Consider the following 72089-nt stretch of genomic DNA (forward strand, 5'->3'; position numbering starts at 1 on the left):
TCTTAGACTTTTTAATGTCTTAGAAAATGTGATGCTGTTATACCCATACGCGTGTCACGGTCCTCTTAAAGTTTTCTTAACTTTTGCTGTGTTTCTACATTTACCCTTTTGAAAGTGATGTAAGAAAAACTATCTCTCGTACATAACACGTACAATTTTCTTTTTAATAGGATAATACCGTTGGCAAAACCAGAAAATATAAAATTCATGTAATTAAAGAAGAGTTTTCTGAATATATATACACATACATGCATATATATATATATATATATATATATATATATATATATATATATATATATTTGTGTGTGTGGGTATATATATATATATATATATATATATATATATATATATATATATATATATATATATATATGAGCAAACAGTTAATGAAATATGTTAAAAAACACTGTGAAATGAATTAAAAACATATTTAATCTGAAAAGGAAACACTAGATAAATGGATAGTCCTATCCATAGGACTATCCATTTATCTAGTGTTTCCTTTTCAGGTTAAATATGTTTTTCATTCATTTCACAGTGTTTTTTTAACATATTTCATTAACTGTTTGCTCATATTATAAGCTCTATTTCCTATTTGGTATTATCGAACTTTTATATCTGGCTGAGATAATTTTATAAATATTAATTCTTTAATATTTATAATTTACTTTAATTTTACCATCTTGGATCATTTTGGTAAATTCAATTGTAATTTTCATTTTATATATATATATATATATATATATATATATATATATATATATATATATATAATTATATATAACATATAGAATTAATGATACTCCTACACTTATTGATCCGTGCTGAAATAATAACCTTATTATTTAAAAAGATATTTTTAACATGGGGAGTGGAGGGTGTTTTGTACCTATTCTGTTTTTTAACCTTGCAATTGAATAAAAAAACATATCATAAAACTTTAATTAAACTTAGAAATACGATTTAAAAAATAGCGCGGATCAGTAAGTGCATTTACACCGAATTCATTTTTTTTTCCATTAGCAATTGAATTTCGAAGTATGCACTTATGTAAATTAACTAGTAATATGTTTAATAGAATAATTGCGGAATCTGAAATTTAAAACTTTATACACAAATTGCATTACATTCTGATTATTTGTCTACTAATATATTAAGTAAAACCCAATATAAACAATATATTTTTCAATGTATTTATATAATCAAATCTTACTATATGTACTGTACACTCAATGAATATTTATGTGCAGAATATACCTTTTGTCAAATACTCTTATTAGTAGCCTTAAAACCGTAGAATTAATACTTTGAAGACAACAAGTGAATTATATTTTTAGTAAATAATATTTTGTTCACTTTGAAATGAGATTGTAAGGCTTTATATATTACAATATTTTTTATTAGTAATTAATGTGCGATGAGATAATGTAAGTAAATCCTATTTACCTTGTTATAAAAGTATTCCGCATCTCCTAAACAGCAGCTCAATTTAATGTTACGGTCGAATGTTTTTTTTTTTTTGAAACATTTTTAAAATTGTGTATTTAAAGATTTTCACCATTATTTTTTTTTTTTTGACAAATCCTGTTTTTAAGCAAGAAAAAATGGGAACATAATTGATAACTGTATATTGTTCCATTGCATATTATTTTGACGTGTTAATCGCTTAAAATAAACATTTATTGAATAATGAATGAAACCCTTCTTATAATTTCTCATGAGAAAATAAACATATATTTTACATTCACTACCATTTTCTTATGCATAGCAAAACATATTGCTGATAATTTAAGTGAAATATGTTACTAGTATATTGTAATAATCAATTTACCAGAAAGAAATGTATAGACGTTATCATACTTTCAAGAGAAAAGTATTTCAAGAAACAAGTTGTTGTCTACCCTATATATATATATATATATATATATATATATATATATATATATATATATATATGTATATATATATATATATATATACTAGCAAAAGTACCCGTCGCTGACTGGGTTCAACAACAGCCTACAGGAAATGGACTTTAATTTACGAAAGTATGATAGGTTATGAAAAGGAAGGGTTGTAATTTGGGTTGAATTTGGGGTTATCAAAACCAAAGTAAAATATGATGAAAGTAAAAATAAAAAAAATAAACTCCATAATTTATCATACCATGCCTGTCCATACTGAAGCACTTATCACAATAGTCTGAAAATCTATATTTAAAAAAAACTTGTTAAACTTTGTAACATATTTCCATTCTATGGAGGTCAGGCGCGAAGGAACACCCCATAATTTTATTATACCATATTTCCTCAAACTGAACTATAATTATCAAAGTATACTTACGCAGATAGATATGAAAAGTCTTTATTAAAGTCTGTGCCTATTTCCATTCTATGGAGGCAAGGCGCGAACGCAGATCTCACAATTTTATAATACCATTCCTATTTAAGTTAAAACATACTTATCAAAGTATTCTCATGTACATCTATATCAAAAACACTTCTAAACTTTTTTTTTAATTTTTAAATGTTTTATTTCCATACTTTGTGGACCAAGCGCGAACGCAGACCCCACAGTTTTAATGAACCACCGTTCTGTCAGATCAAACATACCCAATCATGTGTCTCGATAATCTTCTATCATTATATGTAATCAGTTTTCTTTAAATAGTCAACCATACAGGAGCCTATTTGTGACCAGACACACGCACGCACGCACACACAGAAATTCAGCTTTATACTCTATATATACACACACACACACACACACACATATATATATATATATATATAGAGAGAGAGAGAGAGAGAGAGAGATAGATAGATAGATAGATAGATAAAATTGCGAAATACATTTTCAATTAAGTTATGTGTACACGTGCAATACATGATTTTTAAATAAATGAATACAAAATTATAAATACTCTATCACAAAGTTTAAATAAGTTTCTTATGGAATGGTATAACATGCAGATTAATAAAGCAATTCAAGAAATGTTTTAATTCTTTAATATATTCTTAGATGTTAGTCTAAAAAGTAATATTTTAGAGTGCGTTTTTTCTGCTACATGGTGGTGTTAATAACATTATCAGTGTGTGATTTCCAAAAGTAATTAGCATCAATCTTATCACACCTGTCACCTCTTGATGCAATTCGATGTACGCTATTGCGAATAAAAAAGTGAGATTGTAGAGAGACGAATTTGATTTACTTAGGTTATCAATAATCCTTCGTTCACAACTTCGAAGATTTGATGCCAACATAAATTAATTCAATAAAAAATTAGTCATGTTTCAGAAGATGCATTTCGTTTGAATTTACATCACCACATACGAGGTCAAATTAGTTAAATTTGAAAATTTAATTACCGTTTGGCGCCTTAAGATTAACTCAATTTAATAATGCATACGAATGTACACTTAATTCGACATGTTCGTACACATCCAAACATTTACTTATATATATATATATATATATATATATATATATATATATATATATATATATATATATATATATATATAGTAAGTTATAAAATGTACATGGCGATTAAGCTACACTGAATATTCAGCGTTTCATCCACTTTAGGATTCTTCAGGCTTATGCGCATAAGCCTGAAGAATCCTAAAGTGGATGAAACACGGAATATTCAGTGTAGCTTAATCGCCATATACATTTTATAACTTACTTACTAGCTCTACCTACGTATTGAGCACTTTTGAAGTAAATACTTAAAGCTTACGCATTAATCTATACTTTCGTATATTAATTTTATGTGAGTAAATTAAGTAGTTATATATATATATATATATATGAGGCTGTCCGTTATTTCTCGGTCGTCGAATACGCTTAAATATGATATTTTGATTAATGAAGATTTTGCATTTATTTTTGTATTAAATTGGACCCAATATACGTTGATGATTTAAAAAGTTTTGTTTTTATTAAATGATGAGTGCGCCACCACTTAGAATCCAAACCAAAACGATTCGCTTGCGATTTACATTTTTCTTTGACGTTAATGCCTGACCTATAAAAGACATGTTTGATACAAAGCTAAAAATTAATACAGTAGCTATTACGATATGCATACATAGTCTACATAGTCATCATGGCGTCGTCCGACTTTCACCTGGCAAATTCCATATCTTTTATTCTCATCCTTTTTCACCGATTTTCCTCGGCTGAAATCTAAATATTATGCTTTGCATGTTTTAGAATACTCTATATATTAAGTTTCATGTCTGTAGACTAAAAGCTGACAGAGGAGTTTAGTAGGCAATTTTTTGGAACAAATATATATATATATATATATATATATATATATATATACGCATACATAAATATATATAGAAAAAATGTGTGTTTACGCAATTATTACCCAAGTATTAATCATGTAAAAATTTGCTAGGATATAATTACACGTAATAGTCAACTATAAATGATGTTAAGAAAACCGAAAATCAAAAAGGAAATTAATTAAAATTAATGTTTAAAAGAATGTGTAAATTAGTTAGATCTTTTGCTGATGAATGCTTTTCAGCGACTGATATATAGCAAAGTTGTATTTACTTTTGAAATAAATAGTAAAAAGCGTTTTTACTATGAATATTAATGCACAAAAAAATTAGTGTATAGATATGAATATATCTAGAACATGTAGCATTAGATAATCCAACAATATAGTTTATAGAATTCGCACACTTTATTTGCACAGGGCTACTTTTGGAAACCCGCTTTAGCAAAATGCCATTTTGGTTTTCAACAGTGGCCTCATAGTGTACTTTCTGCTAGTAAATATTTTACGATATATATGGGAAAATATAGATAATAGTTGTATTCTACATGTAAATTAGCTTAAACTCTTGTATTTTTACAGAACGCTCGATGAATGCACACAGCGTGTTTACAATATTATTTTCCATACGTACATTATTAGCTACACATGTGCATACATGTCTCTATGACGATCAATTATCAGAAAGTCAAAATCGTTTTTTCGTACAGTTTAATGATGTATCGACGATGATTAAGCGACTACAGCCAATCATTTATAAAAAAAGTAACACGATACACCAACACTGCGTGCCAGTCCGAGAAATCAACTTGAGAGACTGGCCACCGACCTCTCGCCTCTATCAACATGCGTCCACTCTTAAAAATAAATTAAAGAAATAGTTCAAGCATGTTAAACTATCTAAATGAAATGCTTCATTTATTAATGCAGGCATTTATGCTGATGCCACACTTAATATATGAGAACACTTTAAATGCTATAAATGAACCTTCTATCTTTTATTCCTCTCATCTTGTCCGCGTGGTACAGTAGGGAATTAGAGATTGGTCAAGTTTAATGAATCTAAAACCAAGCTCCTATCTTTTCCTTCAAGTTTGGACACCCGTCTGGCATCAACAGAAATAAATTGTCTTCGTTTTATGGAGGTGCAATGCTATGACAAGCATGCGAGTCTTACTTTTACTCCTGATATTTTATGTAATACTGGCATTAAATCCGTTGCTAAAATCGCTGGACACATAGTTGAAACATAGTAGATATTTCACTGCCGATGCAACTCTACTTTATAAGAGTTAAGTACGTCCTATAATAAACTGCTGTTGGCATATAGGTTCAAAAGCTGCTTAAAGCACCCTTTCCTGCCTTGACAGAGTTACTTTTTGCCAAACTTCCATGAAACCACTCGTCTAACTGAAACCACTATCAATAATTTCTCCCACACTCTTTTCTGTGCCTAAACTGATCGTGAATTTTTAAAACTGCACGTCTGTGGAATTTTGTTTTGTTTGCATGCTATTCAGACGAGTACAATATGGTCGTTTAAATACCAATGTAAACATGATGAGCTGTCCATTTAAGTAATCCAATTTACACAATTCGGTGCAAGTCTGTTAATGGGCCGAAAATGAAATCGGTTACATGGAAAATCTGCAAAAAAAACAGTATAACGTACTTACTTGTCATTGCATGTACATGTCATATTCCAAAAATTACGTAAATCGATCAAGTAGTTTTTTATTTATTTAAGAAAATCAAATATTAAAGCACAGTTAATCGAGAATAAGTGGAGCGCCATGTTGGATCGACACTATGTCAGCTAACGTCACCTAACCGCCAAATGCGATCCACTTGTGCAGTCTTCCTGACCCGCAGGGTCAAAGATAAAAATATTAGTATCTGCTCCGGCAGATGCTGCACTTAAAGATCAGTCGTATATAAGGACGAAATAACCATCGTCCTTATATTAATATTTGCATGTTTGTCAGAATTTGTTTTTTTTTATATTTTTTATTTTACATTAAAAACATATGGAACACGTACTATAACATCTGTGTATATAAAAGTTAGCACATATTTAAAATATTAGATATTGTGTTATATTAACGCAAACTAAATCAACAGAAGTTATTGTGTGATGGCAAGTGTCGATTTCAATTGTTTAGCTTCATATTACAGATATGCATTCAATCCTCTCTTGTAAGAAAAGTTGATTGTCTTAAACAAATCAGGTTATTGATGGCTAGACATGTCAAAGTATAAGTAGATCTGATTGATAAAAATATTTTGATACTTATTAAATTATATTTCTTCATTTTGAGTTAATGTACTGACGTATCGAGACATAGATTTGTAGGAAAGAAATATATCTCTAATCGAACGTTGTATTTAATCTATTTTGTTTAATAGTGCCATATATAGAAATGATGCTGATGCTTGATCTAATATGTTCAACACTTAACACAGAACGCACTCTATGCTAATGTAGTAGAAGAAAATTAGAAATATATGTATATAATGTGAGAGCAAATCTACTTCTGATTATCCAAATATACACCCTCAAATAAGGACCTAATGCTCACTATAATTTCACTCATATTTCAAAACGTTTCTATCAATGTTCAAATAAAATCCCTTATTCTTGTTACTAAAAAAATCTCTCGAAGAAGCGAGATAATTTCCTAGCAAGGTTAACGTTTTCAAGTGATACAAAACTCCATTGTCATATCCACAAAACAATTTTACACAACCACACCCACCCACACACAAACACCCACCCACACACACACACACACATATATATATATATATATATATATATACACACACACACACACACACACACATATATATATACTAGCATAGGTGCCCGGCGTTGCCCGGATATTTGGAGGTGTATGTAGAGAAAAAAGTGGTAGTAGGAAGGCGGTCGAACTCCTACTACGAAGGAGGAAAATAACGGCAAAAAATATAACGTCTTTGCTGTTACGATCACTGCCAAACCGGAAGTGACGTAAATTTAAATTAAGGCTAGACAATCGAAAAGAAGGGATGACTTTCGAAAATATCGGTGAAAAAAGCGACCCCTCCCTGTAGAAAAGTGCTCAGTTGAGGGTGAAGAATTTATGTTTTTTAGCCAATTTTTCGGTATTTGTCGTCTGAAGGGTCGAGCTTAAAAGCGATCCTAATCTTGTGAAAATCCGTCGCCTCTGTCGAAAGTTTTAGGCAGACATGCAAACATACATACATACATTTATATATTGGTAGCTCAAATTTTCGACCCAAACCGATTAAAACGCTCGCCATGCCTCTGAATACCCTTTATAATAAATTTCAAATGTTTAGACCAGAAAAGTGTCCAAGTAATTTGGTAGAGATCGAAGCGGTCATTGTTTTTTTTAATTCTGACCACTATTATGACATCTTAACATTTATTGCATTGGGCTCAAATCAAGTAATTAAGTTAGATCGATGTCCAGGGAACCTATATGTAAAATTTCATGTGTTTATATCAAAATTGGAAAAGAAGTTTGGTAGAGTTCGAAAAGGTTAAATAGTGAACTGTGGCCCCTTAACAGCCAAATTTTTGGCCGAAAACGGATTACTAGGATCTTCCCGAATCTCAGTATCCCGTATATTAATTTTTAGTCGGTAGACTGAAAATTTACAGAGATATTGTGAAGAGAAATAGACACAGACGGACACAGACAGACAAACAGACACTTCCACTTTCATAGATACTAGCAGGAGAGCCCTGTGTTGTCTGGGTGTTATAAGGTGTATGTTCAGCAGAAAAAACGGTTAATTTCTTTTCAAATTTGACCCTTATTATGACTCCTTAACATTTATTGTTTTGGTCTCAAATCAAGTTAAGTTAGATGCACGTCGAAGAAGCTATATCTGAAATTTCAAATGTTTAGACCCAAAATTGGCGGAGGAGTTTCGTAGAGTTTTCAAAGGTCAAATCGTTGAACTTTGACCCCTAAACAGCCAAAGCAGTTACAAAGATTTTCCCAAAGCTCAGAACACTGTATATCAAATTTCGAATCTGTAGACTAAAAACTAACATAGGTATTGTGTAGGGAAATGTACACACACACATACACACACACAGACGCTTTCACTTTTATATATATATATATATATATATATATATATATATATATATATATATATATATATATATATTGCTCTATTTATTCGTTTCTTCAAACCATCCCCAATTAAAAGGGAAAAAAGAAAATAAAGGAAATAAATACGCACGGAATAATCACGTTAATACACTGTTTATCATTAGATCATGTTGAGGTCTCCTAGTACCAGATGGATGACCATTTGTACATTATATGCCCTGCATGTGCTTTTTGCTTATCTCGGCATTGTTTCCATTTGTTCTGAACCTGCACTTCACATTTGTATTAAACAATGTTGTCTCAAGAGAATTGTTCTCGTTGAGAATTCTGCTGTTATTACCACAAAAATTCAACACACAGTTGGTATCCATTGTATGTAAGGCTTAACTAAGCTATCATATATATATATATACATATATATATATATATAAATGTGTGTGTGTGTCAGTGTGTGGGTCTGTGTGTGTGTGTGTCTGTGTGTGCTTACATGTCTTATTAGTATCTATATTAAGAGAGACCCTCTCTATCAGACCGAAATAAGTTACGACATCAAAACGAAAATCAGGGTTCATTCATTTTGTATGTTAATGGCTGGTTACCTTTAATGCATCCAAAACCAAACTCCTATCCTTACATCATCAACGCTCTGATCCCCATCTGGCATCAATTGTGATGGATGGTTCTCGTCTAGGTGAGGCCCCGTGTTTTGACAAGCTTATGGGTTTGACCTTTACTCCTGATCTGAAATGAAACACGTACATCATGTCTGTTGCCAAGGTCGCTGGAGAGATGGTGGGATCCTTCTACCGCTCCAGAAGATATCTCACTTCTGATGCAATTCTCTATCTATATAAAAGCCAAGTACGTCCAAGGACGGAATACTGTTGGCATATCTGGGCATAAGCTGCTAAAAAACGCCTATCCTGCCTGGGCAGAGTACAAAATAGAGTCGTGGCTTAGTGGGGGATGCCCTTTTCTCTACCCTGCAACCTCCCTCCCACAAAAGAGACGTTGCGAGCCTATCTTTGTTTTATCGTTATTTCCATGGCAGGTGCTCGTCTGAACTTCAGTCTCTGGCCCCCCCTCGCCAATCTTTCACGAAAAACACCTGTCTAGCTGAATCCACTGTGAAAAATGTCCCCCACTCTTTATCTGTGCCTAAATCAAAACGTGGATTCCATAAACAAAGCTTCTTTCTTTGAACTGCACGACTGTGGAACTCTGTTCCGTCTGCCTGCTTCCCACCTGACTACAACTTGGATGTCTTCAAGTCCAACGATAACAAATTTCTAATAAACCGCCCCCTTAAGTAAACACTTCATCAAATTTCCACACTAACGTAATGTACTTGCAATAAACCGTATCCCTGAGTGGCTTCCGGGCCTTGATAAGTGCTGATCACTGTGTAAAAATATCTAGGTTTGAATTAAACCCTAGAAAAAAGCTGGTAGTTGATGAGCGCGGGTAGGTGGGATTCTGGTGTAAAAATTCGGCAATGGCATTAATAGAGTGGGAGTGATAGGGAAAAATATAATTCAGCCTGGTTAAAGTATCTCAGTGGTATGGAGGTTACAGTTATACTTTAGTTTTAGGACTTACGAGTTTACAAGATTTTGATCTAGGTTGGTTTTCTTATTTCCATTGTGGCTGTTTCTTATTTGAAAACTTTCTGTTTATTTTTGTGCTTGCTTAGGAGCATAATTTTTCTCTTATCTTACTGATAAAAAAATATTAATTTATTTTATTAATGGCTTAATTATATACCCGTTAAAATAAAGGATATATTATATTCGTTTAAAGACGGAGAGGTGCAGCGGGAGATAGCATCCACACACCGCCAAAAGTCATTAGTTTATCTTAGACTGATTTATGCTCATAAAACCGCGACCTAATAATAATAAAGGCTGTAGATTTTTGAGTGTCTAATTCACGGGACATTTTTTATAAGACCAGCACGTTTTTTTATAGATAATTAATATAAATATATAAAACAAACGGCAGAAAAGTAAAAAATATAAACAAAATTATAACATAATATAAATGCGGTGTAACCTCTAAAAAGCTACGAAAATGCAAAACACATATATCCATATGTGTAATAAAATGCGTGTAAAGAACAATAACAAAATTTAGATAAAAACATAGAAATGGAAAAAGGGACTGACAAAGGTAATGATACAAGAAAAGAGTAAAATATCGATAAAAAAATGCCGTCTAAGAAATTAGTTACTGAATTTTTATTTATCCAAGAAATTTATTTCAGCTGCAAGTAATTGACGCCATTTCCATCCTTATGTCTACGGATATTTACATTTACACGAGCCCACATTACTTTATATATATATATATATATATATATATATATATATATATATATATATATATATATATATATGTGTGTGTGTGTGTGTGTGTGTGTATATATATATGTGTGTGTGTGGGGGTGGGTGTGTGTGTGTGTGTGTGTGTGTTTGTTATATTACTCTCCGTATCAAAATAACAAATAAACACGACTGCAATAATAAAATAAAATTTTCTATAAAAAGTATAGGTTTCATCTAAAACTCTTAGAGGATTGCAATTTTAGAAAAGATGAAGCTCCTGAAAAATTTATACTAACATTTTCCTCTTAGCGTTACACAATTTAAAATTCCCAACTAGTTATCTTTTTAAATATGCTGGAAAGCTTTCTGTTGAAAAACTATTAAAAGTTGTATAACGCGTGTGTATTCTTATGCAGAAATACAGTTGTTATCTGGCAAAGCTAGGAATTATATGATCGTGTTCTTTATTAAAATAAACTGAGCATTTACTTCGATAAATATCTTGTTTCTTTTCTAATATTCAATGAAATATAATTTAATATTAATATCTTCGATCATGTGTATTCACCTATGGTTAACTAGCGTAGCATAATCTAATTAGATAGAAAACCATTCATAGATACAAAAAAACACACACACGCACACACATATATATATATATAAATAACGAGATAAAAAACAATACACACACACACACACATATATATATATATATATATATATATATATATATATATATATATATATAATAGGACAACAAGAGTATGAACTGAAGTCACAAAACTATATATTGGTAGATATAGAATGGATCATTTATTTAATAATGAAAACCAAGCAGAATTTGGGAGATAGAAAAGCTTTTTTGCCAGGGCATTTCGAAGCCGCATGCTTCTCATCAGAAGAGTAGAGTAGATGCTCGGTAGCATGGGGAAGATGCGGCGTCTAACGTAGTGTTCATTAGGGACGAAAAAGATTAAGAGGAATTATCGAATGTTGGGGGAACCTTTATTGAATTATAATTTAATAAAGGAGAAGCTTGTTATATATTGTATGATATATAAGATTGTATATGGTTTTAACATAGTGTTGAGTTTAATAGGTATATGTTTTATGGTTAATTGGAGATGTATTTTCTGCGTGGTAATTTATTTTAACGGTCATTGTCTTGGTATTTTAGGGATCTATTTAACAAATTCTATTTGGTCTTTAGCTGGTAGAAATATCTGCTAAAGTATAAACATTTCCAATATACATTTACTTAGCAGGTTTTACCGACTAAATGTGTTATTTGTAAGTGCTATACCGGCCTCTCTTGAACAGAGGAATTTACACCGATTAGCACTATAAATAGCGCTAGTAATTCTAACACCGGTTAGAGAGATGCGACTGCACTTCAACTGCAAGCCGAGTTCCCAGCAGATAGACACGCTTTCCTATCTTTGTACATTATGTTTAATACACTTGTTACTTAACCGAACCTCGATTTGATTGTCCTTATTTTCATTGCTGTTCCACGACACAACAGATTTGCGACAAGGAATCGAAACAACCATCACTGCAGAGTATAACCAAAAGTGATTGAAATAAAGATTCGTAAAATGTTTACGGCAGAACACCTTCGTCATTTCAACAGATATTTGAATACGTAAGGATTAACAGCGAATTAATTACTCCGATAGTAATTTGGCGACGGGAAAAAACTTGCTACCAAAATCTACAGTGAAGAACGCGAATGTTGTCAGTTATTTATTAATTTAACACACTTACCAAGTGTTTTAGAAAGGGAAAAAGGGTTCATTTTTTTCACCAGAAGCCATTTTTCCTCCGATAAGAATTTTCTTCTGCAAGGTTAAATCTCCAAAATAAACTAGCAAATACCGTGTAAGCTTATCGTTATTTCGATAACATCTGGGATTTGAAAAAAACACGCTTGGCTTTGTTAAGAAGAAAAAGAGACAGACAGTGAAAAATAATTATTCGCGTACGTCATTTGTGCTTAGCAAACACGTAAAAAATCAAATCATGTTTTGGAAAAGGCAAAGAGGGTAACAAAAAACTCAAAGTTTCCCATACGAATTCGTTGGAGATTTAAAGCGACGGATTTTATTTTTGCTAGGTAAAAACGCGTGCAAATATATAAAAAAAACGTTAACCAAATGTTATTTCGCTGGATTGTCTCTAGTAAGACTAGAAATATAGTGTTCAACAAATTAAGTTACACGACTACTGCTAAACTGTTCTTCAAACAAAAGAATTGGAAAAGAAAACTTGGTTGATTTATTTTTTTACTCCAAAATAAGACCAGTGAGTTGAGCTTCCAAGAAAAGGTTACCCTACTTACAGAACGTTTTTCTGCAAAAACGTATCTTTTCCATAGGTGATAAAAATGTATAAATGCTATTAGAAGAGAGTAAGACGACTACACTATTTATGCAAGTATAGTGAACAAGCATTGCGACGATTTTAAACTGGATGAATTATCGTCTGATAATTTTAAATTAATATTCGTGCAAGGGCTGGTCTTAAATAAAGACGATAAAATCAGGCGTTGTGTTTTAAATAAACTCGAAAACGAACCTAATTTAAAACTACAAAACTTAGCGGAAGATTGTGAACGGTTTATTACGTTGAACAAAACAGTCGTGACATAGAGGAAAGCGGGGTGTCTCACATTCAAAAGATTCATCAAAAGAAAATTCTGACTTCAAAAAATTACGAGAGAAAGACACAGAAAAAAAGATCCCCTTGGACCATGTTGGATTATGAAAATAAACATTGGTACAATGAGTGTCCCTACAAATTCAAACAATGTGACAACTGCCACCAGAAAAGGCATAAATCATCGCATTGTAGAAAAAACTTACGAAAATTGAACCTGAAGAACAAAATACCGGAAATATGTACAGGTCAAAATGTTTAATAAGCAAGTAAGGCTACAGCTTAGTAGTGGGTCTGACATTTCCATTATTAATGTACAGACATGGAAGAGGCTAAATCACATAAAACGGCGAGAAGCGTCAGTGACGAAAAAATTACCTTAGAAGGATAATTATGGGCGAATATGTTTTTCCAGAAAAGGACCGAAAAAACATGAATTTTTGTCAATGCGAAAATCAAACAACCTCTTTGGAACTGATCTGTTCGAAAAGTTTAGACTATGGGATCTGCGTTAAAGCTCATTTTGCCAAAAGGTTAAGGATTCGAATGTGGAGGTAGAAAAACTTAAGAGGAAGTTAAAAGAATTTCCTAGACATATTTTCAGGCGGTTTGGGAAGGTGTACAAAAGCGGTAGCAAAATTTGACGTAAAAGTAAATGAACAGCCAGTGTTCAGAAAGAAAAGAAATATTCCATACGCCGCTATAAAGTAGATAGCCGGTGAATTAGAAAGACTCCTAAACGTGGGTGTCATCGGAAAAATTGATCATAGTGAGTGTGCTGCACCAACGGTTTATATTAAAAAAAAAGAGTAAGAAGATTCGGGTTTGCGCCGACTTCGCGACAGGCTTAAATAGGGCATTACAAGATCACCATTATCCTCTTGTGCGCCCTTAAGAGATATTTGCGAAACTGAGTGGAGGGAAATATTTTTCTAAACTCGACCTCAGTGACGCTTACTTACAAGTTCCAGTCGATGAGGAGTGTTCAAAACTGCTATGTATTAATACCCATAAGAGATTGTACACATTTAACGGACTTCGTTTTGGGGTCAACATCTCCCCTGCGATTTTTCAGCAAATTATGGACATTATGTTAGATGGGTTGGATTCTGCAGTAGGGTACCTGGACAATGTGTTAATGAAAAGCGCTAACAAAGACAACACAAAGCTCATGTAAACCAAGTATTCAAAAAGATCCAGAATTATGGATTTAAAGTAAAACAGGAAAAATGTACATTTTTCATGGAGAAAATAAAATACTTGTGCCAAACCATCGATAAACATGGAAGAAGGCCGGATCCAGATAGATCAAGTGCAATAAAGAATATGCCTTCTCCAGAAAATATTGCGTCTTAACAAAGTTTCTTAGGTTTGGCAAATTACTACAATGTATTTGTGGCAAATATGCTTAAACTAAGGTCACCTTTAAATGAACTGTTAAGTAAAAACCAAAACATGGGTCTGGACGCAAGAGTTCGAAGAAGCAGTTAAGGAAATTAAAGATACTTTAATGCTTGAGTTGTTTCTGGCACATATAATCCCAAGTGTGGAATTATAGTTGCAAGCGATGGCAGTTCCTATGACATGGGAGCATGCATTTTACACAAACTGGATGATGGAAAAGTGGAGCCTATAGCACATTCAAGCTGATCACTTTTGCCAGCCGAAAAGAACTACTCACAAATTGAAAAAGAGGCGCTAAGCATTATACTCGCGGTAAAGAAACTTCATCGTTTCCTGCGGGGTAGGCAATTTCTATTACAGACTACAAACCATTATTAACAATTTTCGGATCGAAAAAGGGACTACCACAACATACGGCGAATAGACTCCAAAGATAGCGTACCATACTTCTGAATTACAAATTTCAAATGGAGTATGTACCATCTAAAAAATTTAGTCTTGAAGACTGGTTATCGAGGTTAATACCTAAGCAAACAGAACCATTGGTGGATATGGTAATAGGAGCCATTCAAGCGGAAGTTGAAGTAAAAAATACTTTATGTGACACAAGAGAACTTCCAGTAACGCTTGATGAGATTAAGAGTAAGAAAGGACCAACAATAACGAACTTTATTCAATTTGCGATAACGTCCTGTTATATCGCGACAGGGTCGTAATTCCTGCAACATTACATAAATGAATGCTCAAGGAATTCCATCTAGGACATCCAGGTATATCAAGAATGAAAAGCCTTATGCGCTCTTGCATTTATTGGCCAAACGTGAATAAGGATATAAAAGGAAAAATCAGGGAGTGCGCATTAGCTATGAAAGCTCATCCAATTCAATTCGGATTGTGGGCTAAACCGGACCGACATTGATCTAGGGTTTATTTAGATTTTGCAGGACGCTAGATGGGTTCTGCTATCTCATTGTTGTAGACAGCCTATGTAAATGGCCGGAAGTATTAAAATGTAAGAATCAAACATCCGAGGCAACTATCAATTTTTTGTATGAACTATTCTCTAGGTTTGGGGTAGTAGACGGCATTGTTACAGACAATGAGACGCAATTTACGTCTACCGAATTTAAACATTTTTGCGAGGATCATCTAATCGCAACATAGAACCATTTCGCCATACAACCCAAGAATAATGGACAAGCAGAGAAGTTGTTGACACATTCAAGAGAACTCTGAAAAAAAGCTAGTGGGTCGCCGACGGATAAGTCAATCCAACAGTTTTTACAAGTCTACAGTCACTTCGAATGCAAACACCGAAATGTTGTAGACACCTTCTGAGGTTATGTTCGGACGCAAGGTTAGATCGATTTTACACAGGTTTTTACCAAACAGGGATAGGCCAAAGCTCCAAAACCGATAACAAAAAACAGTAAAGTTGGCGGAAGAGTCTTCTACACGATTCACAAAAATAATAAGACTTTCTGGGAGTCCGGCCTTGTTGAGAAACAAATAGGCAACATGGTCTACTTGATTAAGGGGCCAGACTTCGTCCTCAAACGTCACACTAACCAAATTCGAAAAGATACTCGAACAGTAAGGTGACCACATCGCCCGGGGAGGACATCATTGACACAGTGTTTGATACTTTTCAGGTGCCCATACCAGAGACAGCTCCGGAGAAGAGAAGATCAAACAGAAAACGGAAATCAACAGAATTGGTTAGGGTGAACCCAAACCGTTATTAATCCCAGACGGGATATTTTCAAAGGGGGGGGTGTTATACCGGCCTTCCTTGAACAGAGGAATTTACCCCGAGTAGCACTATAAATAGCGCTAGTAATTCCAACACCGGTGAGAGAGATGTGACGGCACTTCAACTGCTAGCCGAGTTCCCAGCTTTTCTATATTTGAACATTATTGTTAATACACTTGTTCCTTAACCGAACCTCGACTTGATTGTTCTTATTTTCACTGTTGTTCCACGACACAGCAGTAAGCATGCGCAAATATACATTTATAAAGTTACCAACTTTATTTTTTAAGCTTTTCTATGCTTAAAGATTAAGGTCAGACGGTAACAAATAAGGCTGGAGAGCTATCAGTTTGGTTTCGATTATACTCCCTCTATAATAATAAAAACGTAATCTGCATGAATTAAATTTTCCTTAAACAGTATATTTTAGAAAATTTTACAACTAAGCTACGTCTTCAGATACTATTATATATTAGGTACAATATAATAATAAATAGCTAATTAGCTGGATAATTATAAAGACAAAATTTCCATGATTTTCGCATATTTTGCGACTGGGCAAGTTCAGGTGACCTGCGCATACTTATTCTATTTCTATTTCTAATTGTCTGTTTTAAAAACGGTTTTTATTAGACTACTTTAAGTGTTTAGCCCACACATTCGAAACATCTATATATGCGATTCAGGCATGTAAAAAAAACTTCGATTTTTAAAAATCGAGCGAAAATTTAAAATTAACGCATGCGTAAATATATATTTATATTTTTAACAGCAGCATTTATTTAGCCTTTATCTATGTATGGAATTAGATCAGCCGGTAAAAATCTCGGAGCTACATGTTTTGTGTCCGATTCTAATATGTTTTCCTTAATTTTGAAATCGATCCCATCTATTGGTCATAATAATAATAATAATGATAATAATGATAATAATAATAATAATAATAATAATAATAATAATAATAATAATAATAACTAGACTATGATAAAAAATAGAACATCTGAATCAATAAAAATATACTTTAGCGTATTTTCTGACTACATCACGACGGCAATCATTACTGTACGTTCGCAGGCTCCATTATATATCGAAGGCTAACTAGTAGGGTTGTAATTATTCATTTACAGCAATAAAATAGCGGTATATATATATATATATATATATATATATATATATATATATATAATATGCATATATAATATACGTGTATATATTATTTTTATATATAATATACGTATATAAGACACGTATATATAATATACATATATATATAATACGTATATATATATATATATATATATATATAAGCGAAATAAGACACTGATAGAATTAAGATGAAAACTCCTGATAGATATTACTTGAAGTAATACTTTGAAAGTGATCATAGCCAAAAAGATTAAGGAAATTAAAATAACGCCTTCTATATATTCCTTTTGTAAAACAATAAATTCTTAAATCTAATATATGTCTCCATATGTTTTTTTTTTTCAGAATTTAAAATTTAACCACGAAATGTGTGTGTATATATATATATATATATATATATATATATATATATTCGGAGGGCCGTTGTTATGTTTCGTTACCTCAAAGATATATTCAGTCAATATATTTACTATACCACTATTAGAAATGTTACGAACTCATAAACTGTCATTTAATGCCAATTACTATTTACTGTAATTGCGTCAAACTATTTCCGTTGTATTTGGTTTAGATACATTGCAATTCTGTACGGCACAGCCACGTTAATACACCGGTTGTCGCTAGATCACAGAAGTTAAACAACTCTAAACCGAATCAGTACCGAGTGCGTGGCAATCTGGTATTAGTAAATCCGTGTATGTACGTCGAAGTTCAGGTCGGTCTTTCTGCCTCCCAATGTCTGTAGTAGTGGCGTGCAAATGAGCCCACGATTCGGGCCAGGGAGTAGGTTCCGATCCAGGCCGCACCGTCCATAAAAGATGTTGTAGGGGAGGATGGGGTCGAGAATCTTCGAGACGGTCTCGTCTTCGCCGACATTATCTTCCATGGACTGTGCTGCCTGAGCGACCTGCTCTTTACCCTTGCCTCATGGCGCAGGTACTGTGGGCACGTGTAAAAAGCCTACCTTTGAGAGTTCCAAAAACTTCGATGCCAAACAGTGTTTTCGTTCGAGTGGCATGACCGTGGTACCAGCTACCCGATAGCCTTGTAAACCAACCCACACTACAGGGCTTCTAAGCGTCCTTGGACTAACGCTGATCGGACCTCTATGGTTTTCTCCTGTATAGTTTCTCTTTGTACATAGCCCCCTAAATTATCACTAACTTTTTCCTCTTGCAAATCGCAATCTCTTGTGCGTTGGTTATTTGCCAATTGAATGAATGAATGAAGTAACTGCCATATAAAATATTTATAGACGTTAACGAACTCCATCATCGCGTCTTCTTTTGGAACATTATTTGGATGATTTTCATTTTTTAGAATATCTGTAATTGAATGTTAAATTTATCGAAAAAATAAATTTAACCTCCTCTATCGATATTTATAAATAACACTTATGTGTGAACAGAAATTAAGATTCGTTTCTAAAATTTAGTCGCCAGGTGTGTGATATGGACTAAGAGATAAAGCATTTCAGATCTTCTATAATATCTATAATGCATCATTTCATATTTCCTAGGTTGTGTTATTAGGATAAATTTTATTTAAAATTGAGACAAGGTTGTTTATTTAAACACGAAATATACTTGAAATAAAAAAAATAAACGAAAATAGTAACAAGTCGACACAGGATTTCTAAAATGAAGCTGAACCAAACAAAGAAAGACAAACAACGGTTTGTATTATTATATATACCATGAAAATTGATATAGTATACATTAATTCAGATTAAATAGCGGCTGCCACACAGTACGTATAACACTCAATCTTTGTACTTTATTCATGGCATGCGTGGAAAAACTTTCTATCGAAAAGCGCCAATAATGGTTTATGGTAACAAACTATTAATTATGAACAATAGTCAAAATTAAAAATCAAGCAAGAACTTTCTTCGCAATATAATTCTTATAATAGTGCAATAGCATGGCATATATTAATCCCTAAAAAAGAAAGTATTAGATATTCTCTACAAATGACGAATCCAATGCATGTGATTGTGATACTATAATAACAGAGTAGATACAGAATTTCAGGCTTCATTGAAAAAAGCATGATGTATACTATACGGTGGCCTACATAGCGCAACATAATAAATTACATTCTTCAATTACATTCTTGAAAATGTGGTATAATATATGGGGAAAACAATGTACGCTTTTAAAAAGGTTCTATGTTTTATGAAAACCATGCAGGTCTCATACTATACACTTTCAATAAAAATAATAACACAAAGAATTGATCTTCGTTAAGAATGGCAATTTTAGAAAGCGTCTAGGCACAGAACACTGTGGAAATTCAAATCGAAACCTTGTTTTATTTATAAACACTATGATTGGTCTATAGAAGTTTTATGTTGAAAAGGACTATAACTGTAATATTATCTTAGTTATGTATTAATAATAAATCAACGCATTTAGAAATAAGAGAGAACGTTACTTGTTATTAAATACTATTGCATTTGCAAAACAGATGTAATGATTTAACTTCTATGTCTATATATATATATGTATATAGATATAATTATGTTTGCTGCAGTCATTTAAAATAATGCATGAGAAAACAGGCGTGTGTGTGTATGTGTGCGTGTGTATATTCATTGTTTCTCTTTCGTTGATCATTAGAACAAGTATAGTTATTCGGTAATTAATTACCCATGTTTTATATATATATAGTTACACAAATACAACATTCAAGCTGAATGCACGCATTTGAATCACTGTAATGAAACACGTGTCAGTTCATAAATCGCAATTTACCATTTGGTTGGTCTTATACTGGTTGTTTATATAGAGAACCGGCATCGACTTTTTTTTGTACTTTTTATATTTTCTTCATTGTAAATTGCTTTCATAAATCATCTGCAAAATTGTGCAAAACAAATTAACAATTTCTAAACAAATATCTAATAATATATTTTCGATTTTGCAAACAACTAACTGCATTTAAAACACACGTTTAGAAATAAGCATTTAATAGCAACAATTTTATTTTTAATCAATAATGCCTTAATAAATTTTTCGATTAATAAATTCAATTATGAACATGTAATAACACATTTAACTAATGAAATTATGGAGTAATTTCTAAATATAGCTGAATGTGCTCAATTACTTCATTGCATAGTAGAAACGCCGAATGAGCAGTTTCAATTTACGTTACGTTTATATATAAACAATTGAGTGGCAATTCGATGTAAGTTACATCCGCTTAATGTCCCATATGATTTTCTTAAGGTAGAAATATGCTAACGTACGCCGACCTAGGGATAACCTGCAACTTCTTTCTCACAGAAGCCACGTTGTGAACCTGTCTCTGCTTTATCATTCTCGCCAAACATTCACGAGAAACACTCGTCTAACTGAAAACATTATCAATCATTTCCCTACTCTTTGTCTGTGCCTAAACCTAAATGTAGATGTCACGAACAAAGCTTCATTCTAAGAACTGCGCACCCGTGGAACTATCTTCCGTTTGTCTGCTTTCCAGCTGACTACAATATGGCCGTCATCAATTCCAATGTAAACAAGTTCTTGATGAGCCGTTCCCCTTAAGTAATCCAATTTACCAAATGTGCACTTCTAACGATTAATATACTCTTGTCCCTTTGACTACTGTAGATTCTTTTACCCTAATCCTTGAGTGGCCCCTGGGTTTTGATAACTGGCGATTCTTTTGTAAAAATAAAAACTACAACAGTGCTTTACTGAGTCAGATAATTTGAATTACGAGCAGAATGAATTTAATTCAAAGTTAATGTTAACTTTTTATGTAAAAAATTATTGGGCATAAAATGTATCGCCATGTAATAGATTTAATATTAGATAGCATTAAGTAAATTGCCAAAATATTCAGGATTTGTCAGGAAAACAACTTAATATATCTAAATCAACCGTTGTTTAGGTATGAACATGAATGTCACTATAAATTTTAACGTTTAACATAGTTTTCTTTGGGACTTACGTAATTTCTTAACTACAACTCTGACATCAGAGCTACAAGCAAATTAGTAGTAAACACATACTTTAAAAAAATATGGAAAGTTAAGATATTAACATGGAAAAAAGTTAAACTATTACCATGGAAAATTATATGAAACAACGCGATGTAAACTCTAACACGTTTTATATATATAGATGAAACAGCATACTCATAAAAACATGATTTGCAATCACGAAATGACGATATTTACAAATTGAACCATGCTTTTCTATTGCATAAATTGAATATATAAACTTATGTACATTTTCTATCAAAATGTAGTTATCATTCAGTCTGTCAAACCAGTTTCATATTACTATCAAGTACATGTCAAATTCTGTTGTTGTTTAAATTGTAGGTGTTATATAAGAATCCATTTTGTTTAAACATGCCTTATTAATATAATGCACGTAGTTGGATCGTATTTTTATATTCGCACTCACACATTCAGCCTTAGGCTTGTAACTACCTTGCAGTCAGAGCGTGTCTACACAAAAGCACCATTTGGCGTCAATATTATGACTTCCAGCTAAATAAGAAGTAGTATACGATCATCGCCGTTTCACAAGAAGTGGCTTGCTAGAATAAAATCTATGATACAATACTAGTTCATCCACAATAGCCAGGGTAACAACCAAGTTTCTTTATATTCTGGGAATGTCCAAAATAAAAGTTTATAATTATTAAGTAGTGGATATGGAGGTCTTATTTGTTTACATGAAATTATTTCAAGCATGAGAAAATGTAAAGGAAAAGGATAAGGAATTTGTGAACGTTTATTGCCGTCCACATTTTTTTAATCAAAAGTTAATCACTTGCTTTATGAACGCTGACGGTGTAGAAGAACTCTTTTACTTCGGACTCAAGTAATCTCTCAACTGCAACTCTAACATCAGCGCTACAGTAAAATTGGTAGGAATCACATAGTTCTTTCTTTGAAAACGTATGGAAAATTTAAGTCTGAGAGGGATAAAACTTAATGGGTAAGGTAAATAGGGAATGAGTTCCAATCAAACAACGTAATTTTTTTATGGCAGCAGATGTGGGTTTCTTCATTGTTAGAAGATGATTCCTATTGCAACATTCTATGGGCTTTTCAACTGCCCAGTTACTGTTTAGTTCTTGTGAACCCATTCGGTACACATGACTTCCTAGGAATCCAAAATAACAGACGCCATGACATTAATAGCTAAAGGAACGACTTGTGTCTTCTTAGTTGTCAGAGATGTCATATACTTACACTGATTCGATATGTATTGATTAACTGGGTTTTCATCTAGGCATCACAGGATATGTTATACTGACATAAAACATTGATTCGCTTCTAATACGTAAACGGACACATAAATAATGATATAGTTCAAGTGTTATACTCAGGTACGAACCAATTGATTTATGAGAACTTCGACCGAATGGAAATAGTAAAAAAAGGATAGCAAGAGAGAAATGGAAACATGAGAATATAGAATATTTTACAAAATCAATTAGTTTTTTTTTCTTCAACACTGATTGATAATTCGTGTTGTGGTACTGATACTTCCGAATACTGTTATCATCTTGAATGAACACTGACACATAAAGTTTTTATACATAGAGTTATTATACATACAGTTATTATACATAGTTATTATGCATAGAGTTATTATACATAGAGTTTTTATGCATAGAGTTATTATACATAGAGTTATTATACATAGAGTTATTATACATAGAGTTATTATACATAGAGTTATTATACATAGAGTTATTATATATAGAGTTATTATGCATAGAGATTTTATACAAAGAGTTATTAATCATAGAGTTTTTATATATAGAGTTATCATATATAGAGTTATTATACATAGATTTATTATACATAGAGCTATTATAAATAGAGGTTTTATACAGAGTTATTATATCTAGAGTTATTATACATAGGGTTATTATACATAGAGTTATTGGATATTATTTTTTCTGTATGGCAGTTGACTTGTAGAAGGTGTTTCCGGAGATTAGAATCGCCCCTTAATCTTGTTTGATGTCATATGAATTACTTATTATTTGATTATTTTCATGCAAGCAATCATGTGTGGAAGATAAATTGACCGAGTGGTTCATTTATGGTTTAGACCGGATTCCTTAGGAATTATGTAACAATTATTTATTTATTTTTAAAATAGGAACGTCCAAAATAATCCTTGTAATCATCATATTTCTCCAGAAAGTATACACCGTCTAAATGTGCTGTTATCATCTCGGTTGCATCTGTCAATAAAATACCCCTGCATAAATAATATGCAGCTTACATAGCGATGAAATATAATTAAAACCCATCCACCCTATACCTTCCTCTGAGCTTTAAAGCATAAACTACCTACATTTAAGAACACTTTTTTCATTATACATTATATAATACTCTCCTCTTTTATCTAAGGATTCGAGATAAATCCCCTACGATTATCTAAAATTTTATTGATTTCCTTCGTTCCTGATGAATTCCATGTTAGATGTCGAATCCTCATTATCTAATCTAACATCTTCCTTACTATTCTGATGAGAAACACTAGGTTTCGAAGTGCCTTGTCATAAAGAGTCACCTCTATCCCCCACCTAAATGTTCGTATACCCTTGTGGAATAAATGAACCATTCTATATTCACCAATATATAGTTTTTATGATTCATTTTCCATTCTTATTGTTTTTCTTATATAACCTCTAATGAAACTTGTAGAACTTTATATTATCCCAATAAGTCTCCTCTTATAGAATTGAGCTTACTCTCTTCTTCTAACTCAGTAAGCTATACATATATATATATATATATATATATATATATATGTGTGTGTGTGTGTGCGTTTGTATGTGTATGTGTGTGTATAACGTGGGTATTGTATCACGTACATATATTACAGTTCTATAATGTATATAATAATCATGTAACATGATATGTACTTGTATGTATTAAAACATAAAATAATACTAATACACATTCAATGTCGTCCTTAAATGTTATCATTGTCTATATAAGCGACAAAGTTGTAAGACCATAATTCCCAATCATTATGTACCTTACACTTTAGTTCTTATTTGGGGGGAAAGCGCTTACATTGATCACATACAACAAAACGTTTACAAGTATTTATGATTCACGAAGATAAAAGAGCGTTTTGATCGGCCATAAAACTGACAAACAGAGCAATCTGCTAATAAGAATTGCCGATGGTTCTTAGATAATTTATACGGATAAAATGTTATGGTCTAATATCCTTGTCTTTCCGTTAATCCAACTTTATGACACTTGTTGGAAAATAATTTCAATAATAAGCCGAATAGTCGACAAACTAGCCTGTAGGTTTATTTCTGTAAGGTCTTAAAATCCAGACAGCCACTTTTAAGCGCGAGTATTAAAGGAGATTATCCTTCTTAATTACAAAATGACAAGTAACTTCAATGTTATATGCCAAAGTGAACGCAAAACTAAAACACACTAACAGACGCACACACAGACACACCCATATATATATGCACACACATATATATATATATATATATATATACATATGTATATATGTATATGTATGTGTGTCAGTGTGTGTGTGTGTGTATTTACATACGGCATGGCCATGTTGATACAGCGGTTCATATCATGTTGCCAAATTTAAACAACGTTCAGCCTGGTGAGACGTAAAATAAATCACCATTTATGTATTCCTGTTTCTGTATGTGCTCTACGGTATTGTTTCTTGTCAGGCTAGGGACTCTGCTAGCCACTGTCCTCAAGCAATACCGATTCAGGACAGGTGTGGTTAGTGGTTGCGAAACAGTTGTATCACAATTACATGAGCAGTTAATCTTACAGGGGTGTCCATTGTAACTTGATACTAAACGAAGGCATCGGCATATATGTATATGTGTGTATATATCAATGTTTAATACTCGACATATATGTATATGTGTATGTATATATTAATGTTTAAGACTGGAACATTATATATATATATATATATATATATATATATACAGGGTGACACCCCCCCCAAAAAAAACAGAGGACATTCAATCGTTTTTCTTAGCATTTTACAGTCAACGAAGAAAAAAAGGCCAAAAACCCTAGTGTTTTGATGTGATGTTTTGAATACAATAAACTAGTTATGACCAAAGTTTCATTAAACTCGGACAAAACACTAAGAAACCGGGTCTTATTAGAGTGGGGGCCTGTTTTTTTGGGGTCAGCCTGTATATGTGTGTGTGTATAAAGTTTTGTTTGTGTATGTTTTACATGTTATGTTGTTACATATTATTAATCTGCATTGTTATGAAACTATATATATATATATATATATATGCATCATCTTTGATTTCGATTCAATGTAAATTTATAAAATTGCAATAGCAATTTATTAGAGTAACAATTTCTCTAAATCTTATATATATATATATATATATATATATATTAAAAGTAATACATATGTATTTGATAACTTTGAAAGCGAAATCACAATGCAATATTATGCAAAGTAAACAATATTTATTTGTTTAAAAATAGTATATTGACAAGTAAGTCTTCATAATCAGAATTTTGTACATTTTCTTCTTTATTTCTTTCTTGTCGTGGTGTTGAGTTGCAGAGGAAAATTTGTTAATAAGGAAAGTCCGCATAATGTTTCTATGCAATGTTCTCTTTTTTATTTTCTTTATTTTTTTAAATGCCTGGAGAGCGTTGGCTACGACATATTGACTTCACTTTGTATGTTGTTATAAAAGCGTTGATTAATATTTAAAACAAATACGTATGCATTAGATGCGTTTGAAAACCAAATACCAATGCAATATTATAAACATAATCCATATTTATTTTAAATTAATGTATTTGGAAGTAAGATAATAATAAGAAATAGTGTTCATGATATGGCAAAATCACGCTGACACACCGGTTCTCGCCAGACCACTGAAGTTAAGCAAGGTTGAGTCTGACCAGTACCAGATGAGTGACAATTTGTGAAGGCTAACCGCTGTATGTACTGCGAGGTGAAATATTATGGTTTGAGAAAATGGGAGGGTATATCCTTCTCTCGATGGTAGATGGGACTTTGTAAGCCGTGGTAAGTATCCAGTATAGTGATGGCGACACGATAAAAAACACCCTTTATAGGCTTGGCGAAGCATCAAGTATAGAGATACCGACAAAATTCGAATTAAACTACAAACTCGTGTAGTGAGTTCAATCTCGGCTACGGCAGCGCTGGCTGGCTAGAACGAAACAAAAAAGAAAACTAGTTCTAAATGTAAAGCCTTCTTTTAGTTTTCCAAGAAGAACTCTTATGGAGATGTGACTGAGCAATCAACGAACACAATAAATCAATCCCAGGAATAAGGTGACCTATAATAGAGTTATGGAGAGGTGTCCGGGCAATCAGAAGAACAAAATGAGAAATCCTGAGATTAAATCGACCTGTATACATGGTGCCTGGAATGCGTCAATTTTACGTCAATCGGCCAGGAAAGCTAACCGATTTTAAAATGGTTAGACCAAAACAAGCAAAGTGCAATAAACAAAACATGATGAAAATAAAGTAAACAAGAACCCTGACACAGTGAGTTGAAAAACAATAAACAAAACTTGCGAGAAAAAGGTCAACAGGTAACTGCGATATAAATAAAAAAGCAGAAAGAAAAGACAGGCGAGTAGACACAAAGCGAAAATACAGGTCGACACACAGTTCTGCGACCCACCTACTCCATCAACCTCCATTGCGCTCCGATTTTAGTTGTCATATTTATTTTGAAGTGTAAAAGTGTAAATTAACAAATCTGTATTGAAAACATAAAAAGTGTCTCGTCATTTTAACACGAAATAACTTTTCATTTATACAGCCAAGAGAACTTGACGATCACAGTCCATTCATATATGCAACATGCATGAAATTTAGTGCCGTGACCGTTTTAATCTGCAAGAATTAACAATACCACGAAACACAACAAAAGGTCATTTGAAAAAAAAAAATAACGTATTTACCAAGGAGGCGACGTTGATAAAAAAGAGACGGAAACAAAACAAACCATTTTTTTTCATTTTGAAGAAAAAGAAAAAGGAGAACAAGAAAGAAAGGAAAAAGAGAACAAAGTCAAATCCGAATTCTTTCTTAGCTTGCTTCTGCTCTGAGTTTATATATATATATATATATATATATATATATATATATATATATATATATATATATATATAATATATTTGTAGTCATCGACATACAGTCCTGTTCGTTGTATCACAACTCATCAGTGCCGCAAGACTAGCACCTATCCGAAGCTGAGAATCGAACCTAGAACTGTCGTGATGACAGTCGACAGTTCTACCTCTTCACCACGAAAGCCGTGCCCGAATTGTCTATTTAAATAAACACCCGTCCGCTACTTGTAAAGTGCTCAAACGATTGTTTGTAAACAAACCGCGAGCTTCGCATTTTTCAGCCAAATTAAGTAGCGAGTGAGATTATTTACGATAGTGCTCAACCCAAAGAGGGGGGCTTTATAATATATATATATATATATATATATATATATATATATAATATGATTGTTTTACAAAATTAATCAAAATTTTATCGAACTTTCGCTTTTACTTATTACCTTGTTGCTGATTTTTTGTTACTTTCTTGTTGTTAAGAGTTGTGAAAAGATGGAACGGCAAGTTTTTTCGAATTTCGTACAGGATTTTTCGAATTTCGTATAGGATTCAACAATGCAGCTAAGAAATACGGTTGAGACATCTCCAAAACTTTACGAGGTGAGCCCCTTCTAAAGAATATAAGAACTTTAGAAAATAGACGAGACGGTGGATGTAGGGTGTTGTTAGAGGATATAGAAAAATATTTTAGAATAGTCGACGCCATGGAGGAAGAAAAATGCCAGACAGCACTATTGGCCACTAGAGCCCGGTCGGACTATACATAAATTGATTAATATCAAATAATGAAGGTTTAACTTGGTTAGAATTGAAAAGGGTCTTAGAAGACTATTATGCGATGGTCGCAAATCACAACAAATATATAGTAGAATTAGCGAATGTAAGACAGAGTGGACAAGAAACGATTTAAGGCTATATGCAGAGAATTGTGCGACTAACAGGTGGAGCATATAGTGCGATAGATACGGGTGATGCATTAGTTAAATAACATATTCTAGGATATTTTTATTGACGGCCACAGAGATAAAGGGGTAAAAATGACTAATGAGGAAGCTTCACATCTCCACACAGCTTAGGAGAATGCCTTAGAAGAAGTGAGATGGAAGATTCGGCTTAACGCAAGCCATGAATACGAAGATGAACCCATATGAGACGGCAGATTTAAGTCGAAGCCGTAGGTCCAGCAAATTTCCCAAAACAAGATGATAGAAGGAAAAAAGGGAATCGATTAGAGAATAGGGGTCCAGTATAATAATCTAAAGAAAAGGGAAAAACTAGACAGGTTATAAGGTGTTTTCATTGTGGCAAGATGGGCCATATGTGGAGAGGTTGTAGACATCGCAGTAAGGGAAACGGAGGCGCACCATTCGTACAACGTCCGACAGACGGAACGAAGGCATACCGACACATGTAATCGGTAACATGGGCGCTGCGAATTCCGTTTCTATTAGTATATATAGAAACAAACTTATGACTTTAGTGGATACAACCACAGAGGTTTCTGTTATAAAAGTAGCGTTTTTAAAACACTTATGCAGAGACCTAAGCTACATTCTAAAACAATTAATTTAAGGGCAGCTAATGGGCCCCCATTTATTGTGGAAGGTATCGCCCGATTAAGGATAAGGATAGGAAGTCAGTTCACCAACCATGATTTCTTTGTTGCGAAAAATTTCAATAGGAATATAATACTAGGCCGGGGCCGGCGTAGGCAAAATGGGGTGAGAATGTACTTTGACTTAGGTGCGATAAAAATAGGTCATGAACACGTAGCGTTAGATGAAGATGCTCCTATCTCAGCAATAGTAAGGCTAGGGAAAAATAACATTAAGAATCCAGAACTTGCATATGTGCACGGTTCGTGTCGGTATTTAAAACGGTCAGGGACTAAGCATGAGGTAAAGCATATAGAGAGAATATTTCTTAGTGATCTTAGTGGTATTTCAGTAGTAAATACCGTAGTAAAAATTAAAGGGGTGAAAAAGTACCTTCTTTTAATTATGAATAACAATTGGACGGTTACCTTAAGAAGAGGTTGTAAAATAGCTAGTTGTAGAGCGGCTTGTAAAATAATGGGGATTACCATGCCAAAAAGACAAAATTATAAGATCTCTGAAAGAAACTTGAAAGGGATAAAAGTGCCCGAGGAATTCAAGTTAGAGATCAATAGGGTGATAAAGCGGAACAAGGACTTGTTCGTTACAGAAGATAAAAACTTGGGCAGTACCGATACGGTAGAGATGCGTATTTATGCTGGAACGCATGAACCCATACGGAAATGCCCTACCGGACACCGTATGAGCAGAGAATGAAGTAAAGTCAGCAATAGAGGAATAGATGCAGGCTTGAGTAATCGAAATATCAAATAGCCCGTGGAGTTTTCTGATAGTCTTAGTAGAAATAAAGACGGAACTAAAATGTTATCTGTAGATTTTTGGGCGTTAAACAAAATAACAAAGAAGTATTCCAGAGCGTTTTCAGTAATTGATGATATTTTAGCCTCGATTGGGTCGGCTAAATATTTCTCAAAGTTAGATTTGAAGTCAGGATACTGGCAGTGTAAATTGAACGAGAACGATCAGGAAATAATACGTTCACTTGCCACAAGGGGCTGTTTCATTTTAACGTAAGACGCTGTTACTGAAAAAAAAAATTATGCTCTCTATATATTTTTTATATATAATCATCACAATTCGTAAGGGACATTTCCTATGATGAACAATGACTCTGCATAGTTGTTCAGAGCGCACTTTCTCAGTGATTAAAATATTAAAGCCCACTATATTTTTGTTTCCACCTGTAAAGTATAATAGCTACGAAAATGGAAGTTGTACAATTAAAACGATACATGTTTTATGCAGTAGAGTCTATTTTTGTACATAATCGGCACCATTTTAGTGCACATTTTCCAGAGATTCAATGACGCATCTCTGCTTCTGATGTACGGCCATACATATAGGGTGGTTGCTTAGAGGTTCCTACTGTCAATATCTACAACGGAAAGACAGCATTTAAGATCATTAATGCATAAGATCAGTCACTATAATAATGCAATTTGCTATCTTATCTAATCCATTCAGGCGAAGTTAAAAGTGGAGAAACATTTCTTTTAGAATGTCTCTCGTACTTGAGCATAGTCTTCATTATAAATTATGACGACACCCATTTATTAATTTTATATCTCTGTAGATTTGTTATTGTTTTGCTCTTGTTAACGGAAGGACATAAAATAAAAGTGAATAAAAATCACTACCACTTTTACCAAGAAAACTGTGCATCGCTCAGGAATTAAACGTTGCAACTCAAAAAAAATGCATGGTGTAATTAAACGATGATGAATACTACAAGTTTTCGTACGGAAACCTTGCCGTCAGGGAACAGCAAGTAATAATCATACACACACACAAACGCATATATATATATATATATATATATATATATATATATATATATATAATGATTACTTCATTTAATCACGGTGCTGGATATGACCTTAAACGGTGAGGTGCCAGCTTGCGGGCTTTGGGGAGTGTGGAGGCACCACTTAATTGATATTGCTCCTAGGTTTACTCTGACCCGGAGTGGTAGTAAATGTTAGGGTCCCATATATGGGTTAAATAAAAACTGACTTGGAAAAAACCAAATATATTCTATTAAAAAAAAATTCTTCAAAATAACTGGATTCGGGATTAAATGACCTGGAAAGGGTTGATATGCCGTAAAACAAAAAACAACCAACCAATCATGTAATCACATCAATTAAGATACGAAAGTATATCTTTATGCGTCAACTTTAAGTAGTTACTTCAACAGTGCGTATATATATATATATATATATATAACTCATACATATATATTTATAACTTACTATATATATAAATATATATATATATACTTCATTTACTCACATAAAATTAATATACGAAAGTATAAATTTATGCGTAAACTTTACGTATTTACTTCAAAAGTGTTCAATTCGTAGGTAGAGCTAGTTAGTTAGTTATAAAATATATATGGCGATTAAGCTACACTGAATATTCCGCGTTTCATCCACTCTAGGATAAGCCTGAAGAATCCTAGAGTGGATGAAACGCGGAATATTCAGTGTAGCTTAATCGCCATATATATTTTATAACTAACTATATATATATGTATATATATATATATATATATATATATATATATATATATATATATATATACAGAAAATAAGATATAGGAGAGAGCACATTTATAGTTAGAAAGGCAGAGATAAATAACGTGGCTTTTCCAAATCAAAATGTAAGCATTATACGCATAATTACGAAATGAATAAAAATATATGCAATATATTTATTTAGATTTCTGATCATAGAGTAATGCTATACTATTGTTCTTAATAGAGAAATGGTTTATTGTTGCCTCGAATCTTTCATTTTTCTTTAGCATATTTTTCTTATTCATCTAAATATTCAAGTGATGCATGTAAAAGTGGTTATGTTAATAGTAAATTAATTGCCTGCTTGTTTTATGCCACTGGATTTGAGATGCATTGGACCAGTTTAAAACAGTTGGTATTGCGTTCTTATATTTTCCAGTTTGATCCTAATCCATCAGGCATTTCATCTCTACAATGGTTTTATATAAACTTACATATAGTTTAACAATTATTGTTTATCAGGATATAATTTACTCACTCACGTACAGACGAATATAAGTAAGAATTGTCTTTTGAAGTAGTGAATCCATATAACTATGTGATATTTCCAAGTAAAATTTATTCAGAATTCTCTGATTTTATCTTTAACTGAAACTACGATCGCCAGTATATTTAATTTGAATGCATGTATTTATGGACATTAGTATCATGTCATGCAATTATGATTGTTCTGTGGCAAAAGCTTCGGGATAAACGTAGATTAATATTTACTTGCGTTGGAACAATAAGCAGTAATCAAAAATAATAAGGATCAATTTATAGTTTACTTAGAGGATTATTGCAATGATGCAGATGTTTTACTAAATATCTTCACGATTTACTCACAATAAACCGAAATTAAATCCTACATTTTTGTTTTTATCGAACGTGTCAACTCCAAAATAATGAGATACCGAAGGTCAATTATTGCATTATATGACGACTTCATGTGGGGTTTATAACAGGTATTTGTTTCGATCAGCCTAAACGTTTAATTTGATAGTATCTCAAAAGTTTTGCAAACAATTTTACGTGATGATGGCGGCCAGATCATAATCTGCCCATCTTATATGCCTTGAGTAAATAACAATGGTCGAATAGCACAAGGAGATAAGAAGACGAACGGTTTCATGTAGAAAAAATAAGTAAACTATTAGCGAATGAAATAAATGTGTCAATCTCCTTATTGTAGATTAGTATAATATCAATATTTTACTAATTAGACGCTATAAAAATATAATCAAAGGACTGTTTTAAGGTCAGTTCTTTCCCAAAATAGTATCCAGTTGCATGTCATATTTATGAAGTTATTGCATTTTATTTATTGTACTGTCCTTCACTTTATTGCAGATTTTTCACAATGCAAAAACGGACGAGCGAAAGTTATCGAAAAGCAAAGGACTTTTGCTGGATTTCCAGAACGATTGTCTATCAAAGATATAGAAAAAGAGCTGGAAAGGTATCCAAGAACATTGGTTTCACTTGTGAACAACACTAAAATCAAATCCAGAGAGGATAAGGGCACCAGGAGAAACCTTTCAACCAATGATATTCGGAAGATTCGTATAGCAGTCAAGCGAAACCACAACAGCACTAGTGCTTCAATTTTTGCAAGAGCTGAAATCGCTCACAGATCCAGGCAGGCCCGATGCAACGCGTTGAATGAGATGGTAAGGAACAAGATCTCTTTCAAAAGCTGCATTTAGCAAACAACATAGGGAAAAACAAATGGTGTCGGCACACAATTACATGAAAATAGATTTCCAACATGTTTTATTTGCGGATAAAGCCCCATGCTACTCCTGACGGCCCGGATGGATGGCAAAAGTTTGGAACCCGAACGGAACTCTGACCCCTTACAAAGTTCATCGACAACAAGAATTTGGATGCATCATTTTTTGGCCGGAAATCATTGAGGATGAGTTGGTTATCCCATTCCGAGTTCTAGAAGGCATAAAGCTTGCCAGCAATGCGTACTGTGCCTTTTTGGATAACCATTTGTCGCCATGGCTAGATGCCCTATCATATTCACGCCGCAGCCTTCCTTGAATCGATACCCCTCGGTCGAGAAATCATCATGACCTGGCCACCGTGTTCTCCAGGTTTTAACTACATTGTAAATCTTTGGTCAATATTGAAAATATGTGTTCCTGAGGGAGGGAAACAATTTACTTCAAAGGATTTCCTGTGGATAAAAATAGTTGATATCATACCTCCTTTTCAGATAAACAATTTATTTCTCAACGGACAAAATTGTGTTTAAAGTTATTTCACAAAATGGTGGATATGCCCGTAAATAATTCATTTATTTGAGGATTAGCACCTAAGATGTGATTTGCTTTATTAGTATTGGACAGTAGTATATAATAAGAAATAAAGTTTCCCTGATTAGACATTGTATTTTTGCCCTAAAACAACATTTATGTGGCCCGTAGTAAGCGACGGACAGTGAGAAGTCGTTGATAAAAAAATATAAATCATGAGTTCATGAATATCGCATGAATTTGAATAAAATTTTAGGAAATAACTAACATTTAAGTACTATTTTAATGATACAATTTTATTTTTTTGTGACATATATTTAGTTAAGTAATGACAGTTTACTAATCTGAAATAACGTGATTAAGACAGTTAATATAATAAATTCAAAACACCAAATGTTATTTCAGAAAATTACAATTGTTGGTGTAGGTAATACTCATCTCTGGTATTCGAATAACAACAAAATAATCTACTGCATATAATGGACTTCTATATCCAGGGTCGGCAACCTATTAGCCTCATCCGGCTCTCGATGTCATTATGACCGGCCTGTGAGTTCGATTACAACTGGCCTTATTTTTTATATAAAAGATGAGGGTTTCGGATTCAACAATATGATTCTGCTATCTTCCTCTGATCCACCCAACCAATTCTTAATACTATGAACACAAAATCCGAGAATCAAAACCTAATTGCTTCATTATTGCGTAACTGATGAAAAACTACATAAAACTAAAATATAAAAGGAGTACTCTGTTCCGTCTGCCTTCCTTCAACCTGACTACAACTTGGATGTCTTCAAGTCCAACGTTAACAAATTCCTAATAAACCGCCCCTTAAGTAAACACTTCATCAAATATCCACACTAACGTACTGTACTTGCAATGAACCTTATCCCTGAGTGGCTTCCGGGCCTTTATAAGTGGTGACCACCGTGTAAAACAAAGTGCACACTTTTACCTGAGCGACCGTCAACAGAGATTAAACGGTAACGGCTTAAAAGGTAGAATGTCGTGTTAGTCGGCTTTTCTTTTCATTTCTCCAAAAGCGGACACCTGTCGCTTACCAGTGCCAATCTATGCTATAATAATCAACAAAATATAAAGTCAAGAGGTTGAAGTATCAACGTGAAAAAACAATATTCGTTTGAATAGAGAAAAAGGCGAATATATGGCAAATACAATTGCAATTTATGAAGTTTATAAATGGATCGCTGGAAAAATGAAAACATTTACAGATGTTAATTATTTTAATTGTTTTTTCAACATTATTCATATGAAGGTATCAGACGTTACCCTAGAGTGCTCACGCGGCGCATTGAAGAAATGTCAACAAATGTTTCAAATCAAATAATGTACACCTGCAGGGAATTGCAATATGTTTCATTACAGGCGATACTCGAGTGACACTACATATCTTGCTGTATTTTTGCGCGGAATGTGTATTAATTGTCATTAAAAAAATGAATTCCGTCAATACTCATGAAGGGAGAATAAACGGAGCAGATGTTTTTGAAGCTTTATTAATAATGATGACAAAAATGAAATCTGATTTCTTGAAGCGCATTAATATCACAAGTCATGATGCGCCCGCAATTCTAGGCAATAAACAAGTTTTGTTATACTAGTAGAAAAATATGGAAATCCATGGAATAGCTGAAAATTTTATAAAATCCATTGCATTATACATCATGAGATATGGGGTGTCAAGTACTTTTATTTAAACATGTTCCAAAATGTCGTCATTAAAAACCTAAAAACTTATTGTAGTATTTTTAGTTTAGTCGAGCTAGATGTTAAAAGAAGCGCTACTCTTACATAAGGAGAATCTTACTCGACAGTAAACATGTGTTTTGTTCATCTTTTCGAGATTATGATTGGCTCATTGTGATAATAGCAACTCTTTTGAATAATTTAAATGTATCATTTCAATGTAACTCTCAACTAAGAAATGAGATGTATAATTATATTGTTGGTTTTTTAAAATGAAAATTGTGTTGCGAAAGCATTAGCTGAAACAAATATATTATGATCATTTCCCGTCATTATATGCATGGTAAAACACATGATTGGGAGCAAGTTAGGAATGTAGTCATTGATTTGCGAGAGGAACAACTATAACGGTTTACTGACTTCCGTCTTCAAAAACATGATTACAATTTTTTTTGCTGCAAAATTTAGTGTAGAAGTAGATAAAGTATCGGAATATAGGTTCAATTAAATCGGCAAAAATGCAATGTTGTAATCTATTAAAGGTTGAAATATACTCTCAAAGGCAGTTTTTATTGTATTGTACGCAATATATATATATATATATATATATATATGTATATATACACACACGCATATGAATATACATACATATACACACATGCACATATATATTTGTAGTCATCGACATACACTCCTGTTTCGTTGTATCACAACTCATCAGTGCCGCTAGACTAGCATCTCTCCCAAGCCAAGGAACCTAGAACGGTCGTGTTGACAGTCGGCAGTTCCCCCGCTCTACCACAGAAGCGACGCCCGCAAATATATATATATATATATATATATATATATATATATATACATATATATATATATATATGTATATATATATGTGTGTGTGTCTATATATGTGTGTGTATACATATATAAATATATATATATATACATATATATATATATATATTTGCGGGCGTCGCTTCTGTGGTCGAGCGGGAGAACTATATATATATATATATATATATATATATATATATATATAAGAATCATAATTATTTCAAATAAGCGACAGGCACAAAAAGATGCCATCTTTGTGTGCAAGTACTTATTGATGTGTTTAACTATTCTCAAATTCAAAGCAACGTAAAAACAATTTGAGAACAATACTTTTGATAACGATCTCTATGATATGTTGCCTTTAGCATCAACAAATAAAACATATCTTCATAAACTCTCAACAGATGAAAATCACCAGATTTCCCAATTACTCTGTGTCCATGATAGATAAACACCTTCGTTCTGTATTTATAAAAAAAAACATTTCAACAATGTTCGCAATTTAATAAGTCATATTTGTGACTACTATATTCATTGTTTGTTAATATAAATAATTTTATTCGTATTCAACACTTGTAATTAAATTTTAATATGCAGGCGCTTCAACAATTCTCAAATTAATTGAATCGTCGACCCAAACTGGAATTTGTTGTATTTTAGATTCCATTGGGTTGTTACACACCTGCACCAAAATATTAGACTATTTGCCAGTTATATTTTGTGAGAGGTTTTTCGTCCGTTTAATATCAAATAGTAGATACATTTTTCTTATGCTCCTTGACTACATTAAGAGATGGCAGAAGCGAAAAAGTAGAATGAACTAAAACGGTCAGCGATAAACTCAAACGCGAGGTAGCCCATATCAAACTAAAGTTATATATGAGAGCTTAAACATACACGTTACATAAATACGTTGGTGATATCGAATGGGTACGTACGTACAGTGCCGGCAAAAAGAAAGTTCGCACTTGTAATTTTTTTCAAAAACTGCAAATTTAAGCAAAATGTAATGCCACTGTCACCTATACCTCATTTGATTCGCCTATTATTTCCCTATAATTTTACCTGTTCATATCAGACTTTCCATTGAAATATTCTAGTGTTCACGTCAATGTAAAAAACAATAACTACAAATTGAGGAGGCAAAAAGTCCGCAGCAACAAATTCGCTTAAAACCAGTTTAAATTAACGCCCTAAATCAGTTTAAAATATCCACCAACAGGCAACAAAGCATCTCTAATCGTAAGTCTTGTTATTCCAGGTTATACAACGTAACATTTAGTCCATATGCCACGACTTTCTCTTAGTGATCGTCAGCAACTCATTAATCTCAACCTATTGTTTATCCAATCGGGAAATCGCCCGCAGATTCAAATGTGATAAGAAAACGGGACGAAAACTGTGCAAAAGCACCAAAACACTGGCAGTGTTCGTGATGCCCTTAAATCTCGTCGTACTACAGTTACTTCTAACAGGGAAGACAATGCTATCAAGATCCGCAGCCTAAGAAACAGATTTTAAACGGCTCTATTTCTACTGTTATGAACAGATTAAAGGAATTTAATTGGCAATGATACAGATTAAAGCAATTTAATTGCGAGGATAGAGGCAAGATAATGCTTTCTGTACAGAACAGAAAGCGCCGTCTGGACTTCGTCAGATGCAATGAAGATCGTGACTCTTTATATTGGTCAAAAGTGCTTTTTAGCGACGAATGCAAGTTCAATAGGCAAAGCAGTGATTATAGGCAGTACGCCCGTCGGAGGAAAGAAGAAAAATTTAATCGTAGGTGCTCAGTTTCAACGCTGCAACGTGGTGGAGGTTCAATTTTGGTGTGGGGTATTATTAGTAACGATGGTCCAGGACCTATAGTTCGCTAACAAGGTCGAATGTATTCGACCAATTACATTAATATGTTGGCGTAGCATTTTCCACCCTATTTTGGTCGGAATTTTGATAAAAATCCCATCTTCATGCAGGATAATGCTCGAAATCAAACAGCTTACAATGTAAAGATGTCCATGGAACACCTCAGGCATATATAAAACATATGGCATTACATCAAGCAACGGCTACGCAATGATAAAATTTGAAATTTGGAAGAACATTGAACAAAAATAAAAGAAAAGTGGGATGGCCTTAACCCGGAGTATTGCTGCAGTAGCAGTATCAGAATTTTTGTAGGAATTTTTGACACCCCTAACAGGAAACTGCGAATACAATATAAAAATCTCGGAATTTCTCAGTTAAAAGTGGGTTATTTATTTTCTTTATGGATTATACTTCCAAAATAAACTATTACAGTTGTTTTAAAAGTAATAGAAATATATTTTTTTTAAACAGTAATGAATTTTCCGAACTCAATATTTTTCAATTTTTAAACTTTAAAAATCTATCAAAATTTTTCTATTGATTCTATTTTTACGATATTTTCAGGGTCAATGTGAAATTTTATGTTCTTTCCAATAAATTGAATATAATATTTTAGACAAACGTTTTTTTTTTAAATTCACGAACCCCCCCATCCCAATGTTTAAGTGTCTATTAAAAAGTAAATAATTAATTTAGTCACCCGAAAGTAAATCATTAATTTACTCACAAATTGAAGAGAAAAGGTCAATACATAATATATTCAAATTAAAACAAAATAGTGTTCTTTTAGAATTTTACCTGTAAAGTTTGAAGTTTAAAACCTTTTTTTTTAAACCACGTTATTTGTTTTTGCTTTTTCTTTTTTTTAATGGAACTTTGGTCCTTGCTTCTTTAATTAAAAAAAAAATTAGGGCTTGAATTACATTTTTCGAGGAGTTATAAGCTTGGAAAGACAGGGGGTTGAATAATTCACGCCTCCCATTTCGTAAATGTCTAATAATAATTAATTTAGACCCCGATAAGTACATAATTATTTACTCACAAATTAAAGAGAAAAGGTCAATACATAATATATTCAAATTTAAAACAAAAAAAATATACTGTTTTTTAGAAATTTACCTGTAAAGTCCGAAGTTTAAAACCTTTTAAAAAAAAAAACACTTTTTTTTTTATTTTTTTTAATTAAATCTTGGTCCTTGCTCCTTTAATTGAAAAAAAATTAGGGCTTTAATTGCATTTTTCGAGGAGTTATAAGCTTGGAAAGATGGGGTGGAATTATTCGCTATTTCTGACACTGCTATTGCTGCAGTCTAATTCAAGGAATTCACAAAATATTACATGCTGTCCAAATATTAACTAGTTCATTGTGTTTCTGTTGTATATGTGTTGCATAAATGTCCTAAATTACAGTTAAATAACAATTTTCCATTGTGCTGACTTTTTTTTGGCCTCCTCAATTTAAAGTCATATTTTAAAATTGACGTGAACACTAAAATAGTTCAATTAAAATTCAGATATTAACAGGTAAAATTATAGAAGAAGAATAAAAGGTCAATCAAATTAAGTATAGTTTGTTTAACAATTATATTACATTTTTCTTACATTTGCAGTTTTGGAAATAATAAAAAGTGCGGACTTTCTTTTTGCCGCTCGTGCATATGTGTATTTATATATGGTTCGTAAGTATTGTACTAGTATTTATTATTATATGTTTTAAATTTTGTTTGCGTGTGTGTAGTCCGTTTGTGGCAAAACTTTCAATAACACCTTCAAACATAATTCATCATTTTCTTTTCAGTTGAGTTATTTCACTTTGAAATATTTTGACGTTTCGGTAAACAAGATTTGTTAGTTTTTTTCTGATTTCCCAATATAAATTTTCATTATCATTTTAAGATTGAGGTTGACAGTGGTCTTTATATGTAATTTTCTTTAATTTTTCATGAATTACCATCGCCCGGCTCTCTGTCCGTAATATTTACACGATCCGGTCCGTGGTGTTGAATTGGTCTCGATCACCGATCTATATCATGATTCACCATTATTGTAGATAGATAATAGTGACGCTAATTTTTGGGATGTACTCAGAAATTTATCCAATCTGCATGTCTTACAAATCCTATCAGTAAAATGACCGCTACTTATGCCTCTGATCATAGATTCCTTGGAACTTTCATATTCAATATTTATGAAAGCAGTTCATTCTGGGTTTCACCGTTTGTGATGTACAATATGGCTTCAATAAGTTCCCAGGTATTTTCTCATGGGTACTTTTATTGATAGTTCGCAAATAAAACGTTAGACACTTTCGAAGTAATCTCCTCCCATTGCAATGCACTTGTACCATTCCAACAAGTCTGGAAGGCGTATTAGAAGTCCTTTTGTGTGAGCACGTCATTATCCCTCGTCACAGCCTCTTTTATCTTCACAATTCTCTCATAACGACAACCTTTAACGATTTCCTTGAGCTTAGGGTAAAACTAAATGTCACACGGAGCAAAGAAGGCGAGGAACCGTTTAAATATCCATATTAGACAAATAGTCTGTGACAAGGCTAAAGTTCTGAACTGGTTCGCGCAAATATTCTGCATTTCTTCTTTCAAACGAATCATTGTGTGTAAAGTTCCCACACTGACTTCAAACTAAGAATTTTCGGTCTCTATAGATGGTCATTATCCATGAAATTCTTTATTTGGTCAATCAATCAACTCTGGTGTCGTGACTACCTTACTCTTCTTTAATTCAAGTTATTATGTAAAATAATTCCGCCCCCCCCAAAAAAAACAACAGAAGCGCGTTCGAAATTAATGATTTTGTTTAGAGTACAATTGAACCATGATATTTTATTTTATGTTTTACATTTAACATTTTAGCTAAAGCCGCTCTTTATAGATAATTTGATTAAATCAACATTAAATTTGCCACACTGCAATGCAGAGTGGTCTGTTACTGGCGAAAGGTATTTGAAGCTTTCTCCCAGGAACTGTAGAAGAAGGGGACTCAAACTAGAGAAGACAATCATTCTATCGATTTAAAATTTCGCCGATTTCGATGACAAGGAAAGTATGGGAGGATCAGACATCCGGTTATCCTCATTAAATTTCAGAAAATGCTGGGTCCCATTGCTAGTACAAGGTGGGCAGATAAAAAGGGTATACTAAAGAAAAAAAAAACACCTCAGATTTATGTAAAAACTTTTTTTTGTAACAATCCATTCAAGAAAATTAATTTTGCAGTAGAGCTGACATCTATTCAATGTAGTCGTCTTAAACCTCAATCACCGTCCTGGTACTAGTCCATAACTGGGAGTATGGCTTTTCTTCGAGTTCTGGCAGGGGATCGGCCAATACACCACAAATGGCGGTGATAAGGTTGGCTTTGGTGTTGTTAAAGATCATGTTGGTGATGTTCTCAAAGCAAATAGCAAAGGTTCTGTTCTTGGATCGGTAGAGAGCATGAGTCTACAGCTGTCCCTCTCTGATCTCGCTCCTTGAAAATATGATAGAAGGTTCCTATGCCCCTGGAGATGTCTACACAACTTGCCAACAAGTATATATTTTGAAACAAGAAAGAAAACCAGTTATTCATGAAACGGAAACGGAATCCTGTCGTCCATTCTAGGGCGGCAATTATATTATTCCACCCTGTACGTAATAAAATATCAATATGTATACTTTATTATAATTTATAAGTTTTCTTCTAAGTTCCCTTATATAAACTAACTGATATCTTCAACAAGGCATGATCTCTTCCGTAAACATAAAAAACCCTATACAGTCTAAGGAATCTTATATCAGTAAATTAATCTACCCTTATATATTTTCTTCATAAATCTATTATTCAATTTTCTAAACGCTGCGAAAAATTAATTTCATACTGAATTTTACAATCTCACAATCTGAACTCCGAATAAACTCCTCAGGAAACAAAAGAAAAATAGCAAATCTTAGCTGCGTGACTCTATGGATAAAAAATCATCCTTATTCGAAACATAATTGAATATCTGGATGATTTAAAAATACCAAGATTGACCTTAACAAGGGAATTAAACCTTAAAATTACATACTGAATCGTAGTAAAATTAACAATTTTATTTTTAAAAAGTCAAATTACAATGGACAGACAAAAACTTATTGCAAATCATATTCATATATTAGCACTGAGTTGTTATACACTCAAAAATTAGATATTGCTCTAACTTGAACTCATCATCAGAATAAACGATCAAACAATTCTTTAGTGATATCATCTATTATATTAATACGCTGGCAACTACGACCTTTATCATATTCTGATTGGATGATAAAAGCCCTACCTACACTCTGAGTTGCTAATAGAATCTTGTTTACTAATGATAAAAAAAAATATGCTGGTCGGTTTAAATGGCGTTTATATTAACGTTTCTTCAAAAGAATGTATAAAACTAAAACTAAAATTGTTTAGATGGGGATTGTATTGTCTAAATATTAACTGAACAAAATAGATTGTTTTTAAAATTTGAATGTATTGCTTTTAAATAAAAGAAAAATGAATAAACATGAATATGCTACCGCTACTTTTAATAGTATTTACGAGTTCTTTTTTTATGCATTTGTATATTTAAAGATTTCATCTGTAATTTGTATTATTTATTTATTTTTTTATAAGAGTTTTGGCAATGAACTATAATGCTTGACTTTAATTATAACCAGAAATTGGCAGTTGAAATATTTCAAAATGTCTTTATACTGACGAAGTAAACATGTTTTCCCCGTTCTTATTAAAAAGCCAGACGCTGATTAATTCACATAATTTCACAGCTTAAATACTTCAAAAGATAAATTAAATTGTTTGGTAAAATTACAAAATATCAATCACTCTGATATTAAGAATGGCTTTCCTAATACCTAATTCAATGCGGTAACGTGGATGAATATCTATCATCTTTTTATTTCGAATTATTTACACGACACAAAAAAAATAGATGTTTTTTTTTTTATTAAAAAATCCAAACAAACATCTTTTTCTTATTTCGAATTATTAAATCAAGTAAACATTCCATGTTTTACTTGATTTCTGAAGTAAAAAAAAAATGTTGATTTTAAAACTAATATTTTTAGAGGGCGAGTTTACATCCTATATCACATAAAAGGAACCAAATTTCCCAATCACCGTTATGTTCCCATTTGTTTGTCTCATCGCCAGGGCAAAGTAAGCTAAAAGATCAGTTTTTAATATCGAAGAATCAAGCTCCCCCAAAAGAGGCATTCTGGATACGATAAAAATGCCTCTGTTTAGAAGTATTTCTCCTTCAGTGATCGAGGTAAGAAGAGGTGAAGTGTAGTATCAAAACAGATACTACACTCTTGCTCAATAGGTTTTCGTATATACAGAAAATGAATATCGCATTTAAATATAGTAGTGTTTCGGATATTAAAGAATATCATTTCTTCTATATAAAGTGCTGGCCATAGCTGTACGCACAGACGCGCATTTTCTTTTTGTGTACAACTATTGCCACCATTTTTAACATGAATTATATTGTTTAAAGTCCAGTACAATTTTATTTGCGGAAACTTTAAATGTGATATTCGTTTTCAGAATACCCTAAGACCTTTGAATGCACCATTTTACAAGAAAAGATAAAGATTGAAACCAAGTAAAAGTTTACCGTTTAAAATTATAAAAAGTTATTTTTATATTGTTTAAAATAAAAAATATAAAAAGTGTTTATTCTTTAAAAGAAACACCTGTAAGTTCTGCTGATTTAAAAGTGTTAACTTCTGAAATACCGATATCATTGTTTATATATTGTTATTATTTACTTTCCCTCCCCACAAGGGCAGAGTTAGACACCAGGGTCGTTTGTTGGAATAGTATCATAATGGTGATTAGGAAAGTATGTTTCTTTTATGTGATAGAGCGATCGAGAGTTTTTTCTTGCCTAATATCCAGTCTGATAAATGAACATTAAAATAAAATTTATATATGTTTATTGGGCTTAGGAAATTGAACTCAAGCTTTAAATTCACTAATTTACATTTTCTTTTTCTTTTTTTAATGTTAATCTCATCGATTACAAACTTAACATTCAGATTAAAAAAAGGGGGGATAGTAATTTAATCCTTGGTTATCAGTTTTCAATCATAACGTGCTACTAAATTAAAGATGTAATTTGTGAACATCACCGAGAAAACTATTGCTACTCGAAGAGATTAACGTGAAAAAAAGAGTAAATTGTGGAATTTAGAGGTGATTGCCTAAACGCCCGTCGTTCATTGTATGGTCTTAATTATGAACTCGTAATAAATATTTACTTCCTATAATATATTTTATGTTTAACTATTTACGAACTGATATAAATTATTACATGTTATGGTGAAGTTAGTAAAGATTCCAAAGCATTTCAGCTGAAAACTTTATTAATGATTAAAGTGTCGTGTCAAAATATTTACAATCATATCGTGCTTTTGTTGATTAAATACGAGGGGTGTGCAATAAGTAATGACCCTTATCCACTTCTAGTCGTCTGATTTAGCTGAAATTTTGCATGTGCAATCATTTATATTTCTACGGGTTATGTAGCAAATTACAGCTCTGAACTAATTGTGTTTTCTGTTTTACAGGTGTTTGAACTGAGTCAGATGTGAAATGGAGCCTGTTGAATGTCGAGCAGTGATCCGGTTTTTGTATTTGAAAGGACGCACCTCACAGGAGACTTTTGATGAAATGAAAGAAACCTATGATGATAATGCCCCATCATATGACCTTGTAAAACGCTGGAATTGTGAATTCAAAAATTACCGGAGGTATGTGGAAACAGCTCCCAGACATGTTCGCCCCGCTTCTGCCATTGATGAGGCATTTGTCCGTCAAGTTGAGGCTGTCATTTTGGAAGATCGGCGCATTACTATTCGTCAAATAGCCCAAGATGTCAAGATTAGTACAGGGTCAGCGGAAACTATCATTCATTACCATTTGCATATGCATAAGGTGTCTGCCGGATGGATTCCCAGGTTGCCCACACCATTCTAGAAGCGAGAACGCGTCGAGTGCTCGAGGATAAATTTGGAGATGTGCCAAGAAGATGAGTCAAAGTTTTTCACAAGACTGATTACACAGAATGAAACCTGGGTCATTTACTATGATCCGAGACCAAAGACCAGTCAATGCAGTGGACGCACTTGGACTCAACACCACCAAGGAAGGCAAGGATGTAGCCCTTCGCTTGCAAGGTCATGCTCACAGTCTTCTGGGACCAGGACGGAGTAGTGACGACATATTTCCTGGCAAAGGGTCCTACAATTACAGGAGCCTATTATGCTTTACTTTTGAGGAAATTAAGGGAAGCTATCAAAATAAATAGGCAGGGCAAGATCAGCAAAGGTACCCTCCTCCTGCAGAACAACGCACGTGTCCACAACTCGCATATCGCCAGATCAGAATCACGGGCGTGTGATTATGAAATTCTTCCCTATTCTCCCTACTCTGCTTACCTTGCACCCTCTGACTTTCACCTTTTCCCAGCCATGAAGTTGTGTTGAAAGGAAAGCGTTTCCCAGATGATGCAGCCTTGATTTCTGAATTCACGTCGTGGTTGGAGGACCATCCGGGTGTGTTCTACAAAAACGGCCTCAAGAGTTGCATCAAACGATAGGAGAAATGCATAACTCTGGGGGTTTCTTTTGTAGAGTAAGAATTATAACTGTGCCAAGTTTAGTTGGTCTACTCCTATGGGAAGTGGGTCAGGGGCATTAATTATTGCACACCCCTCGTATCTTTGAAACCTTCATATTTCAGGTGAAAAAATTTCCTCCTTTATCGCGATGGCAAAAAAAAAAAAATATAGTCGTTTACTTGATTAGAGATATTTTTAATCTACGCATTTCAGGGGGAAACATTATCACCTACTTACATGTAATGTTGAAATTAATAAAAATTCCAACGCATTTACATAAAAAATATCATTATCTTCTAAAACGTTAAGTTAAAAGAAGTAAAATCATAGAATGGTTTTAATCCTACGCATTTCAGGGGAAAACATTATTACCTACTTACATGACATGTTAAAAGTATTACAAAGCAATTAGTATAAAGCAGTTTTCTATAAATATGGAAAACCAGACGTATTTCTTCCATACATTTTAATCCAAGATGTTCTTAAATAATAAAAAAAAGTCTTAGGCCATCAGAACTTACATACAATCGACCTGACTTAATATCACATGTGTATCATGCATGTCTTGCTGAACTTTTGAAAAACATTAAAGGCGGACATGTACTGGTAATTTTTATTTAGCGCTATGTTATTGAATTTCGAAAAAGAGGGCTACCGCACTGCCACAAAATTATGATTTTGCGAGATCAGGATAAGATCAGAACAGTTCATCAAATTGATACAATTGTCAGTAGAGATATCAGAACCTTCGTGATTTAGTAAAGTCCAACCTCAATGTAATTGTTTGATTATGTGAGAAGATGTTTTTACTGGTGTGTGTGTGTGTGTTTTTTTGTGTTTTTTTGTAAATTTTCAACTACCGTGGAATTTCCCTGAGTTCCGCTAGTAAACATTATCATCTATGCAGGAATCGTAATTCGGGTATCTCAGGATATTTCTTTAAAGGATAAAGCATATTTTGTGAAGATAATTTTCCATAAAACTAACATACTCTAATGTAATTATGGATAGTAATTCAATCAGAAGTTGCAGTAAGTAAAGTCGACATTTCACATAAATATGTGCTTGTGCATTTTTAGTACGATAGTTACATTGATGTTTATATAAAATCTAAGTATATCTTGTTTTATCGATGACAGTTAAAGTAAAATGTCATTTGTAATGGGTGGTGTTAAGCTGACGTTCAATATTGAGATAATTCTGAATTGTTTTAGAAGTTTACATCGGGTTTCCTTTTTAAGAAGAATTATTAGGGAGAAGTATATAACCTTTATTTTTAATAAAATGTTATGTTGGAGATGTGTGGGTGCAGTTGTGAGCGTATAGCACCGTGTTTGACTGTTTTTTTTTTGTTGGTGTAAATATTAAAATATTTACGTTTAAATATTGTGGGTAGAAAACGTAGGATATTTTGGAAAATGTGTATGTGTTGCTTACTTAGGTCGAACTTGGTCGTTTACGGTCTGAGATGTGCTACCATAGATAGTAGTGTCATCAGCATAAATGTCTACGAATAATGTAAGGATGTGATATGGAAGATCATTAATGTAGATCAGGAAGAGAGGTGGGCCCAGGTGGACCCATGAGGAACTTCAGCATTAATACTGAGAGCTTCTGATTTCTGCCCATCAACCACTACTCTTATGAACCTATCAGAGAGAAATGATGTAATAATTGAGAAGACATGTTCAGCTATACAATAGCTGGAGATCTTGTGAAGTAAACCTATATGCCTACTCTATCAAACGCCTTTGATATGTCAAGAGAAATTGCCCTAGAAAAGAAGCCTCCGTCGAGAGATCGCTAATCCTATGAGATATAACTGTAAGAACACCTGCTGTTGATCTAGCAGAACGGAAACTATGTCGCACGTTACTAAGAAGATTATTTTTGCTGAGATGTTTGATTACCTCTCTATTAAACACAGATTCCATCAACTTACTCATAACGCAAAGGAGACTTATTGGCCTGTACTGAGAGGGGGATGAGCGATCACCTGAATTCATAAATACAGGGCATACTGATGAGATTTTCCAGGGCGATGGGAGCAATTCTCCTTAAGACAACGTTTAAACAGTTTTGTAAGGATTGGCACTAGTTCTGATTGAAGTCTTTTGAGTACTATAATGGTAATACCATCAGGGCCGGTTGCTTTACTGGAATGCAGGTTTTTCAATTAGCTTTGCAACATCACGTACAGATATTAGTATATCACATAGCGTGGTTTCTGATACAGGATGAAATATTTGAGGCTGATAGCGTTGGTCGCAAAGTGTACAATTAGCTACAAAGTTCTTGGCAAAGAGTTTGGCTTTGCCTGATACCTACGAGATTACCTCATGTCCATTGATGATTGTTGGGATGGCGAATACACTTCTGTTCAGGATTCTGTTTGCTATTTGCCAAAACTGGTTGGAACCAAGCCGCTGCTCAGCTACTTTCGACATAACAGACCGAGCATATAACTCTCTGGCGTTCTTTATAACTTTTTTACAGTCGTTGCTTGCAGTCCTGACACCATCTTTAGTCTCAGTACATCTATTACGTTGGAAGCAATGAAAAAAGTGATTTCTGTGCGCCATAGCAGTAGCACATTCTGGAATACCATGGCTGGCTGTTAGGTTTTTTGCTGGAATTTTTCGAGGGTATGAAAGTAACAATTCGGTCAGGTTTGATGCTATAGAGGACATGCCATTTTTAAACATGAAACGCAGAGGTAGATCTGATATAAATGTACGGAAGCTATCCCAGTCATCCATAGAGTATCGATATACTGTACAATGGAGAGTTACATGTGAGGATTTATTACATTTCATTTTTATCTTAACTGATACGACAGAGTGGTCGGAAGCTCCAGGTGGAGACAGAACGGAAGCTGAAAATAGTTCAGGGCAAGTTGTGAGAAAAAGGTCTAGGAGACTTGCATATTGACCGTCAGTATCGGGCACACGGGTGAGTTCGTGAACAATCTGAGTAAGGGCATACGCAATAGAGAAATCATGACAGAAACTCCCCTCATCATCGGTCTTGTTTAAGTGAGTAAACCATTCCACATTGTGAACATTAAAGTCTCCACAGATATGACTATTAGTTGAAGGATAAGCAGATAGGATATTGTAAATTTTCTCAGATATGCTTTTAAAGATAGTAATTCCACTGTTGTGGGGGCGACAGAGAGCAAATATAAATGCAGTAGTTTGAGCAAGTGCAACCTGGAAGCACATAGAGGTTGAGTTAGTATCTTCTCTGGAGATGTCTCTACCACATGGAAAGCCATCTTTAATATAGGCACATATTCCATGTCCATGGCGATCTTGTTGGTCAGATTTGGAAGTTAAATTAGAGTATCCTTTAATTACAAATTCGTCAAGGAAAATAGTATGTCCAATGCCAGTTTCACTTAGAAAGAATGTGTCTGGTTTAGTCTCCTGTAATTGGGTTTCAGCCTCTAAAAGGTTAGAACGAATACCTCTGATGTTCGAGAAAGAGGCGGTGTAGGGGGTTCTACGTTATAAGTTGGAGATTCGGGTTTAATCGTGTATTTTTTATTGAAACTTTTAATGGAGTTTGGCGAATTGTAGACTAGGTCGACAGATATGCCTGAAGCAGGGTAGAGAGGAAAAGTAAGAGAGAAATATAAATGAAGAAATATTTTTTGTAGCACATGAAAAGGTAAAGCCATAACAATTACCCACTAATATGGCATCGAGAGGCCCTACCAAAAGCTACTGCATGGTCCAGAATCCATTCACCAAAAGACAATACAGCAGCCCCAGTACTTTGCACCTGCTGATAGGACAGCCCCTTAGTGGTTAATCCAAAGTCCGGGTCCTTTACTATCAGGAGGATAACGTCAGCCCAGATAAAACGTTTACCTCCAGCACCCTTACTAGTGACATGGCAACAAGGATAGACATAGAAACAGAAAATTTGCGACAGCTTTTCGACAGCTTTTTCTTCACCCTTTGTCAGAAAAATCACTCATTAAAATACGAGGACAGAGTGACAAAGAAAGAGAAGCGAGAGTACCGGGAGCTACCGATAACGCATCCACAATGAAGTGTCTACTCTCAATGGAAAAATATTAAGTATTGTACTTAATAAAATTCCATTTGGCGTGTTTAGGGAAAAGTATGGTGAAAGATCCCCCTCTCACTAACTGAAAATGAATACAATTGCCAAATCTGTTATGCTATCAACTTGAAAAATATAAACATTTATGGAAAAGAAAAATCTATTATAAAAATAATAATATACATATTTCAAATGAACTTGCCAGATAGAATCGACATATTTTTTCATTAGAAAACCATTTACACAATTAATAAAACAATGAAATAAAAATAAAGATTAAAAACTGAAATAAATATAATATTTGCATTTGCAACTAGAAAAGAAATATTACAAATTCATAACTGAACTGCTATAATAAGACGTCCGTCGCGACTGCCAATAGGAATTGATCTTGCTTGAAATAAAATTCAGCGTTTTCATTTTTGAAAAGAAAACGGTCATCACGTGACATAGCTCGCTATTTGTTGATATATCATCAGCGTGACTTTTGCAGCCATATGGGATTGATGGAAAACCACAAAAAAATATGTTAAGAATAGAATTCTAAAGTTTATATAGAAAAATTATATACATTTTATTTAGGCAGATGTAAAGATGTATGTCAAAGCAGATCTCGGCATAATTACATGCATTGATCCGCATGTATATAAAGTGGGCATATGTATTTTTGATATGATTACGTTTAGCAGTAAACATAACTGAATTTTAGATATTTTCTGTAGAATTATGTCCAATAATAACGCAAAAACTATTTGTTTATATATGTATATATATATATATATATATATATATATATATATATATATATATATATATATATATATATATATGCGGAACTGACAGATACCTGATTACTGCATTATAATTAATGATACGCAGAGAAGATGGTTTACTTCTTTTAATGCAAGTTGCATTTTGCGAAATTATATATCGGTAAAGTTCAATTTCACATCAAATCTGTCCAGTTGATTAGCTACATTTTTGTTTACATAGGGATCACGCCTTATCAAGGCCCGGAGGTCACACGAGGATAATGGTTATTGAGTGCACAGTAGTCAATGAGATAATATGATAGTAATCGTTAGTAGTGGAAATTTTGTAAATTGGATTATTAAGGAACGCTTTATCAAGAATTTGTTTACGTTGGGCTTGAAGACTACCAAATTGTAGCAGGCTGGAAAACAGGCAAACGGAAATGATTTACACGGGCGTGCAGTTCTAAGAAAGAAGTTTTGTTCATGGAATCTACGTTTGTGTTTAGGCACAGATAAAGGGTGAAAAAACTTCAGCTAGACGAGTGCTGTTCGTGAAAGATTGGCGAGGGGGACATAGATTGAACCTTATACGAGCACTTGCCATGAAAATGATGATAAAGCAGAGATAGGCTCGTAACGTCTCTTCTGTGGGAAAGAGGTTGCATGGAAAAGAAAAGGGCATTCCCCACTAAGCTACGAAGTCTATGCTGAACGCTATCAAGACAGGAGAATTGTTCTAGTAGCTCCTACCCATATATGGAAACAGTACGAACTTAGTTTTTATATGGATAGAAGATTACATCAGCAGTGAGATTTTTACTGGGGCGGTAGAAGGATCCCACCATTTTTCCAGGGAACTTGGAAACATATTTGATGCACCTGTTCCATTTCAGATCAGAAGGAAAGGTCAAGCCCAGAAGCTTGTAAAAACATGGAGCCTTTCCGTGACAAGAGCCATTCATTACAATTGATATCAGATGAGGACTAGAACGTTGATGATGTAAATATAGAAGCTTTATTTTGGGTGCATTAAATGTAACCAGCCTCCTCTTTTCCCAATGTGCCACGTGCTCAAGATCAGAGAAGAGAGAATCCAAGAAAACTTGGTCATTTACGGCGTTGATGGCAGTGTCGTTAGCATAAATATCTACGAATGATCTAAGGATGTGTTTTTGAAGATCATTGATGCAGATCAGGAAGTGAGTTGGGCCCAGGGTGGACCCTGATTAACATCAGCATTAATAGGTAAGCTTCCGATTTCTGCCCATCAACAGCAACTCTTATGAACCTATCAGACAGAAATGATTTAATAACTGAGAAGACATTTTAGCCATACCGTAGTTGGAAATCTTGTGAAGTAGGCATTTATGCCTTACTCTATTGATAGCCTTTTATATTGCCCACAGCAATTGCCCTTGAAAGGAAGCCTTTGTCGAGAGATTCGCTAAGCCCATTAGAAATGACCGTTAGCACATCTGTCGGAAATCTAGCAGAAGGGAAACCATATTGCATGTCACTAAGAAAGTTGTTTCTTCTGAGCGAAGTTTACTGCTTTTATTCAACACATATTCCAGCAACTTACTCATAACGCACAGCAGACTGATTGGTCTTTACTGAGAGCGAGATGATCGATCACCTGAATTCTAAAATATTTTGTTTTTGGATACTTATCCGTAAATGGAAATGTATATAGTAACACTGATATATATATATATATATATATATATATATATATATATATATATATATATATATATATAATATGGAAACAAATTTATTTAATCAGATACATCATTGTCTAATAATAATGTTGTAAGCAATTTTTTTTACTGATAATGCGCAGACTTTTTGTAGGTAAATATAACCAAGAGCTGAAAAAGTGTATTTATACAAAGAGTTTCTATCTTCACAATACTAGTGAGCTGTAGAAATCAATAAAGGCAGACATCCATAAACCGAGCAGACACCGTTTTACGTTGGTTTATTGTAATAAGGATACTGAAAAATCAAAACTAAAACAAAAATAATACGAATACGTAAACGTTTAGTAAAGTTTTAATGAGCTTATCAAACAATAACAGGATTTATTTCATTCCGAGAAATTACAATTAGTTAACAGCGAACAGATTTCCCATATTATGTAATATCCATAAAAAGTAATGCCCTTCAAAAAATCAAATTATCTTAAACAGATATGCCCTTCAACTATCGATTAAGAATTCTATATCTGATCAACAAAAGTCATTGCATCTTTCCTTAAATTTTTTCTGTTATTTGATGTAACGCGGGCAACATATTACCAAACAAATAGTATTAACAAGAAATTATTTCCAATCTGAGTTGAAGAAACCATTATTTCTTTACATGGTTATTTATCTGTTACTTGTTAGGTTTCTGTGCATTAGAATGCGCATACCATTAATTCTTTACTAACTTATTTGTGCCTTCTACACGGCGACATAAGTGGAAATATATATATATATATATATATATATATATATATATATATATTTGTTAATATATGTATATATATATATATATATATATATATATATACATACATATATTTATATGAATGTGTTTGTGTATGCGACAGGGGTCTAAATATATACATGTAAATATAATATATACATATATATATAAATATATAAATACAAACGTATATGTTTATATATGCATATAAAATTAAACGTACATATGTATACGTACATACACACACATATGTATATACATACATATATATGTATATATACATACATATATATGTATATATATATACATACGTATATATATATATATATATATATATATATATATATATATATATATATATATATATATATGCATAAACCTAAGAATTCGAACGTGGATGAAACGCGGAATATTGTGTAGCTTAATTGCCATATATATATATATATATTATAACATACTATATATATATATATATATATATTGTGTGTGTGTATTATTATACAATAATTTTTTAATTACATGTAAATATAATATATACATATATATAAATCTATAAATACAAACGTATATGTTTATATATGCATATAAAATTAAGCGTACATATGTATACGTACATACACACACATATGTATATACATACATATATATGTATATATATACATACATATATATGTATATATATATACATACGTATATATATATATATATATATGCATAAACCTAAGAATTCTAACGTGGATGAAACGCGGAATATTGTGTAGCTTAATTGCCATATATATATATATATATATATATATATATATATATATATATATATTATAACATACTATATATATATATATATATATATATATATATTGTGTGTGTGTATTATTATACAATAATTTTTTAATTACATGTGTTATGAAAATTATTGGAAATCTTGCGCTGCGTTTACTAATGTCTCATAAACTTCGATCATATTACAAACATAAGCAGATGTGCCTAAATTAATGAAAATAAATTACATAGTTTAGCGTCCACATATAAAGTAAGCCGGATAAATTTCTAAAACTATTTTTAGAGAGTTTATCTATATCTTAATAACGCACTTGCAAATATGCAATCTTATGAATATCATTTGCGTTTGTTAAACAAATATTCTCTATTCAAATAGATTTAGTGTTGTATAATAAATAATCAAATATACTTAGGTACATGTGTTTGTTTAATTGTTGTTTAGACACACTATAGCAAAGTACCATGATTAATTTAAGGCAATTAGTGTACATGCGGAAATGAGTATTAAAAACATGCAAGTTCTTCTTTTACATTTTTATGAAAATAGAGTATTGAAAAATATTTTCGAGTATTTACAGCGGGGTCTAGTAAAAACATCACTATCAGGGGTTTTATAAAGGACGATTACCTTTCGCCTCTCTTACTATTCAAATTAACCTATAACCTTCAGGTATAGTTAAAATGAGCAGATATTTATACAATTAATTGACGAGAAAAATAAACATAATTACGTGTCATGACGGAAATTGCCTAATTCATGTATTTGAGTAACGATTTACGCTAAAATAGAAAAAGAGTAAAGAAAGATTTTTCATTTTTTTTTAATTACATTTTCACCCCCAAACACGACACATTGTCACTTTGATGTAGGGGATACTTTCAGATACATAAGCTACAGGGCTACTTTGTAGGGAGTAAGGCAGAAAAATGTTGGTTCACGTTACACTCGTAATTCTGCATAGCAATAGAGTTAGGAAAGCAGGGACCCGGAAGAGAATTCCAAAGTCTTGCGGAGCTGGGGAATAAACTACTTGAGTAGAAGGCTCTTTTACATCCAGGGATCTCTACTGTGAAGGGATAGAATTATCTGCTTGTCGGGTTTATCGGGGGTATTTACGTCGAGGGGGGTGCAAGTGCTTGCAGTTCGTCAGAGCATTCGCCGTTAAAGTACATGTAGAACAGGCAGAGGGATACAACATTTCGTCGATAAAACAGATCCTGAAGTTTAGATGAGAGTTCCGGAACTACCAGGTTGCCGACTCTCTTTTGAACCTTGTCTTGGAGCGAGAGACAAGTAGCAGATGCACCGGCGCAAATATGGCAACAATACTCCATACATGGGCGAATGGTGACCTTATAGAGGTGCATGATATTTTCGAGCGTCACCAGCTCTCTAGCACGGTAGGAAGAACCTACCTACTTCTCAGTGCTCCTGGCAATGCTCTCAATGTAATTGTTCCAACTCATGTTTCCTGTGATCGTAAGGCAGAGGAGTTTACAAGAAGTACTTACAGATAAAGAGGCTTTGGCCGTTGCTATTAGTGGTAGAGAAGGTATCTTGTAATTATTGAAAGCAAACAAGTTTAGTGTTGGCAGTATTGAATGTGCCATCCATTTTTGTCCCCATTATACTACCGATTAGAGACCATCCCCTAGTGATTTTACCATTTCCTTAGATATGTATTCAATTGTTTTCCTGCCGTGTCTGTTATAGTGCGTGGTGTTATCTGCATATATACCCATCTCAGAGACAATTTTGTCAGGGAGTTCAATTATGAAGAGTAGGAATAATAAGGGTCCAATGATAGACTCCTGAGGCATCCCCGCATTTATATCATATTGTTTAGATGTACGACCGTCGGGGACAACCTGGCTTTTTCTCTTATCTAAGAAGGATTTAATTATGTTAAGTATTCGTCCAGTGATACCGTATTATCTGATTTTCCTGAGAATACCTTTATGATATACCTTGTCAAAAACCTTAGATATATCTAGAACTACCGCTCTAATCTCGTTGCAAAAGTCTATAAATATTATTTTACTTGTTTTTTCCTACGTAAGTATATTTATTTTCATGGAACTTTCCTGCTTGTTTTAGCGTTTTAAAACTCTTTAATATCATTCTCCTTGTTATGTGTAGTCTGTTGGGCAAACTAATATATAGCATACCAATTTTTACGTAGTTGAATTTCCTATAATAAATCGCTTAATAAAAAACTGAACTGATACAAGAATAGTAAAATGTTCTATATCTGCTGTATCTTTCTGTTTCTATCAGATAAATACAAATAATGCAGTTAAAACAATAAAAAGACAAAAAGTACAAATTAAAACATACCAAAATTGAATGTTTACAAATAATATTTCCAAACATTAATATGCAATTAAATACCTATTATGTAGAAATTAAAAACTGCATACATTTTTGCATCATCGAAGTAGATATATTAATATTTTAATTTGAAACCAGCTAATCCTTTTGGTCAAAAATAGAATTTTCACAATTATTACTTTTGTATTATTACTTTTGTATTGTAATGCAGTATTCACGAATCTGTGGTTAATATGTATTCCACAAATTGCAGGTAAATTAAAGTGATTAAATATAAGGATTATTCGAAAAATTAAAAGATGTGTTTAATGTCTCTAATATCTAATGTTAAATTCTTATTGAAATCGAATATATTTGAAAGTGCTAGGGTTATTTAATTTTTTATGAAAACTTAAAACCCAGTTTAGAATTGCAACTATACTAGATACATTGGTACTAAATTATGTCAGGGCACAAGTAAATCTTACTTTTATTCGGTAGAGAATACATGTATGTGCAGCTAGTTGCTAAGCATGAAAAAGAGATTTGTGCAAGCAATTTTGTGTTAGCATATTATATAATTGCGATATTTCGTCGATACATTATTCTAGCCAGTAAGAAAATTGTTTCTTTTAAAGATTTAAAGTATTCAGATAAAAAGTTAATTTGTTTTGTTCTGAGTTTCCTCTCCCCCAGGTATCATAAAGCAAGGTTGATTACACTTGGGAAGCGATGGGTGCGCGAATTCTATGGCAGATAAGAAGCATTACTTATTACCGTAAACGTTTGCAAAGGTGAAAGCGTGCATTTTCCTGCAATCAAGTCATCAGAAATTTTATTGGATAGCGGAAGCCTGTATTTAATCTAATAAAAGATCCCTAGGTAGCAATATTTGAATTTAATTGAATGTATTTAAATAACACAGTTTAAATACTGGCGTGTTGAGTAGGGGTGCTATTAAAACACGCTAGTTTCTTTCTTAAATACTGACATAAGAACGTCAACTCTTAATCTTTATTGAAACAAAATCAAATATCAAGGTGTGTGACATTGAAAAAAGCACAATGGCAATTTAAAAATGTAACCCTTCCATTTACAGAGAAAGATACACAAAGGGAGATATGTAGCCTTCAATCATATATATTGAGAACGTTAAATAAACATACACACACATACAGGGTGATCCGGAGGTAACTCCGGATTCTGAAATAGCTATAATTTATTTAAATGGTGTTATCTTTCCTTTATTTTTTGTGTGTATGTTACTTAATGTGTGGTAATTAAATCTATCCCTTTGTTTTCTTTTCAGATCTCGATTATGAATTTGGTTTTTAATCATGAATGAGTGAATAATTGAAGTTATTTGTTCCATCCACCAAGAGTTTCTTGTGCAATTAGTTAATGCGTTTCATAGTCGATTAACAAGCTTGTGGCGAAGGATGGTGACTTTATTAAAATTGTAAATAAAAGTCCAGTTTATGTACTTGCTTTTTATATGACTTAATCGGAGAAATTATACTTCAATAATATATAATAGTTATTATAGAATAAGCTGATACTTTCGGATCATCTTGTGTATATATAACGATTCTCCATCAAGTTTTCCCGGCGATTACAATGTTTTTGTATTGGATAACCGATAGAGCTTTTTCATACGATAGACCTAAAAATAATCACTTCTTTTCAGAAGCACAGAAAATGAAAAAGAATTCGCAGACGGGAACGGTTCCATTAAAACACTCAGCATTTACTTTTCTATGTAATCATCACCATTCTTAATTCACTTCAGCCATAAATTAAATGACGCTGCTCTCTTTATGATGCACGTCATTAAACGGCGTTGCTGTTTTGGTGATTAACATCGTCAATATATACAATACAGAGATCAGAATTTTAGGTCATGAATGCAGAGGTGAAGTATTCATTGCAATGCAATGTGTACTCCGCCTGGTATATTTGGGTTGAATAAAACATATGGAACGCATTTAACAGTTATAAACACACACCCACACTATCACACACATACACACACACAAACACACACACACACACACACATATATATATATATATATATTAAGTAATGTGATCTATAATTTAAAAGTGTTAAACATTTTTTAAATTTAAAAATCAAAATTTAATTAAATTAAAAATCAGTTTCATAAGAAGGAACAACAACAAAGTCAATTATCTGTTGTTCCTTCTTATGAAACTGATTTTTAATTTAATTAAATTTTGATTTTTAAATTTAAAAATTTTTTAAAACTTTTAAATTATAGATCACATTACTTAATATTAAATTAGCTCTAGGACATTTAACTATCGAGCTTATTATATATCTAAATTACAACGAGCATTTCCTGTATTTTAATTAAACTAGTAATTTCACTATTACATTAAAATACACTTAGCTCTTTAGACTATTATTCTAATCTCCTTTAAATTATATATATATATATATATATATATATATATATATATATATATATACAAAGAAAAAGAGACATAGATGTAACATAGATAAATATTACTTAGATAAAGCTGGAATAAGGAAAGAAAGTGAAAAGACCTGGAAAGAAATAGAAAAATATAAAGAGCATGTATAAGAATGAGAGCCACTAAGAAATGAGAGAGTTTATATTCATAATTTTTAGTCGAGTGCAAGCGACTCTACAAGTCACTCCGTCGGTCGGTCGGTCGGCAGGTCGTTCTGTCGGTCGGTCGGCCTGAAGGTCTGTCCGTAACAATTTTGTGCTTGGCCTTTTTGGAAAAGATCAAAGGTATGTTGTTAATAGATGCTGTTCTTAGCTTTATAGGGTTTTCTTGGCCTTCTGCCCAAGATCAAAGTGTATTATCTGTTCCGGCAGATACTGCAAGCAAAGACCATATGTGGACGAAACCCCACATATAAGACCTTGGTCAATATAAGGGCAACCCGTTATAACAATGGTAACTATCCAGCTCCCCTACTCGCCGTGGAGTCGGCCCCCATTTACCCTTCACTCCTTACATTAAAAATCGGACTTGTGCCTAATTTGCTCTGTGGGGGAGCAAATAAATACCCTTTGCTTGGCCTTTTGGTCAAGATCAAAGTGTAGTATCTGTTCCGGCAGATACTACGAGCAAAGACCATATGTAGGGCAACCCCACATATAAGACCTTGGTCAATATAGGGCAACCATACATACCAATTGTTACTATCCAGCTCCCCTACTACCCGGGGAGTTGGTCCCCATTTTACCTTCACTCCTCACATTAAAAATCGGCGTTGTGCCTAATTTGCCCGATGGGGGGACACAATGAATACCCTTTTCTTGGCTTTTGGCCAAGATCAATATGTAGTATCTGTTCCGGCAGATACTGCAAGCTAAGACCATATGTGGGGACAGGCCCACATATAAGACCTTGGTCAATGTAGGGACAACCCCTCATACCAATTGTCACTATCCAGCTCCCCTATTCCCCGGGGAGTTGGTCCCCATTTCCCCTTCACTCCTCACATTAAAAAGTCAGCCTTGTGCCTATTTTCTCGGTGGGGGAACAAATAATTACCTTTTTTTTTGCCTTTTGGCCAAGATCAGAGTGTAGTATCTGCTCCGGCAGATACTGCAAGCAAAGACAATATGTGGGAGAAAACGCACATATGACCTTTGTCAATGTAGGGGCAACCCTTCATTCCAATTGTCATATCCAGCTCCCCTACTCCCCGGCGAGTTGGTCCCCATTTCCCCATTACTCCTCATATTAAAAATCGGCCTTGTGCCTAATTTGCTCTGTGGGGAACAACTGAATACAGCTTTTCTTGTTTTTTTGGCCAAGATCAAAGTGCAGTATCTGCTCTTACTACATGCCGTACTTATGTTTGTTACTTTCAGATATAAAGTAGGGGTTACTTTTCTGTATTAATTCAATGTAAAATGGTCACCCTCTTTACAACCAGTCAGTCTCAAACCATTCAAGTCATTCTTGAGATCATTCAAGTTGTTTTTGAAGGATTGCAGTCATTCTTAAGTTCATTAAAGTCATTCTGTGCCATTTACTTTTTAAAGTCATTTCAGCCCATTTTTCGGTAATTTTAATTTATCTTTAAGAATTTCATGTCAATTCCTACAGTCAACTGTCATGCATTCATTTATTACACGAGAGCACGCGACTAATTGCTATCGGCATTGTTCTTGGTGTATCTGGTGGCCTGTGCTGTGCATACGTGGAAAATTCAGCGGTGTGTGTATGTGTGTGTGTGTGTGTGTGTGTGTGTGTGTGTGTGTGTGTGTGTGTGTGGATGGATTTATGTATGTATCGCTTTATTGCAAGTCAATTTTTTTTATTTTGAAATTGCTATAAAGCGCAGACAGTTGAAATTTAGTCTACTGGAAGATCATAACTAGGTCTATTATTTTCCGGATTTTTGTGAAATTTGATCAAATATTTTGAAAATTATGCAATTTTTTTACATGGGGGTCATCACTTATCAAGGCCCAAAGGCCACTCAGGGATAAGGGATATTGCGTGTACAGTAATCAATGAGAGAGTATTGTAGTAATCATTAGTATTTGGGGTTCTGATAGAGTGTCTTACTAAAGGGGGCCGTTTGTCAGGAGTTTGTTTATGTTGGATTGAAGACGTCTAAGTTGTAGTCAGGTGGGAAACAGACAAGCGGCAGAGAGTTCCACTGGCGTGCAGTTCTGAGAAAGAAGCTTTACTCATAGAATCTACGTTTAGATTTAGGTACAGATAAAGAGTGGGTGAAATTATTGACATTAGTTTCAGCCAGACGGGTGTTTCTCATTCAAGATTGACGAGGAGGGACGAGGGATTGGAGCTCAGACGAGCACTTGCAATGGAAATAACGATAAAACAAAGACAGGCTCGCAACGTCTCCTCTGTGGGAGAGAGGTTGCAAGGAAGAGAAAAAGGCATCCTCCACTAAACCACGAAGTCTATTTTGTACTTTGTCAAGGTAGGATAGGCTGTTTTTAGCAGCAACTACCCAAATGTGGCAGCAGTACTCCATCCTTGGAGTACTTGGCTTTTATATAGATAGAGAATTGCATCAGTAGAGAGATATCTTCTGGAGCAGTAGAAGGATCACATCATTTTCCCAGCGTCCCTGGCAACAGATTTGATGTATGTGTTCCATTTCAGATCAGGAGTAAAGGTCAAACCCAGAAGCTTGTCAAAACATGGAGCCTCCCCAAGACGAGAGCCATCCGTTTCAATTGATGCCAGATGGGGATCAGAGCGTTGATGATGTAAAGATAGAAGCTTGGTTTTGGATGAATTAAAAGTGACCAGCCACCCTTCTCCCATTGTACCACGTGCTCAAGATCAGAGGAGAGAGAATTAGAGAGCATTTTGTAATTTACGGCCTTTGATGTGTTGCCATAGATGGTCGTGTCATCAGCATAAATGCCAACGAATGATTTAAGTATGTGTTTTGGAAGATCATTGATGTAGATCAGGAAGAAAGTTGGGCGAGAATTGACCCCTGGAGGACTCCAGCATTAATACTGTGGGCCTCTGATTTCTGCCCATTAACCACAACTCGTATGAACCTATCAGAGAGAAATGATTTAATGATTGAGAAAACATTTCCAGTAATACCGTAGCTGGAAATCTTGTGAAGTAGGCACTTATGCCATACCTTATCGAAAGCCTTTGATATGTCAAGAACACTTGCCCTGTCAAAAGATTCACTAATCCTATGTGATATAACTGTTAGCACATCTGCTGTAGATCTTGCAGAGCGGAAACCATATTGCATGTCACTAAGAACGTTGTTTCTGTTGAGGTGGTTGACTAATCCTTTATTTAATATGGATTCCAACAACTTACTCATGACACGCAGGAGACTTATAGGTCTGTATTCAGAGGGAGATGACTTATCACCTAAATTCTTAAATACAGGGCATAATGATGAGGTTTTCCAGGGTGTTGGAAAGCACTTCTCCTTAAGGCAACGCTTAAACAGTTTTGTAAGTATGGGGGCAAGTTCTGGTTGGAGCTGTTTCAACACTATAACTGTTTTTATTTTCTTTTAATTTTTAGTGTTTTTTTCCTTTATTGGCACTGTCTAAAAATGTATTTTTCGGCGATAAAACAATATTCTAATTTTATAGTTCTATTTATATGAAATAAAGAACATATCCAGTAACTATATTAACCAAAATCCACAAAGAATGGCACATTATTTTGTTTAAGGAGATATTCATTTATCGGCAGAACTTCCATGATTCAAAATCACTTAGGATTGACGCCACACTGCGGATTTGAGATGATGTGATACGATAGGAACCCTCCAAAAACATCCCCCAATGTTCATCCTTCGACGAAAATTGAAAACTTCCTTCATAAACGTTCATCTTTATTATTGATCAGAGCTACACAATTGGGTTTTTATCTGACGAACTAGGTGGCTATGTCATCAGATTTTGCTCCAATAATGTATAATTGCTTAAGGTAGGATGGTGTAGCCTTGGCTGGGTGGGATGGTGCATCGTCTGCATAAAAATTAATTTGCAGTGACGCGTTAATTGAATGTTATCAAGCCACGGCGATAAATGGTCATTTCAAAATAAAATATAAGACAGACTTGTCAGTTTTGCACGATCTGGAACTCCAAATGATCAAATTAGTTCATCACCTATTATTTAAGCTCAAAACATGACACTTCCACCTCCTTCGGATGGAATCGACGAGGGGTATAGAATACAAGAGGACTCAACACTTTGACCCAACCATCTTGTCTATCAAGGGTTACTCTGGCCTTATTGGTGAAAAGAACATTTTCAAAGTTGGTTTTCATGTATTTGTGAGCCCCAGCAAAATGATTTTACCTAGGAGTTTGGCTTAAAACCGGTCTTGCTGTAGGCTTACTGTTTCTTGAAATTTCGTTTTTTTTTTTTTTGACAATATAACAGCACTCTTGCTGTTTGGGTGCTTGATAATTTGACGGCAATTTTTCCTAAAATCACGAGCAGAAAATGACTTTCTTGTGTTTTTATCCTTTCATGGTTTACGGTTTTGATTTTTACAGAATGATGGCTATGTTTTTCGATCTCTTCCAAGCTTTTTGGCTATATCTACGAGATGTTTTCCCCTATATAGTTATATGACATTCTGAAGCGCGTAGTTCGCTCTTCATGGAATCGTGTTATTTCTACCGTTCTCAATCTCATCATTCGTATTTTTCAGGTTTTTCGACAACAGGAACAAAATTCAAATCCGCGCGATTATCCAAACTATGCCGAAAATCTGCCGAGACAGCTTCTGTGATCAATGATGCGTTTAGCCACGAAACCACTAATGAACTTCTGGCACAACGGTGGTTTGAGAAGGTTGGCAATTGTGACGAGAGCCTCGAAGTTGAAGACTGTCGCAGCCGGTCGACTGCAGTTAATAACGAACATTTTAAAGCCTTAATTAACGCCGATCATCGCAAAATCACACAAGAAGTTGCTGTTTAACTCGGGATCAACCACACAATAGTCGTTCGCCATTTAAAACAAATAGGAAAGTAAAACACTTTAATAGATGGGTACGCAATGAATTGAACGATAATCATAAGAAACCGTGGGATGGAGCGAATCTTCTACATGCAACAAAAATGACTCATTTCTCGAAAGAATTGTAACGTGCGATGAGAAGTGCATCCTCTACGATAACAAGCGACGTTCGGCAAAATGGTTAGATGCCAGAAGAACTCCACAACACTTTCTGAAGCCGAAATCGTACCAAAAAAGGCCATGATTACTGTTGGTTGTTTGCGGTCGGTCTCATCCATTACATTTTCTTGGATCTGGACGAAACGATTACGACGAATAGACGGAATGCACCAGAAACCCCAACGTATATGCCAATATGAAAGGAACCAATTCTCCTCCATGTCAAGGCTCGCCCGCATGTTTCTCAACTGACCCTGCCGAAGCTGAACCAATTGCCTTATCCGCAATATTCACCGGACATCTCGCCCACCGATTATCACTCTTACCATCATCCCGAAAGCCTCCTGCGCAAAAATGCTTCAATAACTGAGATGATGCCGAATCGGCCTTCAATAATTTCATCGCTTCCAGAACTCCGGATTTCTATGCTAATGGGATAGATAAACTTGTTTTTCGTTGACAAAATTTGTCTATGTTAATTGTATTGATTCTGATTAATAAAGTTTATGAAAGGTGTTATGATCTTTTGATGTTGGACGTAAAAAAAGACGACATTATTTTTGCACTGACCGAATACCAAGCAGTGATCAGATTAGAGCCATTGCCATGGATATAAGACGATAAGAACAGGTTCGATAGCTCATAATCTATTGCGACAAAGCAATTTACTTGCGCATTGATGCCTGGAATGGAGTACATCTTCACGGGCCCTTTGACTGGAGAGATAAACAATGTAAGATACTCGGCGTCTGATTTGATCCTGGTCTCCAGTTTGAGAAAAAATGTTCGGGTGTTATGTAACCGCTCAACAATTGTCCTTCTGTAGCCTTTTGGAAATCTAACTTTGAAAGGAATGCCGAAGGTGTGAAATTCATACATTTATCCATTTATTCTTTACCGGCTATCAGTGATTCCACTTTCATTGACTATATGCTCGAGTAAGTGATAACAGTTTTTGAATTTCTGTGGCAGGGAAAGCCACATATGCTTAGTCGGGAGGTCTGTTACCTACAACTGTCTGAAAATAGGTTGGGTATCGACGTCCGACGAGAGAAGCCTTGTCCACCCTACTTAGATCGAATGTGTAAACATTGTAAGGGAAACGGTGGCGTCTTGAAAGAAAGACACCAGGAAAACCTTTCCATGTGAGGGAGAGACACACAGGTTTTCGCGAGGCGAGGGCTTCTGTTTATCGCATATGTCGACATGCTTTGAAATTCTTGCTAACGGCGAAAGAAAGTCCTATTGGCCCCTGAGTGTTGTCCCGTAAGGCACTATATCGGGGTATAGTGAGGATACATGATAGAGACGATAAGATTGGGGAGTCATGTTTTACGAAGAGGGAACTTAATTTTGCCTTTGGCACATGGAATTACTTGTGTGGACATTTAAAAGGCATCACTCACACAGCTGATTATAAATGCATACTGGGTCGGCAAAAAGCTTCACACAGCGGATTTAATAGAGTCTCTGAGCTGTTTCCAATGTAGAGACCGGGAGGAAGATTTTAGTCACTCGTTCTTTTACTGCGCTATCGTGCGCTCGTTGTTTGAGTTATTTGAAGTTTCCACAGTTCGTATGTTTTGAATAACCTCCAATTGAGCATCGACTATGAAAAAAGAGGAACACTGTTATTTTGCTTACTAGCTGTTCTGAGATGAATGTCGGAGGAGTTTGGTAGAGCTCTCAATGGTCAAATCGTTCAACTTTCACCCCTTAATCGCCAAATTTCTGGCTAACAACCGATCACATCGATTTTCCCAAATCTCAGTACCCTGTATATAAAATTTCAAGTCTGTAGACTAAAAATTGAGAGCGGTATTGCGCAAGGAAATATACACAAACACACAGACAGACAGACATACACACAGACACGTTCACTTTTATAGATATAAAGATACATTTTTTATTTTTTATTTTCAATTTTCTAATTCATAGAGATATTTTTAATAAGTTTTACTAGTTACAAAATGTACAGTAGCAAGGTTAAAACTCCATGTTCGGGCCGTTTGCCATATTTTATGGGGGTTTTTTTATTATGTGAATAAATATTGAATCACTATCTGGTGTGCTGACCAAGGTTGTTCGTTGATTGTATGTTCCTGTTTATTAATTTTGCTTAATCCCTTCTCGTCTTATTCTTTTATTGTAACCATTTAAATTGGATTATAACATTGGCAACGAGAATCCGAATTACTTATGGGGAAAATTCAAGTTTTAAAATATGTGATCGTATAACACTTCGAAAAAACAGCATTTCATACAAAACTTGGTATTAGAAAGAAACGAATGAAAAACCGAAAAATAAGTGCCTTTTTTACACGGCACGAAATATCATCTTCCAAAAATAATAGTTCGTTTTGGATAAATTCTAATGATAAAATCAACAATCACAACTATAACAAACAAAAATACACATGTTTTTACTCTGTGTCAATGTTGACCTAAGAATAAATGCACTCTCTTCAACACAGGCAAAAACAACTTAAGAAACATTTTTGTAAGTGTCTATTATTTGCGCAAAGACTGACATCAAATCGAGATCCCGAAGTCAAAAGGCATGTTCGAACAAAATTAGAAAATGGTTGGAGTTTATACTACAAAATTAACAAAAATATAAAATAATAAAAAATACTAAGGAGATATCAAATCTGGAATTGCATATGTAAACGAATACAACAAATAAAACACAGGCAAAGAAAATAGCCGCACATAATCCTACTTTTCAAAACATATTTTTTCAGAAAGAAAAATCTGTATTTGTATTTGATGTGGAAATCTACATTGGGTAATAGACTACCCATACCTGTACAAATAAGACACGAAATCCTCCATTGCAGGAATAAAATGTAACATAAAACCCAAGTTCGGTTAACTAAAACCAAACAAAATGACGAAGTTTTAAGCCAATATTTCAACGGCAAAAAAATCTGAATAAGGAAGTGAAACACATACATTTCAATATTAAATTTAAATGTATAAAAAGAATTAAACGGGCCAGTGCAAAACAGCAAAGACCATTATCTGTATACAAATAAACTTTAAAAGATAATTTCTGAACAACTTGAAACTATTGGGAAAATAAAACGGTAAAAAGTTATGTACTTACAAACACCACGAATCTACTCCCTTCGGATTGGATACATGAATTTAATTCATAAGACTTGCCAAAATCGACGTTTTGCTGGGGAGCATACTAAATCTCATATAAAACAGAATTTAATATCGAATTTAAAAAGAATTTAGAGAAGTATTTACGCATGGTTTGGGGAAATGTACGAAAATGGCCGGGAAAACCAGATTAAAGCGAAATATAGAACCAACATTCAAAAAATGCAACGTGCTATTTACCTCCCTAAAATAAAAAGATTAGGGACTTGACAGATAGAAAACTGTTGGTATTCTATAAAAAATAAAATACAGTTAGAATGCTGCCCTGACTGTATACGCGAAAAAGAAATCATAGGAAATTAGTGTTACTGCAGACTTTTCAACTAGGCTGAACGCGTTATTAGATGGTGTCCATTATTAGCTACAAAGTCCAGAAGAAAGCTTTACATAATAAAACAGCGGTTTCTAGTTTTTCGAAATTTATAAAAGCGACGAATATCTCCAAATCTTAAAAGAAAATGATAGTGCTAAATTGTTATTTATATATTCCTATCGAGGTATTTACAGATGCGAAAGGCTAGCGTTTAGGGTTAAGGTTGATCCTTTAATCTCCAATTCAATTCTCGAGACTTCATACAATTAGAAGAATTTAAAGTCATACCAGATTAAAGATCGAACATATCAATACTATTATCTAAAGTCAACAGCCAGGCCGAGCGCTTTGTGGTCTCAATAAATTGGGCGGCACAGATCGCCCAAGTGAAAAGTTTACAGAAGTTTTTTTTAAAGTTTTACATGATTATAGCAAACTCTCCATAGCAAACTCTTCAGCAGCTCGAGAGCTGGTGGTTCCTAAAACACAATCCATCCGAATCTCGCAGAGCTCATTGCAATTTTTAGAGTTGCTTTCTAGTCTTGAAAACAATTCCTGATGGTGCGAATGATTCGTTGTTAGTATTTTGGAACATTATATACTCCTTATAATACTTCATCACGAAGTCGATATTATTTAGGTTGCTTCTTAGAAAATCACGTTCTTAGTTCGAATATCTTGTCACCAGTTGTTATTAAACACTGAGTCTGTTTACATTCCACTATAGAGCGTAAATATTGTAATCGTTATCGCCAGGTGTTGTGGGAACACTAGTGTATTCAAAAGTTCGTTTTATCATGAGTTCTCGAAACCTTGTTTCAAGTTGTTGTTTACAAAGGTAAGGGTCAAAGAGGACGGCGCAAACATGTTTTGATAAAAGATATATATTTACAAGAAATTTAAATACAAAGTAATGCTGTGTGTATTTCTGTCTGGTTTGTCAGACAGTTATTAGTCTACCGTTAGTACGCGATATTTCTCATCACAAGAGTATTAGTCTCGTGGTTTACACAATAGTTAGCAGTCCATTATAAATACATTCGTAAGTAGATATCAGTATTTCTTCGTTCGATTTATTATTGATTTTAATTTTTAAAATATATCTTCAATTATCATTTATTTTTAAATGTGCAATAGATATTTTATAGTCGTGTGCAACGATATTATTTTCTTTATTTCGTATAACCCATAGGACTTTATTTAATGTGTTCATATACACTAGGCATGGAATATGCATTAAAATGCAGCTTATATTATTAAGTATTATACGCGATGCCGATTTTATCGCTGTCTACATGATATTTGCTGTGTTCTTGTTTAAGTTTTGTTATCGATATGATTTTTATGAACTAAGTAATTGTGAATATAATTTTTTTACGAAGAGCATTTTTTATTCTCATGCATATCAACTCCCAGCGCTTATTGAGGATTGAAGATGACAATATATTCTATATTTTACTATTAAACACATATAAGTTGATTTACAATTGCGCGTGTCGTTTTCGCTGTTTAGTGTATTATAAAGATTTGTACTACGGTTCACTATTTTAAGCATGTGTTTGTGGCATTGTATATTCGGTGAAATACATTGCTGATTTGTACAGTGCGATCGATGATTTCAAGTATTCATTAATTTGTAAAAATACGATCTAGCTATATTGTAGGATATTATTGTGCTAAGCTAAATTATGTTACTATTAGCTGATGGATAATTTCTGTGTTCTGAAGTTGTCTACATATATTTATATAATCTTACACATTTTATGCTGATTTATACTTTTTGCTTACATTAAAAAAATAGTTTATCTTTAGTAAGTCTGATGATCTGCGAACATTAAAACAAGCGTAACATATCAGCACAGCACAGTAATTGAATAGTCTACATCAAACAGCATTGAACGCTACATATACACTAAAACATACATGTGAAGGCAGCACAACATTGTATAAATACAGGTGTCAAGTAAAAAAACAAATGACATTAAAACGATAAATAACGGAAAGTGTAATATTAATTCCACACATGATTTTCGCGGATAATTACTAAACAATAGCCTACATATTTTTTCCATAAGAACTACGATGTAAAATTAATCCATCCAAAAAGTAAAATATATAAGAATAATGATAAACTTAATGTAACTGTTCTGTTTCTAATTCCGTATACTATTTCTATTAATTCTGCTATCCATTAATACTAGGAACAATTGTCGCCGTTATACTAGTAGAATAGATTACAATAAGATTTGTTAATAATAAATATACAGGAACTATTCTCTTTTTTTTTCAAATGACTTATGTTGTACATCTCAAAGCATTTTTACTGAAAACTTGAGAACAATGTTTTTGGAGGTACACTCGATGCTGGAGAGGATATGTTAATGATACTCTTTTTTAATAAACTTTACATGATATATGTTTACTAGAATATTTTGATACAGCAAACCCCGAGAAATCAATCATCTGATTTGCTTTTTGTATTGAGTTTTGTAATTATAATCTTTCAATAGTCAGACAAAATCAAAAATGTTACAACTTACTGTCAATTCTGATATATTATTAGGCAATACTTTAATTAATATAATCAATGGAGTCAATTTAGAAAACCTTATATCAACTCATTGATTATTTTTCGTTAACCTTTTTAGTTTTTGCAATTTTTCTGTCAAAAAATAACGGCATCATCATTTAAACTGAGAATAAGCATACATGTTAGGGCCAAACTGAAGCTTGCATTAAAGTATTATTTACTTTTATTCTTAATGAGGGGGAGTTAGTTACTTCGTTTTTCAATGTAGCACAAATGTAGCTTTTCCAAATGTAGCATTTTAAATTACGGTAAAATAATACAAATGGTTCAGGCAGATGAGGAGACGCCGGAAAAGATGAACGATGGTTACACTAAACATTTAAAACTATTCTTATAGATTAATTTGTATAAATTTTCCTAATTTTCATGACAATATATTTATTTACGTTTTGCTTAATATTATTCCTGAATGAATATAATTGTAAAGATGTTACACTATATATGAGCGAATATACTGTGTGCTTCAATCATCGTCCCTGTGTGCATACGAAATAGTAAAAGAAGTTTGGAATATTTAACGAATATCTAATTATGAAATCCATCCTGTCCTTCGCATGTGGCTCGGTCTTTGATATAATTTAACAAAAACCGTTCACGTCTCGAAAGTGTCGGTTTTCTCTATTGTAGAAAACAGGAAAATGCAATCAATTGAAAACTGCTCTACTAGTTTTTTCATCAAAGGCATCTAAAACCTGGAATAATATTTGAATTGTTTTCTGTCGGTTAGAAATGATCAGAAAAACACATTAAAACTGGATGATTGCAACTTTGCAAATAAGCACATGACCTAGATTCCGAGGAAATTGGAAATAAAATACGTTCAATGTTTAATGATTGAAGGTATATTTAGAAGCAGAAGACAATAATCTAGGAAACTAAAAAAACAATCTATATCTATATCTATATCTATCAATATATATATATATATATATATATATATATATATATAAATATATATATATACCTATCTGATATACACGTCATCATTTACGTTGGAAACGTGAATGCGTATATACTACAAACACATATGCAAATAAGAGGATTAAATATTATTTCTGTTTATGTCAATAGAAGAATACTGAAGAACAATTACAAGACTGTATAGTATTAATAGTGACGGGACGATACCAATATTTTTCCTGATTCCGATACAATTCCCGATTCCGTAATAAATTCCCGATTCCGATACACTTACCGATTCCGATTGCAATTCTTTATAAATCTCTAAATATGTAACTATAAAAGTGTTATTTTCTCTCGATTACTGTAAAAACACATCTTAAATGTGCATGTATTTTCTTAAATGTAAAAGCACATTTGTGAGAGGATAAATCATAGATTTTAGTCCTACTGAAAGTTTAAAATCAATAAAAAAAGTATTATTTTTTTATTACTACGAGCAGTGGAAAATGTTTCTTAAACGAAAATCAAATAAAAAAGATAATCAAAGAAATCGGCTTTTTAATCGGGAAATGGGCTCAAATTGTCTCGATTCCGATACCCCAAAAAACTCAGATTTTCCGATTCCGGATTCCGATTTCGATAATCATCACAACGCTAATGATTAATAATGATAATAATATTAATTAT

This window comes from Euprymna scolopes, chromosome 4, assembly GCF_053919585.1.
Source record: "Euprymna scolopes isolate OS-2025 chromosome 4, ASM5391958v1, whole genome shotgun sequence".
Taxonomy (NCBI): domain Eukaryota; kingdom Metazoa; phylum Mollusca; class Cephalopoda; order Sepiida; family Sepiolidae; genus Euprymna; species Euprymna scolopes.